A 72,089-nucleotide genomic window follows, 5' to 3' on the forward strand; every position below is an offset into this window, starting at 1 on the left:
TAAAGGGATGGAAGTTGTGTCATGACATTATGACACATGTTTCATTATTTTGACAAAAGCTTAATTTGTTATGGATACCGTTAACCTAAGCTTTCGCACGCAATAGTCCATTTGTTCAGATGCAGAGGGTAGATGAGAATATACTGATATATTTATTTCCTATAGCATGTACACAGTGAAGACTACCAAATTTTTTACTACCACACTGTGGGCATGTCTTATGCAGGATGCCCTCCATTTTCTTTCAACATTTGAGGTAATTTGAGGTAATTTGAGGTGGAGCTCCATTTTTGCTACCCCACTGCGTTCCCATCCATCCAGGCAATGGTAACTGCATATAGAGTGGTCATTTGCAATGGTGCCTTGTTATTCAATTGCATGGAAACTCATCAAATTTGGTACTCAACGCATTTTGAAATGCAAATTTTGTCCTGGCATTCATCATTTGTCTGGTATTCAATGCACAAGGTAGAACATGTGACTGATGGTTGCCTTGTGACTTGTTACATTCTTCTTTATGTGAATAGTTGGTTCTCATCATTTTGGGTCCTCATTGCACACACACATACACACACACACGGAACCAATTAATGATGAGTAACAAGGTACCACTGTATAGGAAATCTCATATACTAAATGAAATTGCATGAGAGCTATAACAAACAGTAAGGGTTGGCAAATATTTTGTGACTGATGGCTACAGTCGATATTTCTGAAAGCTATAATACACAGGATGTTGCAAAATATTTCTTTACCTTATGGATATGTGTTTTACTAACATGATTGTTTTAAGATATATAGTTTATATATTTTAGAGTTGAAAGGGTACGGCCAACAAAAGAGGAATTCACTCAGCACTTGCAGGACTTCCTTCTTTGCAAAGGAAGATGAAGTTGGTTTCAAAAGAAAGAAAGGTCAATTGTGGAAATCACTATTTTTTCCCCCAAATGTTCAATGGGTTCACTCATCACACTAAGCTACAGTTTGCTTGTTCATGGCTTACTGAATAAATCATGATAAGCTGACTTTGCATCAGTTGTGAGCTACTAGCCGGAATGCTTAAGTGGGCTTTCCTCCGCTTAATCGTGCACAGAGACGCAGGTGCGCCCATGTTCTGGTGTGGGTTTTTTTGCTTCTGTGCATGCACGGAAGTAAAAAACCTCACCGGAGCACGGGCACACCTGCATCTCCATGCACACCTGCATGGGCTACCTGCATGGGCTCAGCAGCATAACTCTGCTGAAACTCACGGGACCTCCAGAGCTGCGGAGGCATGCCCGATTCTGATTAGTAGTCCACCCTTGCTTTGCACTATTAGTTGCTGGCCTTTTTTTGTGAACTTTGGTGTGCATGCCAATCACTGTATATCTGTATATTTATATTGTCTGTCTGTCTGTCTGTCTGTCTGTCCGTCTGTCCGTCCGTCCGTCCGTCCATCCATCCACACCCGTCTGTCTGTCTGTCTATCTCTATCTATCTATCTATCTATCTATCTATCTATCTATCTATCTATCTATCTATCAATCAAAATATAGGGTTAGGTAGATGGGGTGTGATGGCTCAGTGGTTAAAGATGCTGAACTTGTCAGCTAGAGCAGTGTTTTTCAACATGTGCTGCGGCAAACTAGTGTGCCATAAGACATGGTCAGCTGTGCCGTGGGGAAATTAAACATGGGTCCCAAATTACGTGCCAGATACAGCCCGCAGAGACCATTTATCCAGCTCGCCACCAGCCACCTCCATCCGAACATAAACATTCCCCTCACAATCCCTCCAGCTATCAGCGACAGGAAGAGTGGAGGCACAGGGAATGCTCGCTGACCAATCATCTTCTAGGATTCATCCCGACCACTAGCGATGAACCAATAGCAGGCCGCCTCTCATCCACACCCAGGAAGGTCCCCACTTGGGCTGCCACGCACTTGTCATTGTGTGGCCGCGGCGAGTAGTTGAAGCTGCTACTCCTCTCAATTTCTGCTCTCAATTTCTAATCCTGGTCAGGACTGGTGGTAAATATTGCCACCACTAGATGAAGCCTCAGCCTCAGCTGGTTATGTCTATCCTGATGTTGTATATAGATATTTGATCATTTTCTTTTTATAAGAGGGTGATATATTATGTAGTGTGTTAGAGTGTCATTTTGGTTGGTGGTGTGCCCCAGGATTTTGTAAATGTGAAAAATGTGCCGCAGCTCAAAAAAGGTTGAAAATCACTGAGCTAGAGAACTGACAACCAGGGTTTGAGATCCAAGCTCCCCACAATGGGATGAGCTCTCATTACTTGCCCCAGCTCCCACCCACCTAGCAGTTGAAAAAGATGCAAATGCAAGTAGAATAGGTACCACTTCAATGGGAAGCTAACAGCATACTAATATAATTATTCACCAACTATGTAGTCAATCTATTTCTTGAGGTTTCTGAAGTTTGTGCCAATTTTTTTTCAGAAGACATATGTGTTAGACTTTAGCCCTCAATATGAACATTTCAATATGAACATCAATATGATTGATGCTCTCTAGATGGGGCTACCTCTGAAGAGTGTTTGGAAACTGCAAATTGTGCAGAACATAGCCGTGCAAGCGGTCATGGGCCTGTCCAGACATGCCCATGTCTCTCCAACACGCCACGGTCTTCATTGGCTGCCAATTGGTTTCCGGACTCAATTCAAAGTGTTGGTTATGACACATAAAGCCCTACATGGCATCGGACCAGATTACCTGCAGGACCGCTTCCAGCCACATGAATCCCAGCGACTGGTTAGGTCTCACAGAGTTGGCCTTATCTGGGTCCTGTCAACTAGACAATATTGCTTGGTGGGACCTAGGGAAAGAGCCTGCTCTGTGGGGGCCCAGCCCTCTGGAACCAGCTCCCCCAGAGATTCATACTCCCCCCACCCTCCTTGCCTTTTGTAAGAGTTTTAAGACTCATTTATGTCGCCAGGCTTGAACCGATTAGATCTTGGGCCCTGGCCAATGAATGTTTGTATGGTTGTTGTACGAATGGGTGCGATTGATTTTAATATAGCTAGGAATTTTAAAATAGTCATGTAATTGTTAATTTAATTGGATAGATTTTTATTGTAATTTGCTGTTTTTTACATGTTGTATGCCGCCCCGAGTCTTCGGAGAGGGGCGGCATAGAAATCCAATAAATAAATAAATGATAAATAAATTTCAGTCATAAACCATGGCTTATAACAAATCACTGTTATTTAGCACAGTATGAGACTCCAACAGTTTACAAATCCACCTCTTTTGTGCTCATTCTGCTGCTTCCCTTAATGGAAGATTTCCAAAAGTTCAGGTATGAAAGAGTCAATTGATCTAGTTTAGTGTTTGTCAGCCTCAGCAACTTTAAGCTGTGTGGATTTCAGCAATATACTGGCTAGGGAATTTTGGAAGCAATACAGATTAACAATAGTGAGGTTGAGAAACACTTACTTAGATAGCAGGCAAAGTCCAGGAAAATCCAGGAAATTTATATTCTAAACCAAACATTAGAATCTGGAAAATTTCCTGTCTCTCGGGTGAGCTTTTGAAAAGTGAACTGTATACAATTCTTTATCTTCTATCATGGAAGGAAAGAATCCAACCCAGCTAACTTCTGTCAAGAATGGAACAGCTGTCTCAATGCTAAAAGGAAGTTTGATGAATCAGAAGAACGGATTCACCTAGGCAGAATGTAAACCTAAGATATGAACAGGATTCTATTCTTTCTCTTCTCATCCAATTAAATCTTCCCATTCAATTAACAAAGGAATTCTAATCCCATCTCACTCATCATACTGATAAAATCTTTCTGCAGAGAATTCCTTAAAACTCTAATGTTATGGAGAAGAAATGAAGATCTTTCAGTTACTTTCAAATGCCAAGGAAAGCTTTCTTTATGAATGAAAGGCACACTACGTCATTGGGATTTTGCAGCACTGGGACTGGTCGACTTAGGACACTCTGCTTGTGGATGTTATAGCAGTCAAACCACTATATCCTGTGTTGAAATGAACAAGTGAATAGCCTAGCCAATTTCTCCCAACATGTTTCTAAAAGCTAAGGAGGTCTTAAGATACAATGTGCGTGGTTTTTGCAGGCTTCTCATATTCTTCTAACAGTAGGAATGAAGATGCCTCACAAATCATTCTTTCTGGACTTATCCTGAGGGTGGGGGATGTTCGTGCTTTCAAAGGCTGGATTCTGTATATTCCCTATTGGAACTGTAGGGTGGTGAGGAAACTTTGCCATTTCTGTGGCTGAGTTGTCTGATCATTCAGTGGCTTTAGCTTCTTCCATGACATCCTTGAATATCACCCCACTTGTCATCAGCAGCTTCTTTTGAAGGTTTAGATCTGTCATGCCTAGAATGATTCAATCTTTCATCATCTCCTCCAGGTTGATGAATTGGTGGTGATTTCTCTGAGTTTGGCAACAAAATTGTTGACGGAGTCACCATTGCATTGGTGGCAGTGCTAAAACTCACACCTTCAGACCATTGGGGTTGATGCAGGGGCATAAAGTTCTTTTAGCATCATTTGGAGTGTTGTCAGCGAAGGGCTACCAAAAATTTTTACTACCACACTGTGAATGTGGCTTATGCAGGATGCACTGCATTTTCTTTCAACATCTTTCAGTGCAAAATGGGTGCTCTGGGGTGGAGCTCCATTTTCACTACCCCACTACGTTCCCCTACCACCACCACCAGTCCGGGCAGTAGCCCACCCCTGGGTCCAAATAAGCAACCAGGAGTCAATCAATACTAATATCAATCATAAGGATACAAGTAACAAGTTACAGTCATAAAGTCATAAGTGGAAGGTAGATGGATGATAGGAATGATGAGAAGACTAATAGTAATAGTAATGCTGCGTTAGTGAATAGATTGACAGTGGTGAGGGAATTATTCCTTTAGCAGAATGATGGCGTTTGGGGAAAAAACTTATTTTGAAAATAAGGGGACCAATAAAAGGGAATATTAATAGTTCAGGATTGAAATTTATGTATGTGTGTGTGTGTGTGTGTGTGTGTGTGTGTGTGTTTGTTTGTTTGATTGATTTTTATGCCGCCCTTCTCCCTAGACTCAGGGGGACTTACAACATGTTAGCAATAGCACTTTTTAACAGAGCCAGCCTATTGTCCCCACAATCTGGGTCCTCATTTTACCCACCTCGGAAGGATGGAAGGCAGAGTCAACCTTGAAATGAGAGTTCTTGGTGCTCTCTTAGGTTGAATGGGGTTTTTTTGGGGGAGGGGTGTTGTAGACATTTCATTACCCAGACAAGGTAACATCATTACTACACTGATAAAGTTAACTCATTTGAGTAATGAACCACCTACAAAAATAACAACCCAGCTCAGAGAGCAGCAAGGAGCTCTCAAAATGAGAACATAGTAGCTTGATATCCGGAAGGAAATAATTACGCATTCAACCAACTGTTGAATTGTATTTGCATTTATTTTATTTACGCTCTCTACTTGGGGCTACCTTTGAAAAGTGTTCGGAAACTTTAGATCGTGCAGAATGCAGCTGCAAGAGCAATCATGGGCTTTCCCAAATATGCCCATGTTACACCAACACTCCGCAATCTGCATTGGTTGCCGATCAGTTTCTGGTCACAATTCAAAGTGTTGGTTATGACCTATAAAGCCCTTCATGGCACCAGACCAGATTATCTCAGGGACTGCCTTCTGCTGCACGAATCCCAGTGACCAGTTAGGTCCCACAGAGTGGGTCTTCTCCGGGTCCCGTCAACTAAATAATGCCGATTGGCAGGACCCAGGGGAAGAGCCTTCTCTGTGGTGGCCCTGGCCCTCTGGAACCAAGTCCCCCCAGAAATTAGAATTGCCCCCACCCTCCTTGCCTTTCGTAAGCTACTTAAAACCCACCTCTGCCGCCAGGCATGGGGGAATTGAGATACTCTTTCCCCCTAGGCCTTTACAATTTTATGCATGGTATGTCTGTATGTATGTTTGGTTTTTATATTAATGGGTTTTTAATCGTTTTTAGTATTGGATTATTATTGTACGCTGTCTTGTTATTGCTGTTAGCTGCTCCAAGTCTCCAGAGAGGGGTGGCATACAAATCCAATAAATAAATAAATAAATAATTAAAATTATGTCTCGTTTTACGAAGCTATTCTGCAGAGTTGACTTCAATCAATCAGAACTAGATCCTCTACTAGATTAAAATCTGTCAACATTTGAAGGAAGAATAAAGTTTAAAGTTCCCCATTGATTTCAATTAAACATTATATCCATAGGGTTTTTTTTTATGACCCTGAAATCCCTTGCTTTGAGGTCGGGTTGAAGCAGGGGTGAGTTCTAACTTATCTCACCACCAGTTCACTTCCTCTCGCATTGCATGGCTGTGCACACATTATGCACCATGTAGCCACATGCGGGCATGCTCAGTGCCAAAAATTTGGCTTCTGCGCATGCTCAGAACTAGCAAAAAATTTATTTCTCCCCCCCAAAAACAAAATCCCCCCCCAAAAGACTGGCAACAACAGGACCGGCTCTATGACATCGCCACTGGTTTATTACTGATTCTATAGAACTCTTGTGAACTGGGAGGAACCCACCTCTGGGTTGGGACAACTGAAAGGGGCTGAGTGTTTACTGACTGGATGCCTGCCCTTCCTGATGCCTATGCAGAGTTCGCAGCAGATATTTTCTTTTTGCACTCTGATAGAGAAATATCTGTAACTGCCTAGGATTGAACTCTCAACTTTCCAAATGGGAAGCAAGAAAGAATCTTCACTTCTATGTCGTCACACTGCTCATAACATCAAAAGAGTCAAGATGGCAGCCACAGCCATGCACTGAAAGCCCCGTCTGCGTTGAATGTACAAGACAAAAATAAATACAATAAATTAACTAAATGTATTAGGACTTGGATCACATAGGTGCCATCTTGACTTTTTAAAAACCCCTGCAGATGTCTTTGCCATGGCTGAATACATGTGTTTATTTTTTCAATCATAATTTTCTGCCATTGAAATTATTTTTCAAGCCTAAGTTCTATTCTCCTCAAAGGCCTTATAATTGAGGTCCAGTGACAGCATGGAGCTGGCATAAACAATTTTCCTACTGAGAAGAAAGGAATTTTTAATAGAGTTGGGGTGGGGAAAAACTACAACAAAGAAAGGGGAAAATACTTCCTGTCCCCATGCTGGTCAACATAATCACTTTGCATTTAAGAAATCTTGTTTTGCAAAGTGTTTTTACCAAGAACACAAACTTATTTAAACTTAATATTAACCGTTCCAAATTTGATTGTAAAAAATATGACTTCAGTAACCGAGTTGTCGAAGCGTGGAACTCATTACTGGACTCCATAGTGTCATCCCCAAACCCCCAACACTTTACCCTTAGATTATCTACGGTTGACCTATCCAGATTCCTAAGAGGTCAGTAAGGGGCGAGTACAAGTGCACTAGAGTGCCTTCCGTCCCCTGTCCTATTGCTCTCCTATATCTCCTATACCTTTCTTCTATTCCTATATCTCTTCTTCTGTTCTTTCATTGATATGTTCTATTACTATACCTGTCCTATTGTCTCTCCTATATCTCATATATTGTGTCTATGATTCTTCTATTCTACTCTTATATTACTCTCATAGTATCCTTCTATTCTCTAATTGATATATTCTCTTCCTAAATTTTCACTTCTATTTGTTCTCTAATATATTTTACTCGGGTATAACCTCTATAGCCTTCATTGCGTATCATTGTGCATTGGACAAAATAAATAAATAAATACATACATAAATATTTCCCCTCTCCTGCTGATTTTCTTGTCTCATTACATAGGTGTGGAAACTTGTATACAAAGCTAACCAGAATGATAGTCAGGTATTAGAAAAACATCTCCCTTATAATAAACTTGTTTTACTTGAGATGGCCAATCTGAGATCCTATCAACCTTTGAAGTATTGTGATAGAACCATAAACTGGAGATGGAAGATAGGGGATCATTTTCAATAGTCATGTTCAATGACTATTTCTACCTCATTAGTCTTGAACTAATTATCATATGTTCTTATCAAGGAAAGAAAAAAATAGGCCAATAGCCATTCCTTCTACCTCATTAATCTTGAAGAAAAGATCATATGTTCTTATTAAGAAAAGAAGTCAAAGGGCACTTCCTCAACGCTATACTAAAATGACCCTGAATAGCAGAAAAATATATCAGAAAATGTTGCTTTGCACTCTTTATTGGCCTTACTGTTTTAAAGCAGGGCATATTAGATAAAGTAATCAGTGGCTTACTCCCCCCCTCCAATATATTGGCAAACAGGAAAAACCACCACCAATTATACTTGGGGAGGGGGGGAGTGTTAGAGAGAACATTTTTGTTTGATTAGTAGATTTGATAGCAATAGCATTTAGACTTATATACTGCTTCACAGTGCTTTACAGCCCTCTCTAAGTGGTTTACAGAGAGTAAGCATATTTCCCCCAATAATCTGGCTCCTAATTTTACTGACCTTGGAAGGATGGAAGGCTGAGTCAATCTTGAGCCTACTGAGATTCGATCTGTCAAACTGCTGTTAGGCAGTAACCAGCAGAAGTAGTTTGCAGTACTGCAGTCTAACCACTGCATTACAGAAGCTCTGATCAAGTTTTGTGTGCTTTGCATAGGTGATTCCAAGACATAGACCCTCCATTCTTCTGTAACAGTGTCACCTGTATGTCATTATTCTAAAGCAGAGCTAAAATGTTTAGAAACAACTGTATTATGACTTTTTGCATGTTATATTTAGGAAAGGCCATACATAGTCAGCTCTCCCTCTCTTTGAGAGTCTCTTGTCAATGTAGGAAAGGTGGCACATGAATCCAAAAAGGAGGGATAGCCGGGGAAGATGGCTCTTTAACCTACCAAGCAGTGATGGCCTGCTGCCCCCAATGGGGGGGGGGATGGGGGGGGTAGTAGGTTTATGCGCTATTCATTGAATAAATAGTTTTTTAATTGTCCTTCCTTCTCTAGTACTTTAGTATGATCCTTAATTACTTTTAAAATAGGAAATAATTAAATAGTATGCTTTTACCCATAAATGCTTTAATCATTTAAATCATTATCTAGAACTGAACTTTTATAGCAATTAAAGAAAACTGAGCTACTTGCCTAATTTGTTATCATACTGAACTTTTAAAATGTTATTGTGCTCCTCAACAAATAATGCTATCATTTGTCCTTTTTGTGGTTATTCAAATAATGTGACTTAATCAACTGAAAAAGAGTCCAAGCATCTATTTGAAAACTTATCTTGGTCAGTAAGCCATCCAGTCACATGACCTTTAAGCCACCACCCCCGGTCAAGCCACTCCCACCTGGTCACATGGCTGGCAAGCCACTCCTACCCAGTCACATGACCATTAAGCCACAGTCACAGTGTGGCAGTAAAAAGTTTGGCAGCCCATCACTGTTTGTACCATATGACAGTCATTACCTCATGATTCTTGACAAATGTATCTTTTCTTTTATGTACACTGAGAGCATATGCACCAATGACAAATTCCTTGTGTGTCCAATCACACTTAGCCAATAAAGAATGATATGGCGCACAAGATCATATGCTGCAACGTCCTGCCTGTTAATGACTACTTCAGCTTCAACCCAACAACACAAAAGCACGCAACAGCTTCAAACTTAATGTTAACCGCTCCAAACTTGACTGTAAAAAACATGACTTTAACAATCGAGTTGTCAAAGCGTGGAATTCATTACTGAACTCAGTAGTGTCAACCCCTAACCCCCAACATTTTTCCCTTAGACTATCCACGATTGACCTCTCCAGGTTCCTAAGAGGTCAGTAAGGGGTGTACATAAGTGCACCAGTGTGCCTTTCGTCCTCTGTCCAATTGTCTCTCCTTTATCTCATATATCTTTTCTTCCTTTCATATATCTTCTCCTCTATTTTTATATCTTTTCTTCTATCCTTTCTTTATATATATTACTACATGTCTATTCTCTTCAATATGTATTGTGTATTGGACAAATAAATAAATAAAAATAAATAAATAAATATCTATTCTGTTTTAAAATATAACCTTTCAATTGATCCCATTGTGGTCCAGTATACTACTGAACTATCTTCATCCATAGAAATTAATGCTTCATTCAATTTTACAATCTTAAACTTCCTTGGTTACTTCTCAGGCTTGGTGAAGCTTGGTTGTTTGTTTGGGGTATGTTTTTTCTCCCTCATTCTTGACCTCAAACGTGCAGAGCAGTTCAGTCTCATTTCCCTTATTTTTTTCCCCCAAGATCACCATTAAATTGCAACACTTGTTGTTTTTTCAAGTTAGTTTTATTTTTAAAGAAAAATCATTCCTTGCTACTTTGCTTCTATGAAATTGAACTTTCAGTTCTTGCTTGCTACAAAGTTCCCATAGATTTGCAGAATGTGGTGGGAAAGGAAAATCAATCTGTTCCTTGTTGCTTTAATTATGTAGCAGCAGAGCAATGATCATACTACAGGTAGTACTCAAATTACAACAGTTCATTTAGTGACAGTTTAAAGTTACAACATCATGGGTAAAAATGATTTATGGCTGTTTTTCACAGTTATGACTATTGCAGCACAACCATGGTCACGTGATCAAAATTTGTATGCTTGGCAGTTGACTCATATTCATGACAGTTGCAGTGTCCAGGGGTCAAGTGATCACCTTGTGTGGCCTTTGGACAAGGCCAGATGGACTTAGCAACTTTACTGCGGTAATTCACTAACAACTGTTGTAAAAAGCTTGTGAAATGAGTAAAAAATCACTTAATGACTGTTTACTTAGCAACTGAAATATTGGGCTCACTTGTGGTCATAAATCAAGGACTATTTGCATGAGAAAGAAGGAAAGACAGAGAGAGAGAGAGAGAGAGAGAGAAAGAAAGAAAGAAAGAAAGAAAGAAAGAAAGAAAGAAAGAGGGGAAAAGAGGGTTGCTTTAATATTACAGGAAATAAATTCTGAGAACATAGTGTGATGGCATTCATGTGTGAAACAAAAGGAGATTATTAAGGACTAGTAAAAGGGGAAAATTCCCCAAATGATGATACAGAATACTCTTTACAGGAACCAATCAGATAATCTTGCATTCCCTGCAAAGATGAGATGGCAAGGAGCAAAAAAGGATCAATCATAAATTTCTGAAGCTAGCTTTAGAATCAACTAGAAACAGTATCAGAGGCAAGATGCTTATGTATGGAGTGCTACTTAGGTTATGTGCTCCAGTGGGTCTTCTGTGGCTCCCAAAACCTGTCAATTAACCAAGAAGCGTCCTGGAAATGGCACACACTTTACTGAAAGTAGATGACTTTGCCAATAGAGCTTAACAATAGAGCGTAACATAATGTCTTCTTTCATATTCTGGAGATTAGCTGGAAACTGAACCACTGTGAAAAACAGACCAACATTTCACAGGGCTGTGGATCAATAATAAGTTCTGAATTACTCTGCTACTGGTTAGTGCGCATATTTGCACACGTGTGCAAAAGTGTCTCAGATGAGTGGGAGGAACCTCCTACCATCACCACTACTGGTTCTAAAACCAGTCCAAACCATTAGCAGCTCACAGCTGCTATGGATCTGCTTCAGGTGGGATTGTTTTGCACAATGAAGATATATAACATAGATAGAACGTAAAGCTATAGATGTGGATACTTCTCAGCAAAGGCCTATGGATCATAGACCAACTGGTGTTCTTGCCTAAATTTGGTTGCATTTTGGAAGTAATGACATAGAATGAGTGTATCACCTATACAAATCTATGGAGAGCATAGTTTGCTGTGCCATTTTCTTTCTTTATTACAATAATTTTTATGAAATCATTTTTTAAAAACGATGGAATATATATATATATATATATAAAAATATGAAATATATATATATATAAATATATATATATCTACGAAAACAAATATATATATATATATGTTTTCGTAGATATATATATATTTATATATATATATATTTCATATATTTTATATATATATATATATTTCATATATAATTAATTCCCTTAATTTTCAAATTCAGCTTAAACATGTGATATATATATATATATATATATATATATATATATATATATATATATATATATATAGCTGTTTTCGTAGATTTTCACGGGTATATGTATGTAGATTGTTCTGAGTTCGGGTTTTGCCCTGTGTAATATTTCCATTTTACAACAGCACGAAGCTTGAAACTTCAGCCTGATGATGGTGAATGTGATTTCACCGAAACGTCGCATAGACATGCAAAATATTACACAGGGCAAAACCCAAACTCAGAACTATCATCTATCTATCTATCTATCTATCTATCTATCTATCTATCTATCTATCTATCTATCTATCTATCTATCTATCTATCTATCTATCTCTCTCTCTCTCTCTCTCTCTCTCTCTCTCTCTCTATCTATCTATCTATCTATCTATATATATATATATATATATATACACACACACACACATATACAAACTTAACATACACCTAACTCATATAAATCCAATAAATGTATGAATGAATGAATGAATGATCTCTACATGACATCAACATCAACATACAACATATAAGCAAAACACATAAACTATCAATAATTATATTTTTGTACCATAGTTTGCTGTGTCATTTTTTATGGACTGGAAGCATGAACCCTAGGAGAATGTTCTCAGTCTGAAAAATCTGTTCAAAGAATGGTTCTTCCACAATCTGTTATGAATGGTTTTGGTAACTTGCTCCCTTTTTCTTTTCTCCATGGCTTTTGCATTAAATGGCCTCATTGCTTTAAAATTATACTCTTGATATTCTTATGTGGAAGCAATGGACTTGATTAAAGACACTGGCAATTTAGCCACTCGGGCAGATAAATTGCACAGTGTGCTTGGAATGTGATGAATTAATGATTGGCAATGATGGTGAAAATTGCTACTTTTGGCGAGAAAGATTCAGCTCTAAAATATACCAGTTTATGAAATAAAGACGGCTGACATTTAAAGAAAAGTGAATGGGTTTTAATAGTATTACACGGGGAAAAACAAACTGAGCAGAAAGTTATCTACAATAAATGTGAATGCTGTATTTTGACAAAATACAACTGGAATCATCTACTATGGAATATCTAGCCACATGAGGGGTTCCTGTTATTTAAATCTGCCTTTTCAGATTATTCACAAAACGAATCTTTCCCAATGTTTGAGTTCCAATATTTGAGGAGCTGAGCTGGGTCAAGGGCACCCAAAGGCAGGAGAAGAAGTAATGGATGGAAAATAATCAAGGAGAAAAGCAACCTAGGACTAAGGAGAAATTTCCTAACCGTTAGAACAATTAACTAATGGAATGACGTGTCTCCAAAAATTGTGAAGATTTTAAAGAAGAGATTGGACAGCTATTTGTCTGAAATCATATCGGACAGTGATGGCAAAACTTTTTTGGTTTGCTTGTGAAAAATGGGGGTAATGGGGGATGTCATGTGTGTGCGCGCCCATGCCCATAATTCCACCTGGGCCCTCCCACGCATGCATGCATGACATTTGCTATTGCTAACATGTTGTAACATGTTGTAAGCCACCCTGAGTCTAAGGAGAAGGGCAGCATAAAAAAAAATAAAAAATAAATAAAATAAAAATAAATAAATAAAAATAAAATAAAATAAAATAAAATAAAATAAAATAAAATAAATGAAAAATAAATGAAAAATAAATGAAAAATAAATGAAAAATGAAAAATGAAAAATGAAAAATGAATAAATGAATGAATGAATGAATGAATGAATGAATGAATAAATAAATAAATAAATAAATAAATAAATAAATAAATAAATCCCCTGCTCCCGGCATGTGATGGGTAGGAGCCTGGGGTGTGTGAAAATGGTCTTCCCCATCCCCCCAGAGGCCCCCCCAGAGGCCAGAAATGGCTCATCTGCTTCAAGTTGGGAAATGGACCATTTTTGGTCTCTGTAGGGCCTCTGGGAGGATTGGGAGGGCCATTTTCAACCTCCCCAGGCTCTTAGAAAGGCTCTGGAGCTTGGCGAGAGCAAAAAACAGGCCTTCCCCCATCCCCTCCAGAGGTTGAAAAGGCTCCTCCCTACTCCCTACTGTCTCCCTACTCCTAGTGGGCCTAGCAAGCCCCAAAATCAGATGGCCACCATACACATATGTGCCGTACCTGAGCTCGCGTGCCCACCAATATGGCTCCACATGCCACAAGTGGCAGTCGTGTCATAGGTTCACCATCACGTCTATAGCATGTGCTGTTTGAGCAGGGTATTAGACTAGAAGAGCTCCCCCAAGGTTTCTCCCCACTTTGTTATTCTGTAATATTTCTTCCCATTCTTTTACTGGAACAACTTTATCATTCACATTTTGCTTTCCGAGACAGAGATGCATTAAAGACCAAATCTGAGCTCACCAAGATTATATTACAAAAAGTGTCCTTCTGTGTATATTGAAAGCCAGCTAACCACATACATGCATTCTTCCCCAAACTGTTTTTGTAAAAATTAAAAAGTTGTTTGAAGGATAGTGCTGCTTTCCACATTGGCTAATGCACAAAAGCAAATTGCAGAATGATTTGCTATTACACCACAATGTTTGAGCAAAGCTCAATGTTTGTGGTTTTAAAAAAGAACAAGACTTCTCCTTCCCTCCACATCTCTTTTAAGCAAGAATTGCTGCTAAGAAATTGTTTCCCTGGGGAGGAGATATTTGCAGGAAATTTTGGGAAATATCTGAGAATTACAGTATAATATTCAGTTTTGTATATGAACAAAGGATGAAACTTGATAAGTCTGCATGCTTTGACTGACTATTCTGCTTGGCCTCAATTACTGAAATATTACTGGACTTTTGGGGCAAAACACCCACTTTTTTAATATGATGTTCTCTTTTTACATATTGTTTTTTTGCATGCTCCATAGCGGCTTAAGATTTCAATACAGGCAGAGAGTTAGCCCCTGTGTGTTAATGTCCTCTAATTTGATACAAGTTATTTCATATTCTATTCTTCTTAGCTTTTAGGGAAGCTAAGAAATCATGAGGAAGAGTGATTTCCTCTCCTGAACTAAATGTTGCAATTTCCTTAATTCAGTTTCGAGGTTGGTGTTAGATTTTGTTGAACTTTGTATTGTTTAGCGTAGAAACGTGATAAGGGCTTCGTTGCTTCCTTGGAAAATTTCCTTTGTTAGCTTTTCATCATCCTTAGAAAATAAAATTCTGTCAGTCTCCATTTTCATAGCAGGACAGGAAAATCAAATGATCCACACAGGAGTGGAAAAAAATGTTAAAGATTTGAGTGAGCTACATAAACCACCATGAGACATAATGAGACACCAACAGTGGTGGGTTGCTCTTGGTTGGAACCAGTTCTTAGAACCGGTAGCACCAGCAGTGGGAGGCTCCGCCCACCACCCAGGACACTTCTGTGCATGTGCAGAAGTTTGCTGGAGAGACGGAGTAACGACACGGACACAAGAGCTGGATTTAAATTGGGTCATTTTTATTAACATAAATTTGCATAATTTATTCAATACTTTGCATAAATTAGCATAATCAACTATGACCCGGAAATGGACCTGCAGGGTCAAACAACTACTTCCGGGGCGGAAATGACGTTATGCCAAAAAACATTCCTGGGCAACTCATGGGCGTATCTCGATGCAAGTCCAGGTGAGGGCCAGGCCGTCACCTGCGACCCAGCCATGCTGTGCATGAGGGGGGTCCCACTGGCTAACCGGAATCCGGGAATTAAAGGTGCAGGACCCAAAGACAGGTTCCCCCCAGCTGCTCAGGCAGAAACTCCCTCCATGAGCTTGCGGAGAACCTGTCAATCATCCCCAAAGATGCCCAAGGGAGAACGCGCGGTTGCTAAACCACCCCAGTTTTCCGCCCCTAACCTGCCTACCCAAATGACCAAAGGTAAGCCAATTAACCTAATAAATGCAAGCACCCCCTAACCGCACATCCATCACCTCAGTGTGGAATGGGCGAAAAAACAGCTCCGCTAAGAGGCGGAACTGCAAAAAATTCCCATTCGGCCCCCTAAGGGCGACCCCTAAGCACACTGCGAAATAGTGGAGGGCGGGCGGGTGTCTGCTCTTCTCTGCAGTCCGGGCGAAAAGGGAGAGCCCCGGGCCTGCTCGCCCTTATATAGGGCGAGCAGGCCCCGCCCGGACCAATCAGGAGCCTGGCCAATCAGGCCCTGATCTCCCGAGTGAAGTCTCACATCGCGAGACTTCGCCCGGGATCCAAGATGGCGGCCGCCATGAGGGACCGTGTCTCCCGGTCCCTCCAGCAAAGCCTGCCTGCCGGGTAAGTCCGGCGCTGCCCTTGCTGGAGAGACGGAGTAACGACACGGACACAAGAGCTGGATTTAAATTGGGTCATTTTTATTAACATAAATTTGCATAATTTATTCAATACTTTGCATAAATTAGCATAATCAACTATGACCCGGAAATGGACCTGCAGGGTCAAACAACTACTTCCGGGGCGGAAATGACGTTATGCCAAAAAACATTCCTGGGCAACTCATGGGCGTATCTCGATGCAAGTCCAGGTGAGGGCCAGGCCGTCACCTGCGACCCTGCCATGCTGTGCATGAGGGGGGTCCCACCGGCTAACCGGAATCTGGGAATTAAAGGTGCAGGACCCAAAGACAGGTTCCCCCCAGCTGCTCAGGCAGAAACTCCCTCCATGAGCTTGCGGAGAACCTGTCAATCATCCCCAAAGATGCCCAAGGGAGAACGCGCGGTTGCTAAACCACCCCAGTTTTCCGCCCCTAACCTGCCACAGGAGTGGGGGTCAGATCTCTATCTTGGCCCCCCGACTCCCCCCTCTAGCTGCGCCAGCTCACGCAGAGACCGCTGCAGGTCCTGTAAGAAAATGGTGTTCCCCTGCTCAGACAGGTGAACGCCATCATCCCGGTAAAGCCATGGCCGGTCTATTGAGATAAGGGGATGGGGTACTACCACTCCACCCAATTCCCGAACCGTTTTACCCATAGCCCTATTCACCCGTCGCCTAGCCCAGTGAATGGCCCTAAGGGAAGAGGCGTCCCTCCACACAAGCCTAGGTAATATCTCTGACCACACCACTTGCGTGGTGGGCCATACCTCACGAAGCCTTCGCAGGTCTTCGCGTGCCTGGATAATCAGCGCCAGGCCTCCCAGTATGCACAGGTCATTGCCACCTAAGTGCAATACCAGCCACCTGGGTGCGGCCACAGGACGCTGCCCACCCAGACCCCCTTGGGCACGACTCCAGGAGCCGCCCCCCATATTGCCGGGCGCAGCCACAGAATGCTGACCGCCCAGCAACGTCGGCAGGAGACCCTCCCACCGCATACCTCTCTGGCCCATCCAGGCAACTTTGACCCACTGCCCCAGGGACAGATGGGTCCCGATGGCGCTCCTGGCTGCCGCGCGGCCGGCCCAGAAAATCATGCTGTGGCCACACAGCAGCGCCGTCGGTTTCGTGTTAGCCTGGGGACCTGCAAGAGGAACACACACAGAGAGGTTACCTAGCCTAAGCCCTGCCTAGGATCCTCAGCGGGCCTAACATAACCCAAATATGCCGCTGACCGCCAGCGGCCGATCTCCCGAATCCGATGGGCCGGGAAACCAGAAAGTGCCGCGCTAGTGGCGCCGCCGATACGGAACGAATGTGTTCCGTAACCGGAGGGATCCATGCCCACCTGGGCCATCGCCCTGGATACCAGCGCCCAAAATTGGAAACGGGTCAAAGGGGTGCCGTCCCAATGCCTAAACAGGTACCCCTGACCTGACCCCCGCAGACCACAATAAAGCTGTAGGGCGGCCACCGGACACACTGACTGGTCGGTGGCCGCACTAAGTTGGATGGTAACCCCTCTGCGCAGCTGATCCGTCTTAGACCGCCTTACTACAAGGGACACCCCCCCTTGTCTAAAGGCCAGATCAGCATACTGGAAGGCTCGGAGCGAAGTGTCAGCCTGAGATGAAGCCATGGCCTCGCTGACCCGAAGGGCCCCAAAAAACATGACACAAGCCGCTGCCCTAAAAAGACGGGCCTCGTACAATGAGGAACACAGACTGTCAAAAACCACGTTGATTAAAGACAGCTGCTCCACCGTCAGAGCCTGACGAGTGTCACCAGGGGCCCCCGCTTGCTCCCTAAGCCAGCCTTCCAGCATCTTCCGGATGCGAAAGTCACCCGAAAGATCTGCAAACCCCCCCGCCTTGGACAGAAAGGCGAGGCCGGCTAACCGGGACCGGATCGTCCTAACTGACAGGCCACGCTGCCTAAGTTGGACGCAAAACTCGGCCAAATGCTCTACAGGGACAGGCCAACTAAGCTGGTAACCCCTGCCCTGCCTAAACTCCCCAAACTCCTTACCTGCACGCTGGTATGCCCTGAGGGTGCCGGGCGCTACAGACAAGGAGATTGCCCGGGATGCCTCATCTCTCCACCACTCTGGATCCCCCCCAGACTCCAGAGGTGGCTGGGGAACGCTTCTGGCAACTCTCGGGCCCACGGGGCCAGGGTCCGAAACCTGGACAACTGACCACGGGACAAGGCATCAGCAACCCCGTTATCTAACCCGGGGACATGCTTAGCCAAAAACAAGGCGTTTAGAGACAAGGACCTGTGCACAAAATGGCGGACAAGCCGCATGACCCTGTCGCTCTTCGAGGACAGGGCATTCACCACATGGACAACCGCTAGGTTGTCACACCAAAAGTGCACGGTCTTGTCCCTAAACTGCTCCCCCCAAAGCTCTAAGGCCACTATTAAGGGGAAGAGCTCCAAGAACGTCAGGTCCTTAACCAACGAAGAGGCACTCCATTCCGGAGGCCATGCCGACCAGCACCACTGGTCACCTAACACCACCCCGAAACCACAAGTCCCCGTGGCATCAGAGCAGAGCTGCAACTCAGCTTCCAAAAGAAGCTCGTGCCTCCAGAAAGACAAACCATTAAACCTATCCAAAAATTCCCGCCACACGCCGAGGTCAGCCCTGACCCCAGCGCCAAGGCGGGTACGATGATGGGGCAAACGGAGCCCCTTCATCGCATCATACAACCTCCTGGAAAAAGCCCTACCAGGAACCACTACCCGACAGGCAAAATTAAGAATGCCTGCCAATTCCTGAAGCTGCCGTAGGGTCACCTTCCGGCAGCCCAGCACCTCATCAAGCTTCCGCTTAATCTTAACCAACTTCTCTAGGGGCAATCTGGAAGATTGCTCCTCTGAGTCCAATTCAATACCCAGAAAGGTAATCCTGGTGGTGGGGCCTTCGGTCTTCTCAGAGGCTAAAGGCACCCCCAATTGAGCACAAAGGGCTTCGAAGTCCCGCATCAGAGCAAAACATTGCTCCGAATGCGCAGGCCCCGCCAACAGGAAATCATCAAGGTAGTGAACGACAGTACCCAGACCACTTTGCCTCCTGAGCGCCCATTCCAAAAAGGTGCTAAAACTCTCGAAAAGAGAGCACGAGACAGAGCAACCCATGGGCAAGGCTCTGTCCACGTAATAACCCCCCTCGAAACGGAAGCCCAACAGCTCAAAGTCGTCTGGGTGTATGGGGAGGAGCCGGAATGCCGACTTAATGTCGCATTTACCCATAAGGGCTCCCACCCCACACTTCCTAACCATAGTCACGGCTGCGTCAAAGGACGCATACCGGACTGAACACAGCTCGTCAGGAATGAAATCATTCACTGACTCCCCTTTTGGAAAAGACAAATGGTGAATCAACCTAAATTCACCACTCGCCTTTTTGGGGACCACACCTAAGGGAGACACGCGAAGATTCGGGAAGGGCGGTTCCGGGAAAGGCCCAAGGACCCTGCCCTCGGCCACCTCCTTCCGAATCTTCTCCCTAACAATGTCTTCATGACCAACAACCGACCTAAGGTTGTCAGACATGAAGGCCCTCCTAACACCCAGGTAAGGGATCCTGAATCCCTCCGAAAAACCTAGCAAGAGAGCGGCCGCTCTCGAGCGAGGGTGGTAGTCACCCAACCAACCCTCAAGCACCATTAAATTAATTGGGCTGGGCCCCTTTTCCCCCAGCAGGTGGGGGAGGCTTTGGGGGACCCGAGCCTTTCTTTTCAATCCCCTTCTTGGGGCGGGGGCACACGGCTGCGGAATGGTTCCCCCCACAACTCCCGCAGGCGTGCCGAAACCTGCAAATGGGACGGAAACACGCCCCCTTTGCAGCGAACTCGTGACACACCAAAAAGGCCCCTTTTCCAACGGCACCCGCCACGGCCTTGGCCGTCGCGGGCGTCGCGGGCTCCTCTTCCATAAAGTGACCGCTATCGGTCCTATCGCAGCCCTCCTTTCCTGACATATGCGTGGCCTGGAACCACAGGTCCGGAACCACCATATCCCAAGGCAAGTAGGGGTCATGGGCAATACGCATCCTGAACCCCTTGTCGTAATGCCTCCATATGGTGCCCCCATATTCAAAATGGGCCCTCGCTATAAGGTCGATGTACTTCAGCAAGGCAGCGGCCCTACCCGGCTGCCTCTGAATTACCACCGACGCAAAGGTCAGAAAGGCGTACAGCCACGAGCTGAAGCACTTCGTGACCTTTGTTTTCTTAACCTTCTCCCCAGGGACCACCTCCTTGTCCTGTTTAGGGACCTCCCTGTTTAAAATGGAGAAAAGATCTACATACTCCCCCCGCCAGATTGCCTCCTTCACTGACGGGTGAAGATGGTACCCTAAAGGCGTCGCGGGCAACCCACAAGGGATGGCCCCAGGCTTGATGCTGGCGAACGGGTCCCACACCGTGGTGGCCCCCGAGCCCAGCACCCCAAGCCCCGGTGGATACATAAACAGGACCGGTGGCATAATGGCCGGTGGAGGAGGGATCCAACCCCCCACCCCCGCCCCGGTTGGGACAGGTACCCCTGACGCCCCTACCGGCGGAGCCGGCGGGGACCAGACCTGCCCACAGGTGCCTGCAGCAGTCCCCATAAAGCTGTTGCCACCCCCCAATGCGGGCAGGATGAACCCGGGACCCTGCACGGGAAGGAGCGGTGATGTGCCTACATGTGGTGCAACCTCACCTGCCCCGTAAGGGGTAGAAGCCATCCACGGTGGGCCCATCCTTGTTGGGCCCTGGAACGATGACCACTGCCCCGACTGGGCCATCTGCCCGGTCTGAGCCGTCTGCCCGGTGTGGGCCGTCTGCCCGGTGTGGGCCATCTGCACGTTGTGGGCCACTTGCCCCTCTGGGGTCGACTCCTCTTCGGGGTCGGTGCCCCATGCTGCGGTGGCAGTCGAGGAAAGCCCCTCCGGGCCTGCACCCGACCGCCACCTCTCCAATTCATCAAGCCGCTCCAAGACCCTGGCCCAGGAGAGAGAAGGGGACATCTCAGGTTGAGGGACCGTGGGTGTAAACCCCCCCCCCTGCCGGGATCCCCCCCGGGGGCCCCTCTGCCGCAGCCCGAGCCCGGGCAGACGGCCTGGCAGCCCTCCTAGGCCGCACCACTGGTGGGGCAGGGAGGGCCTGAGCTTGCCTCCTCTTAGGGGCCATTACCTGCACTTGTTCTGTTTTTTACAAAAGGAAGGAGAGGGCGTGACCAACCCCCTAAAGGACCCTGCACCCCTTAGGCAAGGCCTGCCTGAAGCAGCAGGCCTCAGCAGTGCCGACCTCCCAGGAAGTGAATCCACCCCCTCCCAACGGGCAGCAAGGCCCACCACCAGGCCTTTATGCCCAGGCCAAAGCCCACCCGGTAACCACCGCGGGCCCGCGAGGCCACCAGAAGGCAGCACCCCCCACAACACCCAACCAGGCAATGGGGCTCCAAACCGGAGCGAAGCCCAGCCGATGCTGGCTCCGCTGATGCAGCAAAAGGCTTTCCGCTTTCCTGCAGGCCACAAAATGGCGCCTCGCACGAGGTCGCCAACAAAATGGCCGCCGCGAGCAGACAAATGAATGTCTGCTCTTCTCTGCAGTCCGGGCGAAAAGGGAGAGCCCCGGGCCTGCTCGCCCTTATATAGGGCGAGCAGGCCCCGCCCGGACCAATCAGGAGCCTGGCCAATCAGGCCCTGATCTCCCGAGCGAAGTCTTGCATCGCGAGACTTCGCCCGGGATCCAAGATGGCGGCCGCCATGAGGGACCATGTCTCCCGGTCCCTCCAGCAAAGCCTGCCTGCCGGGTAAGTCCGGCGCTGCCCATCTTGTGCACACATGTGAAATGGTGGAAAAACAATTTACAACTCACCACTGGATACCAACCTTTTTGGCCCAATGCTGGACAATCTTAGCTTACAAGATTGACTTTTGAAATTATTTACTTTCTGCTACCTATATTGCTAGGCCTCATGCCTTGAGTCTAACTAATCTATTTTCCTTCATAAATCTCACTCATTTAGTAATATTGGAGTTTTTCGGCCTAGATACATTATAACAACATTCATTTTCCTTGCAAATTTTAGAACTGAACAATTGATAGCCTGTGTTGTTCTTCTCTTGGACTCTTTAGGCTTTCTTCCTAATTCCACCAGCCAGACCAACCTTGCGTGCACTGGCAGAAATACGATGTTTATTAGTACAGTGGGACTTGCTCCCTAGTTAATCTATCTCAAAAGTTTGTCTTCTACATAAAGTATATATTTATGCATCATTATATCAAACATTCAGGATGTGCAGATTATGAATTCTACTTCAGGGGCCAATTATGGAGCTCTGTAAATGATATCATTGTCTCCAAGTTACTCCATAGCTAATCAGATTTAGTTCTTCAAAAGAAAATTGAACTCTGTTGTTTATTTGCTTAGTAAATGAAAACAAACGTTTAGAGCCATGGGCTGGATTAATTTTCTGGGGGGGAAAACCAACCTGTTGTTTCAACATAGGTTTGTGGTTTAAGAAGGTTTAAGATCAATGGCTGGAATGAAATCTTTTTAGCGCATCTCCACCTAATGCTGTATAAGCATGTGAATCTTTCTGAACCTTTAGACTTCACCACAGCTAATGAATATATGGACTTGAATGAAATGGAGAGTTGGATCCTTAATTTTACTGAGGCAATTTGTACAGGAAGGGAGGGAATTACTAAGAGTTAAGATCTATGTGGGATCTGTGTTAGACACAGAATCCTGTATCTGGCTGCTGTATGAATGCCTTTAATGAGTCTTTACTGGGATCTACTTGAATAATTACAATTTATTACAAAAGCCTATCATTCTTCAGTAAGAATGAAAGATAGTAAAGGCTGCTGACCAGGGTATTCATAACTACATGGATGTTGTCAAGTCTGAACCAGTATTTTAACTCTTCTTTCTTTGTAAGTAACTGTGAGAGACAGGATACCTCTTTCAAAGAATTAGGCAAGAAATTATTTGAAGGAACTTTCTGAAAGCTTGAGAACTTAGACATAGATATTTTCTCATGGATTTTTTATTGCTCTTTGACTTTTATCAATATTTCTCGGCAGTCTATAATTACAAAAAACAAACAAACAAAAGTATACATGTGACTCATTCCGCTTATGTTAAATCTTGAAACATGAGGATTCTGAGAGATTCTGATCAGGATTCTGCAGAACTAACCTAATAAAATACCTTATTATTACTGTATTACAATAATAATGCAAAACTCAAGTATGGTGGGAGGAGGCTGGTGACAATATTATTTTAAAAAGTAGTAGAGACTTGCAGATTTTTCTTGGGGAAGCCATTTAGAAAAGCTGTTTAAATTCCACAGTGTGATGTTTCTTGTGTTACCAAGTTACATATTAATAATAAAGAACTGATTAGCTCCCTGATATATATTATTCTCAGTTATGGAATTGTACACATGAGTGGCTTTAATGAATCAAGCTTGCAGTGGCAGATGCTTGGCTGACGTAAAACACTGATATTTGGCTCAAGCAAATTAAACTTATGTGGAAAAAAATGTTGGAGAAATTATAGGGAAGTTGAGCATACACTGGTGAGCAGAGGTCCTGTTCTTGTTGGTACATTCTGGATATAAATTTCCTTCCTGTCAATCTGTATTTTAGAGAGAGATGCCAGGAAATGACTGTTGACCCTAAACCTTTAGAAATCCAGAGGATATTTATTTTTCTCAAACTCATGTTGAAGGCATCAAGGCTCTTGTTGCTTTTAATTTTTGACCCCCTGAGGCCATTTATTTATTTGGGGTACCTATGTGGTTTATTTTGGAAGTGTACAAATTGCTATTCTCATTTATAATTCTGCTTTGTGAGCACACCATGGTTTTCTGAGATAAAAGAGACTGGCTAAGATTGTTATCTATTAATTTCTGTGGAAGGAATAGAAGTAGAAGAAGTTAAGGGAGGAAGGTGGAAATTGAAGACTTCTCTCTTAGGCTTAGAAGGAAAATAATAAGATTTATCTCAAAGGAAATTGTTTTCTCTCTAGTTTACATACTTAGAATTAATCACCAATTCAAAATGCAGCATCTAATATTTTCTTTAAAGTGAAATTGATTCTGTGTCAAATCCATTCTGATTGTGATTAGATTTTAAATGCCCTGTGAAATGAAGTATTATCACTTCACAAAATGATAGTTTATTGTTATTGTTGTTTACTGCACTGCAGATCGAGAGTTTTCAAACTTTGTCTATCTTTGGCACTTGTCAGTTAATATTTTTAAAAACAAACAAACTCCTAATTAAGAAGCAAACCTTATTCAGTAATAGAAAATTTATCAGAAGTTTTCAAACTTTTTTCAAGCTGTGGAACCTGTCAAGTTTTTTTTTTTAAATGTAACTCATAACCAAGAAGCAAAGCTTCAGAGATAGAAAATTGGATGCATTCCAGTTCACTTTTTCAGTGTCTTTAATTTCTCACAATACTCTTGTATTGCAACAAGTCTTGGACCCTTTATGCACAGCAGGATAGAAAGTTGAATAATTTCCATTTGCACTGTCTCTGTAGTATCCTTGGCATCACTTGGCATGACAAAGTTCCAAATAGCACAGTCTTGGAATGGGCTGGCCTTTTTAGTATGCATACACTATTGAAACAGCAATGTCTTCACTGGCTTGAGCATATCTGGTCGGACTTCAAAAGGTCTCCTTTATGAGGAATCAGTGTATGGAAAGTGTGTTATGGCCCTCCAGCAGCCTATGCAGCTGATAACAGATTCTGTTCAAGGGGAGGCCAACTTGGAGATGGGCCAGCAGCTTGTGCAGCTGGACAATGAGTCGGACAGTTGGACAGTGAGTAGGCGGCCAAGGACTTGGTGTGAGAGGCAGAGGTTCAGCCAGGGCCTTCAAAACCTCCAGAACCTCATAGCAGGGATGAGGAAGAAGGGGCTTCTTCTTTTCTTAATGCACAAACACGTAGAGATGTCAAAAGGCAGGAGTGGTTAATCCAGAGGATGTCCAGAGGAGTTAATTGGCCACTCCCCTCATCTACTTAAGGAAAGCTGGGGCAGTTGAATCTCTGCAGGAAACAATGCTTGAAAAATTGTATGGTTTGGTGTCTGAAAAATCTCTGCTTTGCTTATCTGCTTCAGTTTATTTGAAGACCACTCCTAGGCATTTTGCTAAACTTCATAAGCTACCAAAGACTAATTGCACTTCTATGATTTAAGACTTTTTGAACTTATGCCAATTGTTGATGATGACTAATTAACATAGAAACATAGAAGATTGATGGCAGAAAAAGATCTCATGGTCCATTTATAAATACATAAAACCCTGCAGCTGGTCAGGTCCCACAGAGTCGGCCTTCTCCAGGTACCATCAAGCAGGGCCTAGGGAAGAGCCTTCTCTGTGGGGGGGGGGGGCGGCCCTCTGGAATCAATTCTCCCCAGAGATTCGTACTGCCCCTACCCTCCTCACCTTCTACAAGAGTCTTAAGACCTATGTCGCCAGGCTTGGGGCAATTAGACCTTGCCCCTCTAAACAATAAATATGATGCATGGTGTGATTGGACTGTCTGATTGAGTATTACATAGGGTTTTTAGTCATACTTTTAAAAACATATTAGATTTGTTCTATATGCTTTGTTTTATGTCTATTCTGTGAGCCGCCCTGAGTCTTTGGAGAAGGGTGGCATACAAATCTCATGAATTGAATTGAATTGAATCTAGTCTGCTCTTGTATGATTTACTGTATTTTATCTTAGGATGGATATATGTTTATCCCAGGCATGTTTAATTTCAGTTACCAACCATGTCTGCTGGAAGTTTGTTCCAAGCATCTACTACACTTGGGCTTTTGCAAGAAAATACTGCCTTTAAGTTTGTGTGTGTGTGTGACCTCTACTAAGACAGTTGTCGGTTATTAATTGAAATAAGTTCAATCAAATTGTGTGTTTGCTATATTATTAGCTGGGGCAGAACAAAGTGCCCCAGAGGGAGACCACAACTGCAATATAAGGATATCTGTAAGAGGGATTTAAAGGCCTTGGGAATGGACTTTAACAGCTGGAAAACCTTGACCTCTGATCGTTCAGCTTGGAGGCTAAAGACACAGTATGGCCTTCTCCATTTCAAGGAGAAGGCCAGCAGGCTGAGGCAAAGAGGCAGTCCCGTAACCAATCCCGTAACCGTGGAGGGGACCACTGTGGAAGGGATTGCCATTCTCGGATTGGCCTTTTCAGCCACATTAGATGCTATTCTAGGAACTCTTTCTAGAGCAGTGTTTCCCAACCTTGGCAACTTGAAGAGATTTGGACTTCAACTCCCAGAATTCCCCAGCCAGCATTTGCTGGCTGGGGAATTCTGGGAATTGAAGTCCAAATCTCTTCAAGTTGCCAAGGTTGGGAAACACTGTTCTAGAGCATGATACCATAGTGTTTTGAGACTGAAGATTGCCAATGATAATTTCTCACCGAACTCCACTAGGTTCTCACGAAACCCTCAGGTTCTGTAAAACATAGTCTCAAAAACTCTACTTCTGTATTTAGTAAGAAGAGACCACAAATCTCTTCAGCAAGAAATCTATCACAAAATAAATACAATACAGGAAGGAAAGAGCTTGCCATTTTTTGTAGACGGGACTCATTTAGATCAATTGAAAGAGTTGATAGGAATGAAAAGGAGAAGTGCCCATGAATCAAATGAGGAACAAAGTAAGGCAAAACTAAGACCATCATGTTAAATCCATAGGAAAAAAACGCAGCTGAGAAGGCAAATTATTTGGCCTTATCTGTACAGGCTGCAAATTTGTTGAGCAACATAGATGATGTAACAAGAGCAAAAACAAATGTGGAACCATGAAACCAAATGCAGCCACCAGCCATGCAAACAGCCTGTGATTCATTACAATGTTAGCTATTATTCTGCCTCTTCATCTGAACGTGTCAAGTTGTAATAATAAATTAGGCCTTTATTCCATCAATGCAACAATAGTTGATGCTGATCCCCTCCAGAATCTCGGAATCAAGCTGCTGTGGTCAGATTGTATGAATAATCATACAATGGTCAGATTGTATGAATACAGTAGTCCCTCACCTATCGCGGGTGTTACGTTCCAGACCTTGCCGCGATAGGTGAAATCCGCGATGTGGAATTTATCGACTGACAGTTCTTATTAAAGTATTTATATTCATTGTTTTAAGTGTTTATAAGTGTTTATAAAGTGTTTAAGTGTTTATAAACCCTTCCCACACTCCTACAAAATACATATCACAGTAGTACATATATAATATAACTTAAAAATAATAAAAATAATAAAAAAGAAATTTTTTATGGGTACTCACCATATTTGTAGATCGATGATGATGAGTATAGTATTTACAATGTACAATTTACAATATTTACAATATTTACAATGATGATGTGATGAGCTTACTGGGCTTCTTGAGGTACCACTTCCTCAGGTGGTACCTCATCTTGGTTCTCAGATGTTTCGGCAGCACGGACTTCTACTTCTGCTAAAGGCGCTATCGCTGGCTTATCAGACTTCTGTTCACGAGTTAAGAACATCGTGATTGGAAGTTGCTGGCGTTCTTTCTTGAGCTGGGTCAACAAGTTCTTGTATGGCAGCATGCCCGTTTCAATGTAATTTCGTAACTGAATTGCACGGATCATATCCGTGTCAAACTCTTCGGCCATTTGCACAAGTTGTTGAGCCGTTCGTTGCATCATTGCAAGGCGTTCAAGCGTCAAGCCAAAGTCCTCTTCGACAGCATAATCGTTGTCTTCCTCCTCTTCTTCGCTAGCGGACTTGGTCAACTCCAGCAGGTCTTCGTCAGACAATGGCTGGGCGTGCGTGTCCAAAAGATCATTCACATCTTGGGCAGTCATATCAGTAAAGCCCTCTCCCCCTAGGGCTTTTGCAAGGACCACAGCCTTATTTATTGCCGAATGCTGAATTTCTTCTGCTGAGAATCCTCTGTAATCCTTCACTACTTCAGGCCACAATTTCTTCCAGCACGAGTTCATTGTTTCATTTTTCATTTCAGTGAGGGCCTTCTGAATATTTTTGAGACATGATAATATCGTGTACTCACGCCAGTACGCTTTTAGTGAGAAATTGTCATCCACATCCATTGCTTCGACGAGTGCCTGTAACGAATTTCTCGTATACAGCGCCTTAAACGCACGAATGACGCCTTGGTCCATGGGCTGGATCAACGACGTAGTGTTAGGTGGCAAGAAGGTAATCTTGACTCCACTGTACCCAATGTCGGTAGCATGGCCGCCAGCGTTATCCATGAGCAAAAGCACCTTGAACTCCAGGCCCTTCTCTTTTAAATATTCCTTGACCTCCGGAAGAAAACACTGATGGAACCAGTCCCTCGTAAGGTTCTTTGTGATCCATGCCTTGCGGTTGTGCATCCAATACACAGGCAACACATTCTTGTTTTTATTCTTGAGGGCTCTGGGATTCAGCGACTTATAAATAAGCCCTGGCTTTACCATGAATCCAGCAGCATTGCCACACATTACCAATGTCACACGATCTTTTTGTGCTTTAAAGCCAGGGGCTTTGGCTTCCTCCTTCATAATAAAAGTCCGCGATGGCATCCTCTTCCAGAACAAGCCTGTCTCATCCATATTAAAGACTTGTTCAGGTACATAGCCCCCTTCTTCTATAATGGTGCGGAATGTGTGGCTCACGTAATAGTCTGCTGCGTCGTTATCAGCAGAGGCAGCCTCTCCATGTAACGAAACGCTCCTAATGCCAAAGCGCTTCTGGAATTTTTCAAACCACCCCTTGCTTGCAGTAAATTCAATCTTCTGGGTGCTAGAAGCCGTTGATGTTGAAGGTTGGGGTTCTTCATTGTCGTCATCTCCCGTCATGGTGTCATACAGAGACTTAGCCTTTGTCCTGATCATGTTAGAGTCCAAAACAATATTTTTTTTACGGCAGTCTTCCATCCAAATTGCCAAAGCAGACTCCATTTTAATGATGCCTTTATTTCTGCTGCTAACTACCCTTTTTGCCGTTTTATTGAATGTAAAAGTCGCCGTAGACCTGATATTCTTCTCATCTTTCTTTATATAGCGTACACTTGATTCATTTATCCTGTAATGCCGGCCTACTGCTGCGTACGATTTGCCTTCCTTGAGCATGTCCAGCAGCTTCACTTTTTCTTGAATCGTCAGCGTTTTGCGCTGACGCTTCCCCTTGGTTTCGGCAGATGAAGAACTTGCCCGTTTGGGTGGCATGGTTGGGCTTGAATTAAAGTTTTTAGTCGTCTCCCTCTTCTTCCTTCCCTCTCCTTCCTTTCTACTTCCTCTTTCTCCTTCTAAACCAATGCTTCTGGTGAATTGAATGCTTGAATTAAAGTTTTTAGTCGTTTCCCTCTTCTTCCTTCCCTCTCCTTCCTTTCTACTTCCTCTTTCTCCTTCTAAACCAATGCTTCTGGTGAATTGAATGCGCTGCACAGAGCACAGAGACCAATCAGACGCTGGGATACAAAGCTGGCCCTTCTCCTCCGGTTGGTCGCTTCTCTAGCAACCAACCAATCATGTGTAATTTACTATCTCATGTAGGCGAGTGGCATCACTGGCAGGCTATGAAGCTTCTAATTTCTGAGGACAGTATAAAAACGTACATACAGTATTGTAATTCGTAATACATTTTATTATTTATTGTTTAAATCTGCCGATCGTCTTCCTCAGAAACCCGCGAACCAGCGAAGATCCGCGAATGATTTTTTAAATTAATATTTATTGAAAACCCGCGATGAAGTGAAGCCGTAGTAGGTGAAGCGCGATACAGCGAGGGACTACTGTATTAATGTGTCTGTATGAGAGCAATTTTGCCACATAATAATAAAAGTGCAATATCTAGAAAGCTTGGTGACTTCACCATCATCTAACTGGTGTTTATCCCTCAGCTGCCCAATAATAAAGTGCTTACAAAATAATCTAATCTGTTTTTCTCTTGAAAATCAAATTTTACAGGTCATGAAATAAGAAAAATACCATTATCTCTACATCCAATCAGTCAATCTCACGCTACCCAAGTTTTTCAGTACATGTATGTGCATATATTTGTCCAGTGGTTCTTAAATTGAGAATCTAGGTAAAGAAAAGAACACTGTAATGAAATGTTAACAAAGGCACCAAACTAGTCCAAATTTCCCAGAAATGTGGCCACCATTCTTTTGCATTTAAAAGCTTCCATGCAACAATCAATTGGTTAAGACACAGAGCTTTTTGACTGGACATTTGGTAGTTCGAGATCAAGTATTGCACGACAGAGAGAGCTCCTGTTCTTGCCCTAGTTCCTGCCAGCCTAGCAGTTTGAAAGCATGTAAATGCAAGTAGATAAATAAGTACCACTTCAGTAGGAAGATAACAGCGATCCATGCACTTTCAGTGTCAAGTCATGCTGGCCACATGATCGTGGAATGTCATTGGAAAATGCTGATTTCCTGGGCTAAGAAATGAAGATGAGCACCAGCCCCTAGAGTCAGCCATAAATGACAGGGGAAAGTTTTACATTTTTATTTTTAAAGAGTTGTGAAGGTAAAACCCTACTAGGCTAGCCATTTTTTAACAGGGCATTTTTCTTAATTGTTCTGATGATGGTGGCATGTTACTATGGGGAAGGAATAGATACGTTTTAAATGGGCACAAAGAGTCGAACTCCAGAAAGTAATATTGAACTTTGGGTAGATGGGAGATGGAAAAGGCAGGGAAAAGGAAGCAGAGAAAAAGAACTCCAAACCACAGAGCTTGAGGTAGGAGGTAGGGGGATTGGAAAAAGAAAACAAATGCATCAGTCACAAAGTCTGCAGAAGCACAGCAACTTAAGGAAAGCCTACCACTGTTTCCAATAAACTGGAACCAGAAATGTATCAACGTTAAAACCAGTTGATGGTTTTAAGATCTGTTGGAAGGACAGTGAAGACTTGAAGTAGCTTTCCAGATCTCAGGAAAGGATCTGGAAAATGGCAAGAGATTCAATGGCTGATTCTGGGATATATTTTTTTTCATGCAAAGCATATGCCTGTGCCTTTTGATCAGCAGTATTTCCCATGCTCCTTCCCAAACTCAGTCTGCTGTGACTTACAATCATTCAGCTGTACAGAAAATGGGGGGGGGGAAATAAGCAGGAGAGAAAACAGTGGCAGTAAGAGGGGAAGGTGTCAATCTGGAGCTATTGGAGGCTACATGAATTTTTCCCATATCTTCCAGAAGCAGTAGCAAGGACTCAACCATCCTACCATATGGTTTATCCAAAGTTTTCTTAACAAAATTAGAACATGCCAAACTTTTGCTTGATTTCCTGCAGTGTAAACATTCTGTTTGAAATGGCATTAAGTTGCCATACTTGGGTTCTAATCAGATAGCAATTAGAAGATATCTCCAAAGATGAGACTTCACGTATACATTTGTCAGAGTGATAGTTGATAAAGAACTTGATATAACTGTTGCTAGAAGGGAAATGAACAAAACAGGACCATTATGTGGCTAAGAATTTTTTATTTTTTAATAATAATAATAATAATAATAATAATAATAATAATAATAACAACAACAACAACAACAACAACAACAACAACTACTACTACTACTATGGGACTTCAGACTTCAGACTGACCGAATTCTGAAGCATAACACACCAGACATCCTGATTCTGGAGAAAAAGAAAGTATGGATCATCGACATCGCAATCCCAGGGGACAGCAGAATTGAGGAGAAGCAGCTAGAGAAATTAGTGAAATATGAAGATCTAAAAATCGAGCTGCAACAACTCTGGCATAGGCCAGTGAAAGTGATCCCAGTGGTACTTGGCATGCTGGGTGCAGTGCCAAAGGATCTCAGCGGACATTTGAAAACCATCGATTGCAAAAGGCCGCTTTACTGGGATTGGCAAACATAATTCGCTGCTACATCACGCAGTCCTAGGTGCTTGGGAAGTGCCCGACTGGTGATGAAATACGAAATCCAGCATAGTGATCTTGTTTGCTGTGTTGTATTGATAATAATAATAATAATAATAATAATAATAATAATAATAATAATAATAATAATAATTTATTAGATTTGTATGCCATCTTCTCGGAGCGGCTTTATTCAAAATACATATGCAAATTTACATACCATCAATCCCAAATTACATTACACAAATTCATCTTTTTGAATTCGGTATTCATAATCCATTAGGTGCTGTCTCCTTTACATTTGACATCTGGATAAAAAATAATTACTCAAATTTCTTATAGGCATTAAAAAAAACCTATTAGAGAATACACTTTTTCGGCTGTTTCTTTTCTAATCACATCTAATATATTTAGGCCTTAGTGCTTCAGTCTTGTCCATTTATCCTTAATAACATTGTCATGTATATTTCTTAACCCCAGTTTATAGTAATTGCCCTTTACCAAAAAACAAAAAAGAAAGTAAATATTCCCATCCATATCAACTAAATCCTAAATTTCTAACTGTTACCGGGATCAAGATTGTATCAATTCGAGGGGAACAAAACCATTATGAAAGAGGCAAAAAGGACTTCTCGTCCTTCTCCAGGAATTACAGTATATTGATCCTTATCTAGTGCCAATTTGGCTTGACCATTAGTAGAACAGATAGTTGTCTGTATAGATAGCATATAAACAACGTTTAGTGCTTTGGATTCAGCTCCTGTTTCTGGTTACTTGTGCCTGACAGGGCCCACCCCCACCTAAGGGTATTTTGGGTTTTTTGTATCTATGTTATTTGCTTTTGGTTGGTGAAATAGTGGAATGCGGTTGTAAGGCAGATATTCCTATGGTGGTCACACTCTCATATATTCCAATGCAAGCGACATGTGACCTATTTCATATGTACTTTATTTTTGCTAGTCTTGCACGCAAACCTGCTTCCTCTACGGCAGAGTGAAAAGGGTGCAGTCTTCAACGCACAATGAAAGGAATGTATAAATAGAAGAAAAAGAAGAAAATGAATGGGTGTTAAAAATAATTAGCTAAGAGGGCAGGTATGAACAAAGAAAAAAGGCGCACCTATGCTTTCCTCTGTTTACGTCTAAATAAGGGGATCCACCTGGTTACCAGTAGAGTAAAAACACTTCAGGAAAACAAAGCATCTTTTAGATCAACTGGATCATGATTCCCCCTTTGGGAGAAGAACCCTGGCTTAATAAGAAAGTACATGTTTTGCATACAAAGCTTCTCATGGGTAGTTTCCATTTCACAAATTGGAAGGACGATATTTTAATCCCTATGCTATCAGGGAAAGTAGACAATTTTAAATGAAATTGTTGTTGTTTTTTAGAAAAAGAAATAGCTTTTGTTTACAGAAACCATGATCAATTTGTTACCCCTCATACACAACAGAAACATGCAGATCCTGTATTTAAAAATAAAAACTGCAATAGTCAGCAGTAGCAGAATTTTAAAACCTGCCTGAAAATTATTTATCAGCAAATAAATAATTTTCTCTTTTGAATCAGTATACTGTGTCCTATCCTGGTTTCCCAACTCTTTCAATAAGAGCCATTATGGAGCCATTGTGGAGCAGCAGTTAGTATTGCAGGCTAACTCTGTCCAATGCCAGGAGTTTAGAGAGGGCTGTAAAGTGCTGTAAAGAGGTATATAAGTCTAACTGCTATTGCTACTGCTACCACAGAACTTCATAGCAGCTATTTCTTGCAGGAGCACATAAAGTATAATTGATTGCTGCTTCCAAATTCATGCACTAAACTTTGTTATACAATGCATATTTTTTCTTCTTATTTCATGAGTAGGGTTGGTTAATAGATGTACAGTGCTCCCTTGATTTTCGCGGATTCGAACTTCGCGAATACCCTATACCACAGTTTTTCAAAAAATATTAATTAAAAAATACTTTGTGGGGTTTTTTTCCTATACCATGTTTTTTCCCACCTGATGATGTCATACGTCATTGCCAAACTAATATTTTTTGCAAATAAATAACAACAAAATCATTGTTAATAAATAATTATGTTTATAAATATCAGGATCACTAAGTGTCTTATTCAGTGGTGAGTACCAGTAATAATGGTAACTAAATGGTTGTTAAGGGAATGGGAAATGGTAATTTAGGGGTTAAAAGTATTAAGGGAAGGCTTGTGATACTATCCATAGCCAAAAATGGTGTATTTACTTCCGCATCTCTACTTCGCGGAAATTTGACTTTCGCGGGTGGTCTCGGAACGCATCCCCCACGAAAATCGAGGGAACACTGTATTATAAAAACCTCAAGCCTGGTTATACTGACAGGACAGCAAAAAAAAAAAAAAAACCTAGGAGAGAAGGTTTCAATACCTCCATCAAGGAATGGCAAAGGTACTGTAGAGATGGAGTATTTTCAAACTTTCTTCTAGCAGCAATGTTGATAAAGCAAGATTTTTAAAAGTTGTCTTGAATTCTGAATGTATTGCCAAAACAAGAAATGAGACAGCCACTAGAAGCTGAAGACAAAATGTCGGGCAAAAAGATGAAAATGAATGGATGTTTCTGAGAGATATCCCCTCCCCAAAACAACAACAGTAAGAGTAAGAGATAAATTGATAATAGGTGTTGGCAAAAAAAATCTTATTTCATTCTTTAGGCCCATTTTTGTTAGAACCAATAAATTGAAATGAGGGGTCCCTGGTGCTCTCTGAGCTTGGTTCCTTGCAGATATTTCATTACCCAAACTAACTAACATAATCAGTCCTAGTATTGTAGATGTAGATTGGGTAATGAAAGGAGTACTAAGGAGCTCTCAAAACCCTAACTGGCCATCGATGGGCTATTAGTGATAGAACAGAGCTGCAATTCAGGTTAGAGAAGAAAAACTGGTGTAAATGAATTCAAGTTTCAAAATGAATGCGATTTTGTGTATGAAAGAAACAAGCAGAAGTCATATTAACAAATCTCTGTGGATTCCTGAAAAATTCCCCGCTTACAGCAAAAGTTCCTATGTTTGAAAAAAGAAAGAGGACCTAGGATTTGTAGACCTGCTGGCCAAGTTATTTGAATTATTAAACATTATTTAAATATATACATATTATTTATAATACCCTGCTTTCATTCAACATTGGAGAGTTGTTGTTATTCTTCTTTACTTGGGGAATTGATTTTAATGAGTAATACAGGATAATAGAAGTCTTTAGAAACATTTTAAATGCATATTTCCAAACTGTGGATTACCTATACATGACCAATGGAAAGGAGGAAGCCCGCAAAGGAAACACTTCCTTTCTCCCAAGCAATTGAATTCTCAAGATGCTTAATTGAGGTGGGTCCTTTATGTCCATCTAATGCTTAGAATTATTCTTCCCTATCTACAGAAGTGCTTTTCAGAGCTTTTGAGCAGAATTCATGGATTCATTTATTCATCATTAAGTTTGAAATATTTCCCAAACTAGTGGCTCCCAAGTTCCCAAACCATTCCGAAGTGACTGCAATAATCAATTTTGAAATTCACTGTTGCAATACTTAAAAAAAAAACTAACTCAAAATGCAGTTTTAAATTTTATTTTTGACATTTTTATGCACACTGTAAAAATAAAAAATATAATTAAAATTACATCTTAATATAATTTAAATAATTACATCAATAAATTATACATTCATTTTCTTTAATACATTTAAGAGGCCACAATTCAGAAAAAAATCTATTTCCTTATGGAAATAGATTAAGATCCATTTCTATGGAACTTATTTAAATGGTTCAATTGTTCAACTGAATTATTTTGTCTCTTGTTTTTATAAAACGTTCTGGAAACATTTAAGTAAAAATATTTAATAAATATACACTTCAAATCCAGTAGATTTAATCATATATTTTAAAAGTGTCAAATTTTCTCTGGGTTTCTCAACAGCTTGGCATTCAAGCAGCTATAATCTAAACACCAAATCAAGACCAGCTTGCTGAGATAAATAAGTTTTCTTGGGATTTTCTTCTTCTTCTTTAGAAGAAATGAAAACCTATTATAAAAGAAAACTAATCTGCTTGATAAATACATTGAACAAATGCAGAAAAAGCATGATTCTGCAGCATGGCATTTTACAATGTAATACCAGTTATTACATAGCATTTATATAATACAAGTATTGTATAAAAGGTATGAAGGACAAAGAGAGTAATGAAATACAAACAAATAAAAACAAGCAACACTGATTAAGATGAAGCACTAAAGGAAAATATTAAAATTAAACATTCAGTTCAAGAAAGGGCAGTGTACCCTATTTCTGATGAAAAGACAACTTGAAAAAATCCTAGCAATAGGAAACTTAAAGATACACAGATGACCAATTTAAGTAAGACAGTGTTGTCTTAAGAAAAATTCAGATAGTTGAATATAATCTGTTAAAGATTATTCTCTGTAAGTTCCAGTGATATAACACTAAAAGCAACAAGACTTTATTAAGAGCACCATAAAGGTACTCTTTGATTATCCTGAGATTTCTTTTTCCAGCCAGCAATATTTTTCTCTTTCATTGTTCATCTTTTAAAAAGAAGCTTCACAAATACCATCATAAGTAAAGGGTCTTTTTCTCTTCCAAAAAAGTAAAATTATTAGTAAGTAGTATGTCACACCCTATTAGATTTCAATATTTCTTCAGCCACACAAAATATTTAACATTTAACCAACATAATACAAAAAACTGCATATTTCAAGTTATAAGTCAACTATAGAATCTATAATCTACCTGAACACTCACAATAATATTACACAAAAGGTAGTGTTAAGGTGTTAATGTTGAACTGGCCTTCTTTGCATAAAGTGCAATGCTAAAAGAGAGATTCTACAATTCAAAATCGTGCTGGAAACCAGCAAGAGTGGATTATCCAGAATTCACCTTGTCCCCGCTGGGAGACAGGTTCTTCCCCAGAGGTGGTATTCGGTTTGGGCTGGTTCGGGCGGACTGTTGATGGAAATATGGCCAAGGTTGCCGAACCGGTGGTGATGGTTGGCTCGCCATGCCTCTGAACCAGTTCTTTGGTAGTTGCAATTGTCAAAACAAACCCTATATGCACAGAGTATCTTTTGCACAATCTGACGTACCGTTGTGATTCAAAGGGAAGGTAAATGGAACGCACCCCTGTTCTTCCCCACCATATAAATGATATAGGAAAATAAAAAGTTACCACATACTCTATGGAAACCTGATGGCAAATTTAAGAGAAAAATGACAATGTCTGATTGTTGGATAGCTATTGAATGGTTTAAAGTAAGAGTAGGTTTTACCAAAATTGGGTAATTTTCTTAGTTTCTGAAAATTAAAAAAAAAGATATATATGAAAGATTTGAAAAAACTGAAAAACAAATTGCATTTTAGTGGAGTTTCTTGTTCCTATTCATTTAGTAAGGCAATATACATAGGAACTGAATCAAAAATTAATGCCTTTTATTTTAAGGAAAAGGGTAATTCTTTTGCTTAGTTGAGATCTGAAATGAAATGAAACTGGGTTTCCAAAATATTCTCTGTTTTCAAAATCTTACAGTTTTTATATAAAATTCATTTTCTGCTTCCTGATTTTGTATCAGCTAATGGAGAGCCTAACTGAGACATATCATAAATCTTTGGATAATAATATTGTAAAAATGCATAAGTCTCTACTTTCTATTTCTCATTCATTTGCTAAGGCCCTTTCTTGAAGGAGTTAAGTAATTAAATCCTTTTCAATGTTGAACCTGCTTTACCATCATCATGTCACAATGGGGGAGAGGTGGAGAACCACCACTCAAAGTTATTGCTTGTGTTTAAAGCAGCAAATCTGTGGTCCTTGATTTATTTTGAAACATCTCACATATCTCACCGTGGTACCAAAGATATAATGAGGAATGAAGAGAACTGTCTTGCAAATCTAAGCAAGAACCCTTCAAGTCAGACGTCCTGAATTCAATGCCAATGCACAGAAAAATATAAAGACCTCCATGGCAGCTTTTTTAAAAGTATAAATAAATATTGTTATATAAATAACTTAATAAATAAATATATACCAATAGTGATTTCCCCCCTCCCTACAATTCAGTTGATCGTTCTTTGAGAAGTATGGCAGGGCTGATTTCATCCATCGACCTGCTGGATGCACTGACATTATTTGTTGACAATGTTTCAGAGCTGATGACATGGAAAGCTGTGCTGGGGCAGTCCTTCACATTATTGCAAACGAGGCTTTGGAGTGAGGCTGTATTCACAATGTCAAAGCCCACTGCACCCCCAAAAGTACTTGGCTTCCAGTATTCAGGTGAGCAGATGACATTTCCCAGAAGACCTTTCAAGGAGAAGGGTGCCCCAATTTCAATCATGGTCTCACCAAAGATGGCTCCAGGACGTGGCTTTTCAATAAGAAAGGCAGGATATAATTCCATAGCATCAATATCTCCATAGAGTTCTTCAAGTTCTGCAGCCATTTCTTTTTCACCTGTAATAAAGATATCTACATTCAGTACAAAAGAAACTCTTTCTTCTTTATCTGTAATCACTATATTTTTTCTTTTAATAGTAGAAATTGTTCAGTTATTTTAGGCATTTTTTAATTGATAAATTTTATAAATATAATATATTGCTTGAATATTGCATTTTAATCTTGGTGATCCAGCACAGAAGATAGTTGAATCTAAGTCAATAGACCTGCTACTTTCAATCCCTTTAAAACAAGGGTGATGCGATTCTTCTTAGCTCAGGATCATAATCTGTCTTAAAACATTGCAGAGATGGGTATTTCATTATTAAAATTATTGTAGCTAAATCTCTGTATTTGCAACTCTCTCTTGCATTTCCCTCTTGATTAAAAGTTATAATTCAGTGGTAATCTGTACTGAAGCTTTTTAGGTTGTGGACCCTTTCCTTAACTGGAGATGCAAATAATTGGACTGGGGACACAAGATCTACCAGTCAGATGTACATTGTTTGCTTGCACCCATGACTTACCAGTAAGTTCTTCAAATGATGTGAAAGGCTTCAGCATAAAGAACTTTCGGTATTCATTCAAGGATCGGTACCTCATCTGCCGGCTTTGATCAATGGAAGCTTTAGCTACTTTCTGCACTACAGCAGGAACATTTCTACCTCCAGCTACCTGTTGGCAAAAATAATATGAAAAATCATAATGTAGACAACAGTGCAAATTATATTGGGCATAGAAAACAGTGTTATTCATTTAAAGGTTGTTATGCTTATTGATCTCTTGCTGTCAAAGAAAAATAAGTATGGGATAGGAAAAATAATATAATTTAATATACCTTTACCATGGATTTCACATATCTTTTATCCCTACCAAAACAAAGGAAGACTGACTATTTTCTAAATTAAACTGGATTGGCTACTTCAGTAACACATCTGCCTTATCCCTGAAAACTACCGAAGCCTAGTTTTCAAAGAAAAATGAATTAGCATTTTACACATATTCAGATCTGGTTTATTAAAAAGACAGATAGTTGAAACCTCTTTTTGCTGATATCTATTTTATATGTGGAATGATTAAACAAATGGGAAAATTTCCTCATGTGTTTTGAAGCAGAAGCTGAGAGCATTCTCCTCCACATAAAAGAATATTGTTCTATGTTCCTAACATTAAACAACAAAATAGTGTCCTTTGGAATATTACTATTCGCTAAACTCTGTTTGATATGCTACATATAAAGGCCATTATCAATATGTAGCATAAGAAGATCAAACCATATAGGTATCTCAATTAAAATTTCAGAAGTATCATACCAAGTATCAATAGGGATATTGTTTTTCTGTTCTTAAAAGGTTTTTAGATATAGTAGCAATTTAACAAAGGACAGTTATGCTATTATAGAAGTTGGGAGGTATAGACATATGCATAAAAATGTCTGCTCCCTCATGTCAGTTGAAAGGCAATTTTGATCAAAGGGGAAGAAAAAGGAGAGAGGTCTCTTACCCTTCCAGCCCTTTGTTTGGAGAAAGACTGCACCATGTGAGAAAGGCCATGTTCTAACATAATGGAATTGTTATACATGAACTGCTGGTATGTATATTCTTGGTTATGGATATGAAAGGTATCAGGCAGAAGAGGATGCCAGTGGTATAAGGTATTGAACTCTGCTGCTATTCTGTTTTGATATTGAAATCTCTGGTTGAAGAGAAGTTCTGGATTAAACTTCAGTTTGAAATGGTATCCACTTAAATGTTGCACGTAGTCTTCAATCACAATCTTGATAGTTTCTCCTTTAGGAAAATAAATAATAAAATCAGCACTGCAGTTTATATTCAACAACAGTCCCAAATACCTAATCCTACTATTCCAAAATTGTTTATTTTGTGCCTGGTAGAATTTTGTACTGTAAATAGACCAAATAATAACTCAAAAATGACTTCCAATCTGTCTTGACTAAAATTATATTTCCTTTGACCCCTTGAAGTTCTGATAGGAATTATGGGTGCAATAACTGTCTTTTGCAGTTTTTCTTCAGCAAATGGTATTCAGACAGGCAATGCAAATTAATTGTCATATGTTGCATTGATATCTGAAAAATACATAATAATGAACAACTGTTATCTGTCTCCATTCCTTCAAAGTTCCAAAGCTTACTATTTTCTATTAACTGACATAGTATTTACTTACTTACTTACTTACTTACTTACTTACTTACTTACTTACTTACTTACTTACTTACTTACTTACTTACTTACTTACTTATTCAATTTTTATGCCGCCCTTCTCCTTAGACTCAGGGCGGCTTACAACATGTTAGCAATAGCACTTTTTTAACAGAGCTAGGCTATTGCCCCCACAAACCGGGTCCTCATTTTACCCACCTCGGAAGGATGGAAGGCTGAGTCAACCTTGAGCCGGTGATGAGATTTGAACCACTGACCTTCAGATCTACAAGTCAGCTTCAGTGGCCTGCAGTACAGAACTCTACCTGCTGCGCCACCCTGGCTCTTGCTATTTGATACACCTTTTTATTTTGAGAGTGTGAGATATATTTACATTTCTCACTCTGCCCCAAACCATTTTTAATGGCTGACTTTACTATCAAAATCTACTCAACTTTACTTTTTATTCAAAAGTTCTTTTACAATTCAGCATTAGACACCAGCTTTATACAATGAACTTCTATTTAACCACTGTAGTTTGTGGATGCTGACAGAACCTCCCCTTTTCATTTCTCAATAATATTATTTTTTAGATTTCACACAATGGTGTATGTGTAATATTTGTTAAATTACCCGTTAAAATTAGTCTGGCAGTCTGAAATAGTCGTTCATCATCCCATTCTGGGTGTTCTCCTTTAAGAATGTCACAGACCCGATTATGTTCCCGGAGCCACAATGTGGCATACATCATCAGTCCTGGAACCAAGCCAAAGACCTCCTGTCCTACAGAAAATTTCAAGTGGTCAGGAACATGGGGTGGATAGATCATTTCTGCCTGAGTTTCATTCACAGTAGGTGGATACATTTCTCCATTAATCATCTGTAATTAAAAATATAAATGAAAATTGAATTGTCATACATGCAATTTGTAACTCAATGTTACTTCAAATAGTAAACTGTTAGAAAAATTAGTGAGCTGGAACCTTCTGCTTTCATTAGCTGCATTAGTCCTTTCTTTATAGGGCAGCAATACATCAAGTAGAACTGAAGGATTTTTTCCAGGAAATCCAAACCTACCTGAAATTTTAGTTTTCCATCCTGAAAAAGTCTTAGTTTTGTCTGCCTGTCCAAAGTCTCTCCATAGATGTGGCTAAGATCAACCTGTTCACAGAAAAAAAGACAGAAAGTTAGAATCAGTCTTTAAACAAGACAGAGAGAATACCTATAAATACAGTGAATGCCAGCCAGGAATAACACCTACAAAGTTCTAGATCTCTATATGATACAGTACTGGGAAGGGGCAGCAAAGAGCAAATCCCCTTGAAACAATGGAATATCAATAGCCCATTATCTCAGGCAACATCCAACCACAATCCCGTTAAGCATTCTGAAAAATGTTAACTTTGTCTGGATTCAACATTTCAGGTGCTTAACTACTGTATATTCATAAAAGTTATATTTATAAAGTGAATGGTTTTCCTAAAGACATTCCTGATTCTTAGAAAAATGCTGACAAAGCCAGTTTCTTTTGGATTAAAAAAATGGATACAAGAATAATAGCGCAGCTAATCTAAATGGATGACATGAAACAACTTAATTCTTTGAGGAACTGATTAGATGACAAAACATGCCACTCTTCCCAAGGAGAACAGATTAGTTGAGAGAGACTTGCTACGAAGTGTACCTATTGCTACATTTCTCCTGCTCCAGTAGAAATGCTTCTCCAGTATTTTCAAGATAATAATTCTCAACACAGCACTTAACACAGTTTTTGCTTGTTACAACTTATCAAATTAAACCTACCCCATGTCCAAGACCTTTTGTGAAGCCTGGTCCTTTTTGTGTATCTGTCTTGAAGTACTGGTGAGTGAAATGTTGGGCAAAAAAGGTGAACATGATATTTGTGCCTTGAGGATCAGGAATGAATTTTCTCCTTAGCAAGAATTTTTCTACAATCGTTTTTGAATCTGGAAGCTCCTTCTTGCCTGAAACATAAAGCAAGCATTTATTTTCTGGCATTTGTAGATGAAGAAAACCAACTGCATTTTGAAACATTTCAATTTCTTCCTGAAATGGAATTCCAATAAGAAGGAAACACAATGCTTATGTAGAAAACATTGATACTTCTTTTCAGATTAGAATTGATCAATGTAATTATGCCCCAGCTTGTCTTAGTCTTTTGATAATACTGCAGATATATCCATAGAGCCATCCATGTCCCATTTTTTTGACAAGTTTGGCATAATATTTTATTGGAAAAAATATGCTAAATCAATATTGGAATTTTCCTAATATTGGCAAGTTGCCAATCGTGATAACTTGTTACTCCATTCTAGCCACTCAATGAGGAAGCAGTATCTGTTAACAAAGTCCTGTATCTTATAATTTCCTGATCTATGTTATAACTTTACAATATTAGCTATTTGATCACAATTCTACTTTATTTATAAGATAAAACATTTTTCCTCCAGTCCTCAGGCACTGATTTGTTTTCCTTCTTACCTTTCACACCCATAGGGGTAGGGCAATCATGATCCACTGGTGGAACAGCTCGAGCATAGTAGGAGAGATTGGAGTAGACTTCCCAGCTTTTGAAACCATGATGGCTATTATAGGTTGGTGGACTTTCAATTAAATGGGATCTGGCTAAAAGAGGAAATGAGAAAAATTGTATTAATGTTAAACAACCTACAACAAGCATCCATATATGGTCTCAAACCTAAATTTAAAAAAGTATGTCCCAACAAGATGCAAAAATTAGATTTTGATTTCATATCTCTTAACTTTCCAACTTTAAATAATGCAGTTGTTCATCTTCAGTTTTGCTGCCAGTAAATTGGATATTAATGGGCTTCAGAAATTATTACTAATTATTACTACTACTATTACTAATTATCTTCCAGAAAAAAGCACTTAGCACACACTAAACATTCTTCTACCAGCTGTATATTTCTTGATAATACACAGACTGTACATATCTTATCAATCCAACTGCAGATAATTTTGTGCGGGATTATAGAAATCTCTTATAGAAGTTGTTTAAATCACTGAACAGGATATTCTGTACTAGTCACATATTATGCCAATAGATTTTATCTAGATGTTCCCATTCAGATTCAGTTCAAGCACTTAGTCTATAAATGTTGCCAGAGTTAAAATATTTTTTTATTTTTCAGACTTCCTCATGGCCTAACTAGGAGTTTTAACAGCAGCTTTATTTTGCATTTCCAGGAAAGAAAAGTGCAAACTGAAGACAGGACTCTGTGAAAAGTGGAGGCCATGACTACACTAGAATAAAGAGGTGCTGGTGAACTGGATTTTTGTACTACTTGCTGCTGCTTTGCTTTCAGAAGCATCATGGGGTTTCTGCTTTAAAAGGATTATCACTGTTGCCAAGGGGATGCCCTATTGGCGGCTCCTTTCATCTCCCCATTTTGGCCACCAGAGTGACACCTATTTATCTACTTGCATTTGCACACTTTCAAACTGCAAGGTGGACAGGAGCTGGAGCAAATGCTGAGAGTTCATCCTGTCCCACTGCAGTACTTGGGTCTCGAACAAAAACTTGCTGATTGTCAGGCAAGTGTTCTAACCATGTGAGTCACGGCACTCCTATAATTCCTGATAAGAAGAAAACTTCAGGTAAAGAACAAGTGCTCCAAACAATTGCCCCTAATGAGGAGACAAAACAATGGTTCTGGTAAGCTTAGAGCTCTGGGAGAGAAGGAAGCCCCATCACCTTGGCATTTTTTATGGACATTTTGCTCATATACTTCCTATCTAATCACTTTGGGAATTTATGAATTAGATACTTTTCAATTGTTAGGAATATTTGGATCCAGGGCCTGAAAACAGCAGGTGAGTTTGCTCAAACCTTAATGATAGAAGTTATAAATATAAATGTAAGGGCTTAAAAAAATCTTTTAAAAAACGAATAGCAACAGTCCAGGTGGACACCCCACCCCCCCCAAAAAAAATTGATTTTAAAATGACAGGCTATATGAGTGATATGGGAAAAATGTTACACTGGATATATAAATAAAAATGGATGAAGTCCCTTCCAACTCTCTTAATCTTAAGGGATATACAAAAAACAAACAAAAAAACCCACAGAAGTTTCCTATATTGATTTACAAAAGAGATTTCTTAGATTTTTGAAGTACTTTGTGAGAAAGGACAAAGGATATAAATAAATAGAAATAAAGGAAATAAAGTTTTAGAATGTTATTTGAAAGGACTAAATATGAAGATTGCTAGAAAGAAATGGAAGGATTGGTTTATTTATTTATGTCACTACTTGTAGTCACTACTCTATGTTTTCTTTAAATATGTCATTGCTTTATATATGCTTTCCTTACTACATTTGTATTTTTCTTTTCTAAGTTTCTTTACAAGATTTATTAATATTTATTTAATATTATCTTTAAAGAGGACCATTTAAAGAGTCCTTGGAAAGGGGCGGCATAAAAGTCCAATTAATAAAATAAATAATAAATAAATTATTTATTAAATTTTAATGCCACCCATATCATTGTTGCAGCGACTCTGGGCAGCTTACAAAATGATACCAAATGAATATATTAAAAACAGAATTTCAGTTTACTGTAGATTTGTCAAATGCCACGATCAGTTTAGCATTTTAATCAATGCATAAATGCTCTAAAGGGAATAAATTGTTACAGCTGTGATTAAGATTACAACCTTCCTTACTTAAGAAATTCAAGATTTAAGAAACTAACTGAATTTAATAAGACTGATTTCCAAAGATACAAAAACAAGATTAGCCAGTACAAGCAATGTAATCGAGTTGGAAGACTTACACATTAGAATGTATCTCATTATAGCATTGTGGAGGAATGGAATGTTGTTGATTATATCCCAGATGCCTTTGAAGTGTGTGAGCATATAGTGTACTGTGTCTGGAGAAGGCTTTAACTTAAGTCTGAGCCAAGTAAAAAATTCCGCTGCATAAAAAGTATAGAAATAAAATTTATTAAGAAACTGCCTTTTATCAAGTCATATGATTGCATGATATACAGTAATTCAATATCATCTACAGCAGCATTTCTCAATATTTATTTTGCAGATTAGTTGAAAAGACTAAAAGTTTATTTACTAATTAAAGCACAAATATAATAAAAATGTATCTCTCTGATTTGTCAACATCATCAAATTCATAAAAGGTGTAGACTGTAGATTTGAATCTTGTTTGCTTAATTATATATGATTCAAACTTTCCCCACTTATCTCCCTTAACCCTTAAATATAATACAACCTTATCACTGAACACTGCCTTAAGCTACATAGATAGGAACCCTAACACTTAAAATGTTAAAAATAAGTCTATAATCTGCCCAGTCATAATCTATAAAGGTTATGGATTTTTTAAAAATAAATTCATTATATCATTATACTATTTTCAGAAATACATACGTTTAGTGCAATTTTCTCCATAAAAACCAGTCCGTGTACAGTCACATTCATATTGATCAAAACCTTTTGTCATGCAGAACCCTCTGTTTTCGCATGGATTTGAACAGCAAGGATTAACTGAAATAGAATTAAGACAAATGAAACAGTTTGAATTAAATCATGTAAAGGCCCATTAAATTAGTGCCATCTGTGCAAATACATAACCCTCCTCATTCAATACCATTTGATCACATTCCTCTATATAGCATCTTGCTACATCTTTGAGACTCATTCAAGGCACAAAAAAACTAGTTTTAGCAGCCAATATTTTAAATGTCAAAGTACTGAAAAGTCCCAAAAGTGGTTTGTGATTGGTGGGCAGAAGGCTATCATAGACTGTGAGTGAGTTAACTGACTGTTATAAGCTACTTTATTAAATACTTGAACATGCTTTACTTCTCCATTTAAAGCTGTATCAAAGTGGTATGTTGTCAGATTTACATTCTGTCTCACCTTTAGGAACATTAGATGGTGTACATTTCTTCCAATTATCTATTTTTCCCAATCTTGTCCCCATCCCCAACACAGTTGTGGTAAGAGAACATAACTTGCCCAAATTCACCCTGGGAGCTGCCATGACTGAGGATGGACTTGAAATTGGTCTCCTCCCTCCAAGATTAACATTTTAACCATTATATCATACTGGCTCTAGAAAGGGATTAGTTGGTGCTATTGAGGCTTTTCATCTGAGGAACTCTTCAGCCTTATTTGAGATGCCAACAATCGATCCTGGGAGTTTTGGTATGAAATGCTTATGCTCTACTGATGAGCTCTTTGCACTGCAGTGAAATAGACAAAACGGCTGAATAATTTCAGCACTAGTGGGGAGGACAGTGTCTCCCAAACACATTGGAGGATGCCAGGCTAACTTAGGGGTGCAGTAAATGGTGCGGGGCAATCATAGCTTAGTCCCCCAATAAGGATCACGGACTGCTTAAGAAAGCCAAGCACACATCTACATTCCATTGTCTTGGCTGGGTAAAAAGAGCTCATCCCTCAACATTTCTCACTAAAATATGTGCCAAACATATTAAAACAGAAATCCAAATGGTCAGGAAATAAAGTAAGTAAAAAGCTGTGTTTATTATTCCTTGTTGCACCCTCTTCCATATAACGTTTCTGATTTCTACTTTTAATATATTTTGTCAGTAAATTACCAATGTTGTCACTTCAGAAAAATACTTAAGTAACAGTGAAGGAATCTTTCTCTGTGACTGAACCCTGCATCTATGAAAATCATGAATTCCCCAAACCCTACGTACCCATTTAGACTCTGAGCAAATCCCACTAAACATAATGAAGTTACCTTATACATTTTAGGTTCCACCTGCTTCCAGCCTGCTCCTATCTCAAGCTGACCGTTCTGTGACAATTGCCAACAACTGGTTTTGATTTTTTTTTTAAGGTGAAGAATCCCTCCACATTTATTTATTTATTCCTGCATAAAGTTAAAGTCACCAGCAATGGGAGGGAAATCATGCCCTTGAAAAGCTTTGGCAGACGTCAAAACAGAAAGCCAACAATATGGGAAAAAAGAAACAAACAAAAAGTAACCGCCGGGGAAAAAGTAGCAATACTAACCTGCTTGACTGAAGGCCAAGAGAGAAAATAAAAACAAGGCTGGAACAATCATGTCCAATTTTGGGTAAAAAACAGCCAAGTCGGAGTCCTCTTTTCTGAACGTCTGCTTAAGTCCTTAAACTTCTCCTGAACTTTCCTACTCCGGGGAAGTTTCTCTGCCGCCGCGCTTTTTTCTTTATTTTCTTTTTTGCTAGGAAACTACCGAGCTGGACGTGACTCTGGGACGCAACCCGGAGCACCTTCAGCCTTTATGCTCCCTTGGTGACTCAACGCCTTTCCGGAAGGCTTCCGGGACCGCCCTTCATGCGTAAATCGGGTCTAGAATTGAATATGGGATGGGATTTTCCTCAGGTGATTTCCACCAAAGTTGGCTTCCCCTCCTCCCCCTCCCCGAGCCAAATCCCAGAGGAAAGAAAACAAAAATGTTGCAAGTGGGAAAAGTGGGAGTATTTTGGAATAGCACGTAACGCCACTCGCCCCTCTCGCCCGCGCCCCCGCCCTCTCGCCGCGGGGAGAGCCGCGCGCTTCTCCGGGCGCCAAGAAAAGCCGCCGAGGTTTTTTGTTTTCTCGCCGCCCCGCTTGGGGCTGCCGCACGCTGCTGTTCGGAAGCGCGAGCCTCCCTTCTTCGTGCCTTGAGAGCGTCCCTTCGCTTGTCTGGTGACTTTTTGTACGTTTGCCTCAGGCTTTATTTACCCTTCAGGGACCGGGAAACCTTTGTTCCCGTCGCTGCTCTTCGCCTCATTCCTAACTGGATGTGGTTCTCTCCATCCTCCTCAGACACTCTTTGAATTCTTAATTAAGGTGGCCGCTAATAAAGCACTACTTTATTGCTAAGTGACCAAAGTGCCGGATGGTTTTTCTGCGGTTCGGTTTCCCTTTTCTCTCTCCCCCACCGTTTTTTCCCCCCGCGGCTGCTGAGATCCATCTCCTCCTTCGAGATTTCACCCGCTGCAGCACTGCGCTGCTTTCTTTTTTAATGGTCGCAATCCCTTGTTTTGAAACACGCTGGTACTGTCAGGGATCCTTGGAGCAATTGACTTGGCTTTAAACCAGAATAAAACTGCTTTTGAATTGTTTCCTTAGTGTTCTTAAAGAACGCCTAGGGGATCACCCAACTTTCTTGTGATCATGTACAGGTAGTCCTTGGTTTATTTTATTGATTTATTCATTTTTATTTATTTATTTTGTCCAATACACAATACAGTGATCCCTCGATTAGCACGGTCTCGATTAGCGCGAAACGCTGCAACGCGGTTTTTCAAAAAATATTAATTAAAAAAATAAAATATTAAAAAATAAAAAATAAGTCCACGCTAGTTCTCTCTCTCTTTCTCTCCCTGTTGCCGGCGTGGTATATGAGAGAGAAAGAGAGAGGCAGAGGTCGGGCGCATTACCGGGAGGTGGAGGCGGCGTGGGGACGCTGGGTGCCGGGGACACCGAGGAGGGGGTGGACGTCAACTGCGGGTGGGAGGAAAGCGAATGCCACGGGGCTGGGCTCGGCTCCCCCCTCGGCTCCCCCCCCTTACCAGCCCCGCCGCGGAAGGCTCCATTCTGTTCCCTGAATGGAGACCGCCGGCCGCTCAATCGGGCCGGCAGGGAACAGAATGGAGCCTTCCGCGGCGGGGCTGGTAAGGGGGGGAGCCGAGGGGGGAGCCGAGCCCAGCCCCGTGGCATTCGCTTTCCTCCCGCCCGCAGCCGACTGATCGTGGGCTCCTTCGCAACCTCGGAGAGCTTCCTGGTTTTCGTGAGCTTTCATGCCCTGGAAGCTCTCCGAGGTTGCGAAGGAGCCCACGATCAGTCTCGGCTGCGGGTGGGAGGAAGGCGAATCCCCCGTGGGCTCCGTTACATCTTCCGCTGCCAGCCAGGCCATGCTGGCGGCAGCGGAACAATCGCCTTCCTCCCGCCCGCAGCCGACTGACCGTGGGCTCCTTCCCGAGCTCCCTTCCTGAGCCTCCCGTTTTCTCTCCCCCCCCCCTCGCCCCTTCGCCTCCCTGTGTTCCTAGGAGAAGTGCTGGGGATTGAGGCAAGACAGACCTTCTGCTCCTCACCAGCACTTCTCCTAGGAACACAGGGGGGCGAAGGGGCGAGGGGGCGGAGAGAGAACGGGAAGCTCAGCATTCCGTCAGCCGCAGCGCTGGCTGTCAACTTTTCTTTTTAAAACTGGGCAGGAGCTGACTTGCCTCCCCAGTGCTAAAAAGAAAAGTTGACAGCCAGCGCTGCGACTGACGGAATGCTGAGCCTCCCGTTTTCTCTCCCCCCCCTCGCCCCTTCGCCTCCCTGTGTTCCTAGGAGAAGTGCTGGGGATTGAGGCAAGACAGACCTTCTGCTCCTCACCAGCACTTCTCCTAGGAACAAAGGGGGGCGAAGGGGCGAGGGGGCGGAGAGAGAACGGGAAGCTCAGCATTCCGTCAGCCGCAGCGCTGGCTGTCAACTTTTCTTTTTAAAACGGCAGGAGCTGACTTGCCTCCCCAGTGCTAAAAAGAAAAGTTGACAGCCAGCGCTGCAACTGACGGAATGCTGAGCCTCCCGTTCTCCCCCCCCCCACCTCGCCCCTTCCGGTTTCGGCGTTCGGCAACGGAGTCCGGCGCTGGGGCCATGCGGGGCCGCTCATCCAGGGGGGCGTGGACTGGCAAGTCGCCCTCCTTTCTCTTTCTTTCTCTCTCTTATACCACACCGGTAACAGGGAGAGAAAGAGAGAGAGCCCCCCTAGATGAGCGGCTCCGCATGGCCCCAGCGCCGCCCAGGCAAAGGGGAAACCCCAAGATCGCTTGCCGTATTGCAGCGAAGGAGGTGAAGCAAGGCTCCAAGCTGCAATACGGCAAGCGGCAAGTGATCTTGGGGTTTCCCCTTTGCCTGGGCGGCGGGAAGACCAAGGGAAGGTTCCTTCAGCCGCCCAACACCTGATCCGCTCCGCAGCGCGGCAATGGGGAAACCCCATCTTCGGCTCCTCGCTGCTTCCGCGCTGCGGAGCAGATCAGCTGTTGGGCAGCTGAAGGAACCTTCCCTTGGTCTTCCCCGCCGCCCACACGCAAACTCCACCATCTGCGCATGTGCGGCCATGAAAAAAATGGCGCACATGCGCAGATGGTGTTTTTACTTCCGCATCCAGTATAACGCGGAAATCGGTTAGCGCGGGAGGTCTTGGAACGTAACCCCCGCGCTGAAGGTTATAGAGGATATAGTAGAGAAGAAATACGAGATATAGGAGAGACTATAGGACAGGGAATGGAAGGCACTCTAGTGCGCTTATGTACGCCCCTTACTGACCTCTTAGGAATCTGGAGAGGTCAACTGTGGATAGTCTAAGGGTAAAATGTTGGGGGTTATGGGATGATACTACAGAGTCCAATAATGAGTTCCACGCTTCGACAACCCGATTACTAAAGTCATATTTTTTACAGTCAAGTTTGGAGCGGTTAATATTAAGCTTGAATCTGTTATGTGCTCTTGTGTTGTTGTGGTTGAAGCTGAAGTAGTCTTTGACAGGCAGGACATTGCAGCATATGATCTTGTGGGCAATACTTAGATCATGTTTAAGGCGTCGTAGTTCTAAGCTTTCAAGACCCAGGATTGTAAGTCTAGTTTTGTAGGGTATTCTGTTTCGAGTGGAGGAATGAAGGGCTCTTCTTGTGAAGTATCTTCACAGTATGCGATATGGGTTCCAAACAGGTGACCTGTATTCGAAGATGGGTCTGGCGAAAGTTGTGTAAGCTCTGGTAAGTAGTGTGAGATTTCCAGAGCAGAAGCTACGTAGGATTAGATTAACAACTCTTGAGCCCTTCTTAGCAGTTGTTGCAGTGGGCTTTGGCACTTAGATCTTTAGTTATTAGTATTCCGAGGTCCTTGACCGAGTGGGGATTATCTGTGATATCAGATAATCAACAGTTCATTTAATGACCCTTCAAACAGCAGTCAAAAAAGCGACTTATAACCATTGTTTCATACAACAGTGCAGCATCCTCATGATTACCCGATCAAAATTCAGATGCTTGGCAACTCAATTGCATATTTATGATGTGTGAAATTCATGTGAAAAGTCATCTGATTTCCTTTTGTCACCTGGCAAGCAAAGTCAATGGGGAAACCAGTTTCACTTAACAACTGTGTTACAACTTTACCAAGTGAGTCACTTAACAACTGTGGCAAGAAAAATCGTGAAGTGGAGCGAAATGTATTTAAAGAATGTTTCACTTAACAACAGAAATTTTGGGCTCAATTGTGGTTGTACGTTGCAAACTGTTTCTTCCAGGAGTGTTATATTGGAACAGGGATTCATAGGTCTCTGTCCCATGCTTACAAAAACAAAATAAAAGTTAAAATAAGACAATTCTCCCTAATTGGGAAGTTCATGGACATATCTAGAGATTTAAAAATGGGTTGTTGATGCAATCACAAAATCATTTACTGTGCGAGTTTACCCTGTAATAGTAACTCGGGTTTTCCCCCACTTGGAGAGAAACTGCTGTACAGATTCATCCTTGAATCAGCAAAAAATGATGTTGGCATATTAATTTCCTATTGGTAATCTGGACATCCTGGCTTTTTTCAACCCACTGCAGTTACTCGAATTTCTTCCATTTGTAGCTAATTCATTTTATGGGAAGGCATAATCTAGATAGAGAGTCTGATTAGAAGAATTTCACCTCACAATTTATGCCTTTTCGTAAAATGGCTATTTAGAAAATATGCTACAAGCCTTTGTTATTTTTCCCTCCATCATAAATTAACATGATACTCCTCCTACAGGGACTTGTTTCCGAGAATGGTGGCAGAGTCTAACCAATGATCTACACCCACAGGGTTATTTTGGAATCAAGAAAACAACATTTTAACCCACAGTTAATTAAGCCTGTTTCATACTGGAGATGAGATCACAGGAACACATTAGGAAAAAAAGTTTCTAGAACATATATGTAACCCAAAGGTGGGTTCTTTCCGGTTTGCATTGGTTCTAAAGAACCAGTAGTAAAATGATAGTGATGTCATAGAGTTCATTCTGTTGGTGCCTGTCCAAGGTTGCCACCATGTTTTTTTTTTTGGGGGGGGATGTTTTTTTGGGAATTTTTCGGCACTGTGCTGGTGCCACCATGTTCTTTTTGGCTTTTTATATTTTTTTGGTATTTTGCTTGTTTTTCGGCACTGCACACGCGTGCACAGCCACACGGCGTGGATAGTAAGTTAGAACCCACCCTTGATGTAATCATGCTTGAAGTTATGAAGTACTCAGATTGGCAAAAGGCAACACAGCAAGCTGAAGCCTGTCTCAGCTTTCTAGCCAGATGCTACTTCTCTTTCCCTTTCTCCCCTCCTACATGTTATTTAAACATTTAAACAGCAATCATTAATATGAATACAATAGCTGAGTTACATAACATACAATGTTATAGCTTGTTGAATAAGCCCCCATATGACTAGTTTGGCCTGAATTAAGGCCATTAAACAACCACAATGGCTAGATTGACACAAAACATGAAGACAAAACTATTCTGACTAAATAGGCTATGCAAACCTAGCAAATAAATATTGTGTTTTTTAAAAATGCAGTGGGTTAAGATATTTCATGTGGAGACCTCTTATTTGTGCATTTGTTCCCCTCCTGTTTGAGACAAACAGCATATAGACCAGACCTGGGCCAGATGCGGCCCGAAGGCCAGATGCGGCCCGCCCGCTGTCTATGACTGGCCCGTGGAGGTCGGTCCAACTTTTCTAGATAAAAACCAGGTGTTCAAGATATAATATATAATTATAATTTATAATTATTTAATTTATAATTATTTAATTTATAATTTATAATTATTTAATTTATAATTTATAATTATTTAATTTATAATTTATAATTATTTAATTTATAATTTATAATTATTTAATTTATAATTTATAATTATTTAATTTATAATTTTAATTTATAATTTATAATAATTTATAATTTATAATATAATTAACTCAGTTCTACCCAATAATATACAGTATTGGATAGAACTGAGTTAATTATATTAGTCCGGCCCTCTAAAACCCTCCCAATTTCTCATGCGGCCCTATGGCAAAATTAATTGCCCACCCCTGATATAGACTTTGGTGAAACCTCACAATTAAATATTTACATGCACAGAGTACAATAAATTTAAGGAAGGATCCAATGCTATTTTGAAAAGAACTTCCTCATCATAGTGACTCAAGGTGTGCTGGAATAATCACTTTGCCCATGTTGTGAATTCTTGGAATTATGCATGTTGTATTCTCCACCTATTTATAAGCTGGTATAAAATATGTGGCATCTCAGCAGTTGCCACCACCTAGCTGATCTGCTCTGACTTGGAGGCTAAACTGTTAAAATTGGAAAGTATACCTTCAGGAAATACCAAGCCTCTAGGTAGTTTGGGAAGTAAAAAAAAAAAACCCTTGAAAGTACACTTCCATAGTATGAATTACCATATTTTTCAGAGTATAAAACGCATCTGTGCCCCCCTAAAAGAGGGGTGCTGGAGTGTCTTATACACCAAATACAGCCATTTTTGGCCTCCCAAGGCCCTGCCCCCACATCCCATCTTCGCAAATAATGGCCCTGTTTTTTGTAAAAATTAGGTGGACAGAGAATCTGGGAAACCTTCTGAGAGGTCCTGGGTGCTGGGGATGGCAAAAATGCTGCCATCCCCATGCAAAAATAGGGTAGGCAAAAGGTCTGGGAAGCCTGCAGAGAGCCCCTGGGGCCTGGGGGAAGGTTAAAAATGGGGGAAGGTTAAAATGGGGCCTGGGGGAAGGTTAAATATTTGTGAAAAAACAGGTAAAACATGGCCCATTTCTTGTAAAAACAGGGACATTGCTAGATGTAGCATGACTAAAGGAGGAATTCTGGAAGTTGAAGTCCACAAGTCTTAAAATCTTAAAGTCCACAAGTCTAGGGAGAGGGGCGGCATACAAATCTAATAAATAAGTAAGTAAGTAAGTAAGCAAGTAAGTAAGTAAGTAAATAAGTAAATAAGTAAATAAACAAACAAGAAAGAAAGAGAAAGAAAGAAAAAAGAAAGCTTACAAATTTGAAAGTTAGGGATTAGGGGTGCAAGGATCTTCAAACTTGGCAAGTTTAAGACTTGTGGATTTCAACTCCCATTTTTGAGCTAGCATGACTGGAGGAGGAATTCTGGGAGTTGAAGTCCACAGCTGTCAAGTCTTAAAGCTGTCAAGTTTGAAGTTTGTAAAAAGTGTCCATGGTTGTAAAAAGTATTCTACTACACTGGTATTTTATTAAATAATATATTACCATTTGGTTCAGAATACTTTTTTCTTTGTTTTCCTCCTCTGAAATCTAGACACGTCCTATACTCCGAAAAATACAGTACTGTACTTCCATAATTGTGTCAAGGAATCTACATGGATATGTCCATGAAGTCACCAGTTGATGAGTTCTGCACAAGGGGGGCTTTTTATTTAATACTGTAGATAACAAGTAAATTGATAGCAGTGCTAGAGATTATACCATAATAAAGACATTTCCTGCCAAAAGCCAGAGTCCAAAATGTGCTGTTTAAGTGTAAGTATTGTTTACATGAGTGCCAGGTAAGTAAATGCTTACACCTGCAGGCAATCTTCTGAAATACTTCTAAGAATGATACCCAGTTTAGTATCCCTGTTATCTTACAGATTGGATAAGGAATCTTTGAGCCTCTAAGTATTGCTGAGTTACAATTCCTGTCAGTCCAGTCAGTAAGGCTAACGGGTAGGAAGATTGACAGTTGTAGCATTATGGTTTTTGAAATGCCACACATTCCTTCCCCTGCTCTGCATGAATGATGATTTTAATTTCTCAAAGTTTGGCTTTTGTGCAAAAAAGTTCAAGGGAAATATCTGCAGAAATAAGATGTAAGTTTGGAACTAACATAATAACAACCCCCTAAAATCCATCTAGTGAATAGCACTTAGTGGTGGCGGAATAATGGCACACATTGGAGTAAGAAATGGAATGAGTGAAATGAGAAATATAATGATGTATTCTGAATAGGAGCACCCCACAGTATAAAATTTCATTGCAAGTCCCACTTGTTCTTCCGACTACCAGAACAGGATTGGATCATCCTCCCCGGGGGTGGGTTCTACTTACCTTCTTCACCAGTTTGCATGGCGACAGAAGTGCACATTTAGGTTGGCAATTAATGGCAGAACTTCATTATTGTTTGTTGCAGTAACATTTGTGCTGCAGAACTTGCAACTTTTCTCTCAGCATATTAATTTTTCTGATGAAGGTATGTTCAGTTTTTCATGGCTGTAGGAGATTTTTTATTTTAAATTCTCAAATATATTTACTAAATAACATAACTTCCCAGATCAAGTATCCTCTGAGGATAACTAGGTGCTCTCTGAGCTTGATTGTTCTCTTGCATACATTACATTACCCAAAGTGCAGTAGATAATGTTATCACTGTTTAATGAAATGTCTGCAAGAAAACAACCAAGCTCAGAAAGCACCAAGGATTTCTCATTTTAACTCTAAGCTGCAAATATTCTTCTCTATCAAGTATCACATACCAGTAACTCTCAAGATTCTTCTTGTTGCTCAAGAGCAAAGAAAATAAGCATTCTTCACCACATACACTCATCACAAAACATTTCTTCTCAATAATAATCTAGTGTCTGTTTAAAAAAGAATCACATGAGTTATTCTGATTTATAATGTCTAGCAGATGTAATTTAAATAAGACACTTTTATTGTAGTTCACCATTTTCAAGATTTTGTCTAGTACAATTTTCAACACATGATTAATTATTTTTGCAATATGTACTTTATGATATAGAAACTCATGTAGTTTTATAATATTACTTTTTTCCAATAACCTAAATCCTTTTATTAACATATAATTGAATACTAAAGGTACACCACCTGTAGAAATTGTATATTTTGGCCTATTACTGTTTCCTTCACAACAAGAAGTGTTGTTCTTTTACAACTATTATAGTGACAAATGAATGCAAATTATTAGACTAACCCTGTAATATCTGTAGAATCACATTATTATTATTATTATTATTATTATTATTATTATTATTATTATTATTATTTATTAGATTTGTATGCCCCCCCCTCCGGAGACTCAGAGCGGCTTGTTAGCATTGTGCTCATTTCACGTTTATTTATTTATTTTTATTTATTTATTTTGTCAAACAATTATAGAGTGGTAATTTGTAGAAATACAGTGATCCCTCGAGTATCGCGAAGGTTACGTTCCAAGACCTCTCGCGATAATCGATTTTTCGCGATATAGTGGTGCGGAAGTAAAAACACCATCTGCGCATGCGCGCCCTTTTTTCAATGGCCGTGCATGCGCAGATGGTGGAGCCGGGGAGCGACTAATATTAGATAAGTGCAACTAATACTGTATTAGATAAACATCTATCTAAATAAATAAAATACAGTAAACATCTTGCAGCTTGTCCGTTCGCCCACCGCTCGTTCGTCCGTTCGCCCGCCCGCCCACTGCTCGTCCTTTCGCCCGCCCGCCGCTTGTTCGTCCGTTCGCCGCTCGTCCTTTTGCCTGCCCACCGCTCGTTCGTCGCTTGTCCGTTCACCCGCCCGCCGCTCGTTCGTCTGTTCACCCGCCCGCCCGGCTGCCGTTTGCCGCTCGCCTGTCCGCCGTTTGCCGCTCGCCTGTTCACCCGCCCGCCCGGCCGCCGTTTGCCGCTCGCCTGTCCGCCGTTTGCTGCTCGCCTGTTCACCCGCCCACCCGGCCACCGTTTGCCGCTCGAGAGCAAGAGGGGGAGAGATAGAGAAAGAGAGAGAAGGAAGGAAAGAGATGAGAGAGGGAGGAAGAGAGTGTGAGAGAGGAAGAAGCAAGATATAGAAAGAGAGAGAGAAAGAAAGATGAGAAAGGAAGGAAGACAGTGAGAGAGAGGAAGAAAGAGAGAGAGAGAGAAGAGTGGAAGGAAGAGAGAGAGAAATGATAGAAAAAAGGGGAGAAAAAAAGAGAAATGAGAAAATGATTGAAGCAGAGAATGACAGGAAAGAAACAGAAAGAGACAGAGAAGTGACTCTTGGTGATGACGTATGACGTCATCGGGTGGGAAAAACTGTGGTATAGCAAAAAAACCGTGGAGTATTTTTTAATTAATATTTTCTGAAAAATCGTGGTGTAGCATTTCGCGAAGATCGAGATCGCGAAAATCGAGGGATCACTGTAAAACATTAGATAAGTAATGATAAAAAGTAACAAAAGAAGACAATAGGACAGGGATGGTAGGCACAGTGGTGCGCTTATGCATGCCCCTTACAGACCTCTTAGAAAGGGGGAGAGGTCAATTGTAGATAGTCTAAGGCTAAAGGTTTTGAGATTAGGAGTAGAAACCACAGAATCAGGTAGTGCATTCCAGGCGTTGATTACTCTGTTGCTGAAGTTGTATTTTTTGCAGTCAAGTTTGGAGCGGTTGACATTTAGTTTAAATTGATTTTGTGCTCGTGTGTTCTTGCGGTTGAAGGTGAAATAGTCGTTAACAGGTAGGACATTTTTGTATATGATTTTATACGAAATAATTAATTAAGTTGAAACAGAGACGACGGAGTTATAAGTTGTCTAAACCAAGAATTTCAAATCTGGCGGAGTAAGGTATTTTGTTGTGAGAAGAGGAGTGAAGGATTCTTCTTGTGAAATAGTTCTGGACTCTCTCAATTGTGTTGATGTCAGATATGCAATGTGGGTTCCATACAGGTGAACTGTATTCTAGGATTGGTCTGACAAATTTTTTGTAAGCTCTTGTTAGCAGTTCAAAATTACCAGAGAAGAAGCTGCGAAGGATTAGGTTAACAACTCTTAAAGCCTTTTTGGCAATGTTGTTGCAGTGGGCTCCAGGACTTAGGTCATTGGATATGAGGTATTTGACAGATTGAGGGTTATCAATAAGTTCAATTTCTCCATGTTTATATTTAGTATTCTGATTCTTTTTACCAGTGTGTAAGACAGAGCATTTAGTGGTGGAGATTTTAAGTTGCCAGGTTTTAGACCATTCTGCTATGTAGTCTTTTTGAAGGGTAGCAGTATTTTTGGTGGCATTAAATAGTTTGACATCATCTGCAAAGAGAATGCAATTGCTAGTGATGCAATCGCAAAGATCGTTTATATATAGTATGAATAGTGTTGGTCCTAAAACACTACCTTGAGGGACACCACTGTTAACAGGAGCAGGAAGAGAAGTGGCACTTCCTATTTTGACCACTTGTTGTCTGTTAGATAGGAATCTTGTTAACCAATTGTGTAGTAGTCTATAGCAGAGGTCCCCAACCGCCGGTCCGCGGACCGGGACCGGGCCGTTGGAGCTTTTCAGCCGGTCCGCGGCGCCAGGGCCCCCTCGGCCTTTCCGCATCACCAGCGGCGCTCCCCCCGCCAGCCAGCCAAGCCCCGCGCCCGCCGGAACCGGCTCCTCGCTCTCCCCCCGCCGCCCGCCGCGTTTGCAGGAGGTGGGGAGGGTTGGGCGGCCCGCCAAGGCCAGGAGGGACGCCGCTGCCCCCCCCCCCCTCCTTCCCTCTCTCCGCCCGCCGCTGCGCCTCCTTGACAACGAGAGGAAATGCCGGCAAAGGCTTTCCTCAGCGGAGGCCGGCGAAGGTGATATTGAATGTCGGGGGAGAACGGGTGGTTGCACGCGCTTCCTATCTTCCTGCTAGCCCACTCGGAATATTCAAAATAAGAAAAACCTTTGCCGGCGAAGGCTTTTCTTATTTTGAATATTCCGAGTGGGCTAGCAGGGGGATAGGGAGCGCGCGCGCAACCACCCGTTCTCCCCCGACATTCAATATCACCTTCGGCGGCCCCGCCTCTCCTGCAAACCCCCTTGCTGAGAGCCCGGGGCGAAAGTGCTCTCGCAAAGGTGAGGCGGGCAGGGCGTGCGCGCGTCATCGCTGAGAAGAACGGAGAGAGAACGAGAGTGAGTGAGAGCAACAGACAGCAAGATAGAGAGAAAGTGAGAAAGAGAGAGCGAGAAAGGGGGGGGAGAGAAAGAGATAGCAAGAGAGAGAACAAGAGAGAGAAAGAGCGTGAGAAAGAAAACAAGAAAGAGTGAGAGAGTGAGAAAGCAAAAGAGACAGAAAGAAAACAAGAGAGAGAAAGTGAGAAGAAGAGAGAGAAAGAGGGGGAGAGAGAGAGAAAGAGAGAGGGGGGAGAGAGAGAAAGAGAGGGAGAGGGAGAAAGAGAGAGGGAGAGGGGGGAGAGATAGCAAGAGAGGGAGAGAGGGAAAGGTGGAGAGAGGGGGAGAGAAAGAGAGAGGGAGAGAGAGAGGAGATAAAGGAAGAGGAGAGAGAAAGGAAGAGAAAGAAAGAAAGAGGGATAGAAAGAGAGAGAGAGGGAGAGATGCTCAGTGAGCCTTTCTTTGAAGTTGCCTTTCTTTCTTTCTCTTTCTTGCTTTCTTTCTTGCTCTTTTTCTTTCTCTCTTTTACCTTCCCTTCCTCTATTTCTTCTTTTCTTTCTCCTTCCTACCTTCTTCCCTTACTCTCCCCTTTCATAAGTTTCCTTGCTTCCTTCCTCTGTTCCTGTCCCTTCCCCCTTTCTTTCTTTCTTTCTTTCCTTCCTTTCCTCCCTCCATTTCTTGCTTTCCTTTTCCTTCCTCCCTTCCTTCCTCCCTCATTCCCTTCTTTCACTCCTTCCTCTCTTACTCTCCCCTTTCACACCTTTCCTTGCTTCCTTTGCACCCTTCTTCTGTTCCTGTCCCTTCCCTCTTTCCTTCCTTCCTTCCCACCCTCCGTCCATTCATTCACCCATTCCTCTCTTGATCGCCCCTTTTACGGCGCCGCTGACAGCTAGCTCCCCCCCCCCACCGGGCCATGGAAAACTGGTCTAGCTTAAAGCCGGTCCCTGGTGCAAAAAAGGTTGGGGACCTCTGGTCTATAGGACTTGAGTTTCAGAAGAAGTTTGTCATGGACAACTGAGTCAAAGGCTTTGCAAAAGTCAATATAGATAGCATCAATTGGATTGCCTTGGTCAAGTTGAGTTGTCCAAATGTTTTTATAGTGTAAGAGTTGTAGATTATAGGATAATTTTTTTCTGAAACCAAATTGTTTATTGGAAAGTAGGTTATTAGCTTCAAGGTAGAGTGTAATGGATTGGTTTATGATTGATTAACTTTGCAGCTGACAAAGTTAATCAACCATAATCAATCACAAAGAGATAGGCCTGTAATTTTCAACGTTGCTTGGACCTCCTTTTTTGAAGATAGGAATGACTGTGGCAAGTGACCATAGTGTGGGTAGGGAGCTAGTACTGAAAGATTTATTAAAAATGATGCTCAGAGGTTCAGCCAAGGTGGAGGAGAGCTTTTTTAAGAAGTATGCACATAGTCCATCTGGCCCAATAGATAAAGATGGTTTTAGGTTGTGTAATGCCCTTCTAACGTTATCTTCTGTAAAATCAATTTGTGTAAGATCATTGAGGTTATTTGTGGTGCAGTTAGGAAATGTTGGGCATTCCAGTGTCAGCTGACAGAGGAACATTTTTAACAATTTCTTGTTCTACTTCGTATCCAATATTGCCTTTACAGCAGACCCAAATAATTGCTGTCTCTATGAAGTACATGTTTTTGTGGTTAATAGTTATCAGTCTCCTACTAAACGTTTATGTCTGATATTCTGAATTTATGTCTGATATTCTGAACCTTTAGCAAAGTTTAAGATAAAGTTTCTAGAATTTAATTTCAATATTTTAAAGTAGGATTGCAGTTTGTCAGCATGATGGCCATTTTATCAGAAGCAAGTCTTCAGAGCTTCAGGTTATTATTGCTTACTGGATAACTGATCAAATGATATGAATCATATTTCTAGAAAATTGAACATAAATTATTTTTAGAAAGTTTTTCTTATCATCTTAATCTTGTTTGATGCGATATATCATTTCTATTTTTAATTTTTATTTCCACCTTTATCTGTTTCATGGTTGCATTCATCAGATAAATTTTCAATGTTACTTTGATCTCATTTTTGATCTTTTTTTGAAGAGTAATGGATTGATTTATGATTGATTCCATGACTTTGCAGTTGACACAACATAAAAAGATTGGTCTGTAATTTTCAATGTTACTTTTTGATCTCATTTGTTCAACTTATGTGGCTAGTTGCTGTTATGAGCCGCTCTGAGTCTCCGGAGAGGGGCGGCATACAAATCTAATAAATAATAAAATAATAATAATAATAATAATAATAATAATAATAATAATAATAAGTTGGGTAAGAGGCTAGTCCTGAAGGATTTTTCAAAAATTATGTTTAGAGGTTCTACTATGGTTGTGGAGAACTTTTTAAAGAAATATGCACATAGACCATCAGGTCCAACAGATAGAGGTGTTTTTAGGTTGTGTAATGCTTTTCCAACATTATCTTCTGTAAAATCGATTTGTGCTGGATCGTTGCAATTGTTTGGGGTGCGATTAGGAAATATTGGGCATGAGCCATTGCAGTTTACAAAGACAGAGCTGAAGAATGTGTTAAAGAGGTTGGCTTTGACAGCTTCATCATTATATCTTTTACATTTGGTTCTTTGACGGGTGGAATGGATCTTGAGTTTTTTGAGTTTGTTGTTTATAAAGTTGTAGAAGGCTCGTGTAGAATTTGTGCGCAGAAAGTTTTCTTCTTGATTGATGTGACAATTGGTACATTCAGTCTTTAATTGGTGGCATAGATCTTTGTAGCAGCTTTCAGAGTTAGTTTTGTTTTTATGCCAAAGGGATCTGTTTTTTTTATTGGAACTTCCTCATTTTTATGGGTAATTTATTATTTTTTTGTTTTTGTGATAATTAGTGGTACATATAATTTAATGACTCTCTGCATTTTGACCCAAAAGATATTGTATTAGTCTTCAGCAGTATTATAGTCAGAGAATGTTTGCCAATCAAGAGATGAGAGGTCAGCATCTATGATATCATAGTTGACTTTTTAAAAATTGTAATTGGTTATACTTTTATTGTGGTCATTTTTGTAAGGATGTATATTGAAGCAAAAGTCAAACATGTTGGAAAAGGGCTCTATTGTTTGTATTTCATAAATTGAATGTAAACTGTTGCACAAGATGAGATCAAGACAATTGCTGAGTCTAGTATTGCTTGTTAATAGCTGTTCAAGCCCTAGATTAGTAATAGTATTGTGAAGGGTTGAGTGTATGGGTTCAGTTGAACATTCATTTAGGATACAGTTAATATGATGTAGGTTGAGGTCGCCAAGAAAAATGAGAGGGTGTGGGTTGGAAGCTGTAGAAGATGGCAACTCCAACTCCTCTACTGGTTTCACAATTGGACCGGAAAAAGTGATAGTGTTACTGTAATAAGGGAGTCAGGGAGGGAAGTGTTCAGCCATGTTTCACATACAATGTCAAACTTAGCAGTTTTTTGTAAGAGGAGGAGTTCAGGTATTTTGTGTATGGTGCTTCTTGCATTAATTTTAATTTTAATTAGTTTGCATTTAAAACTAGCAGTGGGTGATATTGATGAAGTAAGGAGCGTGCATACCTAGTTTTGGGTGATGAGGGATTATTATTATTATTATTATTATTATTATTATTATTATTATTATTACGATTAGGTCCCACAGAGTCGGCCTTCTCCGGGTCCCGTCAACTAAACAATGTCGGTTGGGGTGCCCCAGGGGAAGAGCCTTCTCTGTGGCGGCCCCGACTCTCTGGAACCAGCTCCCCCCAGAGATTAGAACTGCCCCTACCCTCCTTGCCTTTCGTAAACTCCTCAAAACCCACCTTTGTCATCAGGTATGGGGGAATTGAGATATCTCCCCCGGGCCTATATAATTTATGTATGGTATGTTTATAGGTATGTCTGATTAAAAATGGGCTTTTCTGAACTACTTTAAATTTTAAATTGTAAATTATTAGATTTGTTATGAATTGTTTTATTATGTTGTGAGCCGCCCCGAGTCTACGGAAAGAGGCGGCATACAAATCTAATAAATAAATAAATAATTATTTATTAGATTTGTATGCCGCCCCTCTCCGGTGGAGTGGCTTGGTTTTGGACAATGAGGGATTGGTTTTGGATGATGAGAGTTTAGTTTTGGGTGAGGGGGGTTGGATGGTGGATTGTGGGACTTAGGTTTGATGGAGTTAATGCAGTAGTTGATGCATGGGTCAGTATATCCTTGGTCTTGAAGTCTTTTAAGATCTGCTTGGAGTTCACAGGAGCAGATTAATTGTAGAATGGATAGTGAGGTCGTGAGCAAAGTTTTCTGGATTGGTGTCATTTCTGATAATAGAGTTTTTAGTATGGATGAATTTACGATTGATGGATTCATCCTTGCGAACTACTGTACGGAATTGTGGAAAGGTAAGTAAGGATTTCAGGGAGTGAAATTAACCATGACCTATCCTCTGAACAGGATCAAGTCATGGCTGGGGTTCTACAGGGTGGATTCTAGCAATTATGCAAATGACTGACTTGATCCTCCAGGTGATTCACACTTTCTCTAATATCTGAAGGAAGGGAGCCATTATTTTCATACTCCCAATTGTAATCTAAGAGATAAATTATTCCTGTGTTGTTCCTTCACAGAATTTTTTTTTACTTCCTACAGAGCATCAACCATTTAGATAAAACGTAAGAACATCTGTCAGGAGTTAGTCAGAATATTCACACAAGTTTGTGTCAGTCTTAATCTAATTTATATAAAAACAAATCATTATACAGAAACAAATCACATTTATGTTGTCATGGTAAAATATACACAAATGCATAGACATAACCTATGACTAAGTTGTAAAAGTTTAAGTTAAAAAGAACAAGCCCATCCTTCTCCTGCCAGCAGAGAGAGAGAGCGCCTTCTTTGGATCCTGTTGCTCAAAATATTCTTGCCTATCAGGATCCAGAAGAAGAGACTTCTCTGCCTGCCCTTTGGAACATCTTATCCTCTAAGATAAGATCTTCCCTTACCGTCCTATCCTTCCACAGTAGCCTGAAGATCTGACTCTGCCAGTTGGCCTGGGGACCAGATGTGGGCATATCACAGTGATGGTGGCTACTGGATTGATGGCAGTTTCCATATTGTACTCTTGTTCTCTTTGCTCCACTACTCTATTTCTTTGGTTATCATATCAATATTCTCACTGTGTCAACCTTTTCATGGTTGAATTATTTACTTCTGTGTTGTTTTACACTCCTTTCATTTTCTTCCTTTTCATTATAGTACGATGCCTAGAGTAGTCCTATGGTGAGATAGGTAGCAAAAACATTTAACTAACAAATAAATAAAGAAATATAATTCTTACAGAGTCCCTGAGTAATCTAAGTAGCCATGGTACACTTATTAAGAATAGCTAGTATAGAGTGATGATATAAGCTTAGAAAAGTCAAATTGATGCACCACCAGTCTAGAATGGGTGGAATCATATTGATTGATTATTGATTCTAAAGATGGCAATAGGAATGGCAAAATGTTACAATTTCTACCCTTAATCCTCCCAATCCTCTGTAAAAATTCTGAAACCATAATAATAATAATAATAATAATAATAATAATAATAATAATAATTTAGATTTTTATTTATTAGATTTCTCAAATTCCTTGAGAATAATTGCACTATCAATGTTTCTCTATGTTCTTGCTGAAATTCTGTTGCAAAATGGTAGGTTGCTCTGAGGTGAAAAAGTTTGCTCACGCCTGTCCTCAAAGGTAGTAAAATAAGTGAGAAATAATTGCTATAATATTACTGTTACTATTCCATGGTGCTGTTTCCAAAGCATATATTGCCAGTCATGTCATCTACAGAAAAATTCAAAGATGTGATTGACCTCTGTTATTTCCATGACCAAATAGTACGTAGTTTGTCTTTATTTCTTCATGTTGAAATTATTTTCTACACTTGGGCTGCATATTTGTGATGCTGATGAACAAGCTGCCAAAAGATTTGCTAATCCCTTGCTTATATAATAACTGTAAGAATCGTTATTGAAAGGAATGTCTGACTTTAGTCAGGCTTTCAACAAATAAAAAAAAAATTCAGTTCATTATAATTGTTTCTATATGGACTAAAAGTCCAGACTTGTCTAATGAAATTAATCAGTGTACATTATATAGCTGCATATTATTGGAAATCAGCCAAATTTATAAACTTGCATTCATCTAGAAATATTGATTTTTTTGGTCATTATAAGTTTATAGGTACTGTAATTATAGTGTCATATACCATGCTTATTAATTGTGAGTTGTAATTATTCAGGACATTTGTTGAAAGAGAAAGGGGAAGAGTCTGTTTGTATAATGAGTTAGCAGAATTCTTTTTTGCAAAAGAATTTGAGAATTTGAGGCCTAAGGGAGAGAGCAAGAGGGAGGAAAATTTAGAGAAGATAATGTTATGTTCCATGGAATATAATGATCTCATATTGATTAGGAGAAAATTAATAAATTCTGTTATATATAACTAGATTTGGCTTCATTTTGAGGTAAAAATATTCTTATGTGTCTGTCTCACAAGGCAGATCAGCCCAAGAAATCAACTCCACAGGAAGGCTAACATTATTTTTGTTGAGACTGGCTATAAAAACAGAATCTTGCAAGTCTTGACTGTGTTGTATCTCCACTTTATGATTCAACAAATTAAAACATTTCTGTCTTAACTGCTTCCAGATGCTATTTGGACATTTAAAAAATGCTTTGCTTTGGCAATGGAGTTTGCATATCACTGTCAAATCTTTCTTATTGTCTATATTGTCAAAGGCTTTATGGCTATATGTTCATAGAACATCACAATCAGATTAGTTAGGAAAAATGTTAAAGCAACAACATAGGCATTTTAGTGGATACTTTAAAATAAAAAGCTACTGTTTATACAGGATGTTTACTTTTTAATACAAGGAGAAAGTCTTTCTTTTTCTGAAAGCCAGGTTGATAAAGAAGCTACTAGTTATTCTGTAAACAATATAAGAACCAGCCCTCAGAAATAACTCTAGAAGATGCTTCAAGAGAAGAGCTGTGGGGTAAAAACCTTCAGTTTTCAGGAGAAGTCAGACGAAACTCATGACCTCATGATTTTTAATAATATCTGTTAGTCAGAAAAAGTGCTATTAGATTTTTAGAAGATGCTATAGATCACTAGTGGGACAATGACCACAATTGGCTAAGAAACTCTTGTGCTAAGATTCTATGCTTTTTTTTTAGTTAAATATTTTCAGGTTGTCTCATCTATCTCACAACTCTGTGAAAAGTTCCGTAATTTTACAAAAGCATGACTCAACTTTTTTTTGTTTTGTTTTGCTCTTCCTCATTTCCTTTTAGGTGTTTATATGGTAATTATCATCTTCCAATGCCATGGGCAATTTTAAAATGGCTAGCCAGGTTTATTTCTTCAGTCTGTATTTTTCCATTCTCTATTACATTGCCCATACGCAGGTTTTTTAATTTAAAAAGGTACTTCAATTCAGCTATAAATTACTTCCAGATTTGAAAATCAGAATTTAACAATAAGTCATACTTTCCTAACGGACCACCAGAAGCAATTTGTTTTCTTATTGATTCATCTTTTAGAAGAAAAGGGTTAATGCAAACAGTAACACTTTTGATTATTATCCATATTGCTATCTGTGCTAAATATGTGATGCTAATATATTAATTATTAAAGAGAATGGTATGTATTAATTACTGCTCAGGCTACAACAAGAGTATGTATACTATATTTTTCAGATTATAGGACACACCTAAATTTTGAAAAGGAAAAAGTTTTGGCCCTGTGACCCATTTTTAGGGCTTGGGGGGGGGGGGCTTTACTACCTTTTTTGCCCATTTTCAAAGCTTTTTTGGTCCATTTTTTCCAGTCCACTTTCAAGGTTTTTTTTAAAGCCATTTTTGAGGCTTATTTTTGGGACATTTTTTAGGCTTTTTTGCAGACAGTTTTCAAGGCTTTTTTTCCAGCCATTTTTGAGGATTTTTTCCAGCAGGTTTTTGAGGATTTTTCCAGCAGGATTTTAAGGCTTTTGGGGCCATTTGGGGGCAAGAGAGAATGGCCTGAAAAAAAGCCTTAAAAAATGGGCTGAAATTTTTCAAATTGCATTGGACCACGTTCTATTTTTGGTACTTTTTAAAATAAAAATTAATTTTTTCTTTTAATTATGCAAAGGGAACCATTGATTACTAAATTGTGTTTATATGCTGTGCTAAGCAGAGTTTTGGTTAGAGATGGTTTATGGAATATGATTACTATAATAATAAACTATGATTGTTGTAGTATTATATAGTGTGACTTCAGTCAAATTAACAATACTTACCTGGATTCATTCTAAATCATAGAATGATTTAGTTTGAAACTTGTTAGGAAACAAGTAATAGTTTCCAAGTCACAATCATTGGGGTCACAAAAGATATCAAGCTAGTTAATATACAGAAATAATTGTGAAAATTTTGCACCAGTAATGAAAATAAAAGCATCAGAATTCTACTAATAAAAATTTAAAAACTTGCATGATAGAGCCCTTTCATTCCTCTTGATGATGTAAAAGAGATATTAATATCCTAACTACCATATTTTGAAGACTGATATGTAAACTTCAAAAAAGCACCTATATGCAAGCCAGTTAAATCAAATTTGAAAAACATGGCCTTTGAACAGGGAAATACTAGGACATACCATATTTTGGAGTATAAGATACACCAGTTTATAAGACAAACCAAGATTTTAGAGGTGGAAAACAAAGAAAAAAGTATTCTGAACCAAATGGTGTAGTAATATATTATTTAATAAAATACCAATGTAGCAGAATACTTTTTATAAATATGTATACTTTTTACAATCATGTACACTTTTTACAAACTTCAAACTTGACCGCAATAAAACTTGTGGATTTCAACTCCCAGAATTCCTCCTCCAGTCATGCTAGTTCAGGAAAGAGACTTGAATTCCACAAATTAAACTTGCTAAGTTCAAAAATCCTTGCACCCATAACCCAGGGGCCTTCAAACTTGAGAGCTTTAAGATTAGTGGACTTCAGCTCCCAGAATTCCTCTTCCAGTCATGCCAGAAGGGTAATTATAAGGGAAAAACAGCCCCATTTTTGCAAAAAATGGGCCATTTTTGCCCATTCCCCCCTGCAAAGATGGGGTGGACAAAAAGGGCCTTGGAAGCCTGCAGAGAACTCCTGAGTGCTGGAGGATGGCAAAAATGCTGCCATTTTGGTGAAAAACTGGCTCTTTTTGCCTGTTTTTCACACAATGGGGACATCTTTGCCTTTCCCCAGGCTCCAGGAGCTCTTTGCGGGCTCCCCAGACCTTTGCCCACCCAATTTTTGTGAAAAAACAAGTGAAAATGGCCAATTTTTCACCCATATTTTTCACAAAATGGGGCCATTTTTGCCACCCAGCAGCTCTTTGTAGGGTTCCAGACTTTCTGTCCAAAAATGGGACAGCAGGGTTTCAGGACAACTAAAATGGCTGTATTTGGTGTGTAAAATGCACCAACATTTCTTTTAGGGGGGCAAAGGTGCATCTTATACTCTGAAAAAAAATATGGTACTTATATACCTAAGCCAGAAATGGAGCAAAGGGCCAAAAATACCTCTTGGAGATAGTGGACAATTTAAATTGATTAATGGAAGTAAAGTATCTTGGAGATGTTGGACTCTATCTTAGAATGGCAATAAAAAAAGAGAAAAGCAGTAAATACATCTTTAATTGGAAGATAATTTTATTAGATATAATAAAGTATCTAGGGCTCATGAAGGAATGGGAATCAAGTATGCCCATGGAAGTTGGATATTTTCCCAGAAAAGAAACTAAAGCGAGTTACCAAGAAATGAACAATATTGGACAGCTGTGGAAAAGCTACTATACATTGCATCGGTGAGCAGTTGGCCAGATAAATGGAAAAGTCAATGAGCCAAGACAAGAAGCTCAGATTGCAATAAAAGGATTAGGCAGATATTTAAAGAACGATGACTTTAATTGAAAACTGCCTATAGCTAACGATTGGGCATGCTTATTTAGAAAATTGCACAAAACATTACAGCAGATAATGAATAAGAAAGTTGGATACATCATCTCTGTCTACCAAATTGTTTCTTTCCTCATGTAGAGTACAGGAGGGATCAGTGTGTGCTCTGATCTTATCTTCTGATCTACTCCAGATCTACTCTTCTGCTGCCATGTCCATAAAAAAGGCCAAAGGCCATTACCTTAGGTCTTCATGCTACTTACCTACAGTATTGTTTCCAAAGGTTACGAAAAGTTCTATGCCTTTTGATATATAAATAATGTAAATTCTTGTTGATGTTTTTCTGTTCCTGCTTTTTCAGTTTCTTTTTGGTAGTGAACTTTTTTTGATGTTTGCTGATACTTGAATAAAGAGTCAGGGTGAAGCAGTGGTTAGAGTGCAGCACTGCAGGCTACTTCAGCTAACTGAAGTAGCCTGGCTCAACCACTGGCTCAAGTTTTACTCAGCCTTCCATCCTTCCAAGGTGGGTAAAATGAGGACCCAGATTTTTGGGGGCAATATGCTGATTCTGTAAACCATTTAGAGAGGGCTGTAAAAGCTATTGCTAAACGTTATTTTTGGCTAGCTGACCTGACTGGTGCATATGCTTGTTCTGATCTTGACATAAGAGCCGCGATGGTGCAGTGGTTAGAATGCAGTACTGCAGGATACTTCTGCTGACTGCCAGCTGACTTCAATTTGGCAGATCAAATCTCACCAGGCTCAACGTTGACTCAGCCTTCCATCCTTCCGAGGTGGGTAAAATGAAGATCCAGATTGTTGGGGACAATATGCTGACTCTGTAAATCACTTAGAGAAGGCTGTAAAAGCACTGTGAATCAGTATATATCTCTAGGTGCTACTACTATTGTCTAGAAATATACTGGGTGCCAACTAAAAATTTTTCCAACATAGATAACTATAAATTAGTTTCTGGATAACGTCTAAATATTTTATTAATGTGGTTAAATTACTCATCCCAGTAGGTTGGTGTGGTGTATTCAAATTAAGCCTGTAGAGGAACAATAGACTATTCTCACATGGAAATGAAAAGTGATCTCAATGCAAATTGCTTTCAATCCACTGTAAACAAGGCATAATGCAGAAGGTGCCCAAATGTGCTTCCAAGCTTCTCTGTTGTATCAATTACTATTTTGCTTATCAAATTTAGAAATTCTCACTATCCAAGTAACTCTGAGCAGTTTACAGATATAAGCCATAAAACATATAAAAATAGTTAAAATCAGAATTTAAAAATAGAGTAAAAAACAAAACGAGAATAGAGTTAAGACATGTTAAAAGATAGAGGAGTTGTGTGTCCATCTTGGATGCCAAGCCAGCCAGTTTTCTGGCTTGGAATCTTTCTGAATATAAGGGAAAGTCAGGGACGACAATCTTGTGGGATCCCAAAGGTGCTTTTCTAAAAGGCAAATGGATTTTCTTAGTTGTTTTTATTATTATTATTATTATTATTATTATTATTATTATTATTATTATTATTACTCTTTCCCTGGGGCCCACCAAACGACAATGTTTAGTCAACGGGACCCAGAGAAGGCCAACTCTGTGGGACCTTATCGGTCACTGGGATTAGTGCGGTAGCAGGCGGTTCCAAAGGTACTCTGGTCCACTGCCATGTAGGGCTTTAAAGGTGGTAACCAACACTTTGAATTGTGACCGGAAACCGATCAGCAGCCAATGCAAGCCACGGAGTGTTGAAGAAACGTGGGCGAATCTTGGAAGCCCCACGATGGCTCTCGCAGCTGCGTTCTGCACGATCTGAAGTTTCCAAACACTTTTCAAAGGTAGCCCCATGTAGAGAGCATTGCAATAATCGAACCTCGAGGTGATGAGGGCATGAGCGACTGTGAGCAACGACTCCTGTCCAAATAGGGCCGCAACTGGTACACCAGGCGAACCTGGGCAAACGCCCTCCTCGCCACAGCCGAAAGATGATGTTCCAATGTCAGCTGTGGATCAAGGAGGACGCCCAAGTTGCGAACCCTCTCTGAGGAGGTCAGTAGTTCCCCCCCCAGGGTAATGGACGGACAGATGGAATTGTCCTTGGGAGGCAAGACCCACAACCACTCTGTCTTGTCTGGGTTGAGTTTGAGTTTGTTGACACCCATCCAGGCCCCAACAGCCTCCTGGCACTGGCATATCACTTCCACTGCTTCGTTGACTGGACATGGGGTGGAGATGTATAACTGGGTACCATTGATGTATTGATGAT

At 40.5% G+C, this 72,089-nt stretch overlaps 2 protein-coding genes across 2 annotated transcripts; both read right to left on the reverse strand.

The window, feature by feature from the left end:
- Positions 1-17,449: 17,449 nt before the first annotated feature.
- LOC139165368 (tigger transposable element-derived protein 1-like) lies at positions 17,450-29,577 on the reverse strand. The gene is made up of 3 exons (XM_070748558.1): positions 27,663-29,577; positions 21,045-21,325; positions 17,450-17,475 (listed from the first exon to the last, which is right to left on the reverse strand). Exon 1 carries the CDS (start codon positions 29,575-29,577, stop codon positions 27,751-27,753), a length of 1,827 nt encoding a protein of 608 aa, XP_070604659.1. The 3' UTR covers positions 17,450-17,475; positions 21,045-21,325; positions 27,663-27,750.
- A 6,253-nt stretch (positions 29,578-35,830) lies between these two features.
- PTGS2 (prostaglandin-endoperoxide synthase 2) lies at positions 35,831-48,519 on the reverse strand. Its single transcript, XM_070746329.1, has 10 exons — positions 47,943-48,519; positions 46,323-46,439; positions 45,710-45,853; positions 43,392-43,535; positions 42,693-42,874; positions 41,967-42,050; positions 41,523-41,769; positions 40,231-40,517; positions 39,255-39,402; positions 35,831-38,745 (listed from the first exon to the last, which is right to left on the reverse strand). The coding sequence occupies exons 1-10, from the start codon at positions 47,992-47,994 to the stop codon at positions 38,342-38,344; spliced, it is 1,809 nt and encodes a 602-aa protein (XP_070602430.1). The 5' UTR covers positions 47,995-48,519; the 3' UTR covers positions 35,831-38,341.
- Between the last annotated feature and the right edge of the window lie 23,570 nt (positions 48,520-72,089).

The sequence above is a fragment of the Erythrolamprus reginae genome, chromosome 3 (genome assembly GCF_031021105.1).
Source record: "Erythrolamprus reginae isolate rEryReg1 chromosome 3, rEryReg1.hap1, whole genome shotgun sequence".
NCBI classification, from domain to species: domain Eukaryota; kingdom Metazoa; phylum Chordata; class Lepidosauria; order Squamata; family Dipsadidae; genus Erythrolamprus; species Erythrolamprus reginae.

Excerpts from the sequence above, each read along its gene's own strand:
- PTGS2 (XM_070746329.1), bottom strand. The coding sequence starts at position 47,994 with ATGATTGTTCCAGCCTTGTTTTTATTTTCTCTCTTGGCCTTCAGTCAA. Across the intron at positions 45,854-46,322 it reads TGGAGAAAATTGCACTAAAC|CGGAATTTTTTACTTGGCTC; the intron begins GTATGTATTTCT and ends CTTTTTATGCAG. Across the intron at positions 40,518-41,522 it reads TGCCAGACTAATTTTAACGG|GAGAAACTATCAAGATTGTG; the intron begins GTAATTTAACAA and ends ATTTTCCTAAAG.
- LOC139165368 (XM_070748558.1), bottom strand. The coding sequence starts at position 29,577 with ATGCCACCCAAACGGGCAAGTTCTTCATCTGCCGAAACCAAGGGGAAG.